Raw genomic sequence first — 72089 nt, forward strand, 5'->3', positions numbered from 1 at the left:
GCCAAAGCACCCTGAATAGAGGAATAGATTTCTTCCTCAGTACTTTAACCTCACGGTCCAATATCTGCACTGGCTCCTCTTTGAAGGTCAGATCTGGCCTAACCTTGATCTCCTCAACTGGTACTATGTGTGTGGGATCAGAACGATAACGCCTTAACATGGAGACGTAGAACACATCGTGAATTTGGTCTAACTCTAGAGGCAACTCAAGTTTATATGCGACCGGTCCCACACGCTTTAGTATACGGTAAGGCCCAATGAACCTAGGGCTAAGCTTACCTTTCCGACTAAACCTCTTTATCTTTTTCCATGGGGAAACCTTGAGAAAAATGTAATCCCCCACAGAATACTCAATCTCTTGGCGTTTAAGATCTGCATAAAACTTCTGCCTATCAGATACTTCCTTTAACTGGTCTCGAATCAGTTTTACCTTCTCTTCGGTATCAGAAACTAACTCTGGCCCCAGAACTCGCCGCTCGCCTAGGTTAGTCCAACAGGTAGGAGTACGACACCTACAACCATATAATACTTCGTACGGTGCCATTTGAATACTGGATTAGTAGCTATTATTATACGTAACTCCACTAGCAGAAAATAATCTTCCTAGTTGTCTCAAAAATCCATTACACAACACCTTAACATATCCTCCAGTATCTGAATCACCCTCTCTAACTGACTATCAGTCTGAGGATGAAACACAGTACTAAAGTTCAATATCAAAACCAAAGCCTCGTGTAATTTCTTCCAAAATTAAGACATAAAGCGAGGATCTATATCTGATATAATAGAAATTGGTACTCCATGCAGTCTTACAATCTCAACCACATACAATTTAGCCAACTTTTACAAAGAGTAATCAGTACGGACTGGTATGAAATGAGCAGATTTAGTCAATCGATCTACAATAACCCATACCAAATCCTTATTGGTAGGCGTTAAGGGCAGCCCACTCACAAAATCCATGGTTATTCTCTCCCACTTCCAAAGTAGAATCTTAACTAGCTGTAATAATCCTGAAGGTAACTGATGTTCAGCCTTCACTTGCTGACAAGTTAAACACTTACCCACAAAATTAGTAACTTCACGTTTAAGACCAGGCCACCAATATAACTCACGAAGGTCACGGTTCATTTTATTCCCACCATGATGCATAGCAAAAGGACTACTATGTGGCTCTCGTAGAATAGACTGCCTTAATTCATTATCCCTCGATACACAGACTCTCCTACGGAAACACAATACTCCTTCACTATTTAACACAAAATACGAAGTTTCCCTATTCTCAACGTAACGGAAACGAGGAACCAATGACTCATCCAACAACTGTTTACCCTTAATCTATTTAGTCTATGTTGGTCTAACTTATAGCTCAACCAACAAGCTACATCATTAAACAAGCCAAGACGAGCAAACATTGCTCTCAAATCAAATACAGCCCTACGGTTCAGTGTGTCCGCTACCACGTTAGCCTTACCATAATGGTATTCAATTGAGAAATCATAGTCCTTAAGCAGCTCTATCCATCTTCACTGCCTAAGATTCAACTCCTTCTGAGTGAGGAGATACTTAAGACTCTTGTGATCTCTGTAAATAGAACACTTCTCACCGTAGAGATAATGCCTCTAAATTTTCAGTGTGAATACCACCGCAGCTAACTCTAAGTCATGAGTAGGGTAATTCACCTCGTGAGGCTTAAGCTGACGAGACGCATAAGCAACCACCTTACCTTACCCTCCTGCATCAGCACACAACCCAAACCAACGTGTGATGCATCACTGTAGATAGTGAATTCCTTCCCAGACTCGGGCTGTATTAAGACAGGAGCCTCAATCAGAACTTTCTTCAATTTCTCAAAACTTTCTTGATGCTTATCACTCCAATTAAATGGTACCTCTTTTCACAGTAACTTAGTTAGAGATGCAACAATCAAGGAAAACCCTCAATAAAATGTCTGTAATACCCTGTCAAACCCAAAAAACTTCAAATCTTAGATACAGTCTTAGGTGGTTTCCATTCTAGTACAGCTTCAATTTTCCGAGGATCAACCCTAATCCCCTCGGCAGATACCATGTGGCCTAGAAATGTCACTTCTCGCAGCCAGAACTCACACTTGCTAAATTTAGCATACAGTTATTTCTCCCTTCAAATCTGCACAACAATTCAGAGATGTGCATCATGCTCATCCTCGGTTCTCGAATATACCAAGATATCGTCTATGAATACCACCACAAACCGATCTAAGTAGGGCTAAAATATTCGGTTCATTAGGTCCATGAAGGCAGCTGGTGCATTCCTCAGCCTAAACGGCATTAGTACTAACTTGTAATGACTATAACGTGTCCTAAACGCAGTCTTATACACAACAGCCTCCTTAACTCTCAACTGATGGTACCCAAAACGAAGGTCTATTTTGGAGAAAACTGAAGCACTGTACAACTGATCAAATAAATCATCTATCCTCGGTAAATGATACTTATTCTTGATTGTCAGTTTATTCAATTGCCGATAATCGATAGACATGCGCATGGTCCTATTCTTTTTCTTTAAGAATAACACTAATGCTCCCCACAGAGACACACTAGGTCGAATAAACCCTCGATCCAACAGTTCTTGGATTTGAGCTTTTAACTCTACCAGTTCCTTTGGTGCCATCTTATAAGGGGCGATAGACACTAGAGCTGTTCTAGGCAGAAGCTCAATTCCAAATACAACTTCGCGGCTCGGAGGAAAAACATCGAAAAAATCCTTAACAGTTCTTTCATCCCCAATAGAAGGACCCTTAGAATCAGATGCACCTATATAAGCTAGAAACGCTTCACAACCCTTACGAACCAGTTTTTCGGCCCTTAATGCTGAAATCACATTAGACAGAAAATCCCTTTGCTCCCCAATCACAGCCACCTCCTCATCCTCAATTATTTTTCATACCATACGCTTAGCAGCACAATCCAAACTTACAAGATGTTTAACCAACCAATCCATCCCCAAGATTAGGTCGAATTCACCAAATAGTAGTTCCATCAAATCAGCTAGAAATATAACTCCTTGGACCTCTAGGGGCACATCTCTGAACAACTTGTCTACTCTTAGCGATTGTCTCAGTGGACTCAACACTGTTATATTATTAACAGTACTCTCACATATGATACCCAATGTGCAAGACACTGTGCATGCATTGTATGAATGCGTAGACCCTATATTAATTAAAACAGTGTAAGGAACATTATGAATTAGAAACGTACCAATTATAACATCTGGAGCGTCACTATCCTCACAGCGACGAACAGCATAGACTAGTGCTGGTTGCCTCGCTTCATTGTTACCAACACCTCTGTCTAACGTTCTACGACCTCGTCTTACACCATTTCCACCTCTAACCTGGCCACGGCCTCTCGGTGGCTACTGACCACCTCTTACTGCCTGAACAAAATCCTGACCTCCAGCTTGTATCTGAGTAGTCCTCTGAGGACAATTCTTAACTTGATGCTTCTTAGACCCACATCTGAAACATGCCCCAATCTTCTTCCAACACTCACCCAGATGATGTCTCCCTCAGTCAGCACAAACCTGTAATTTAGCAATAGTAACCCCAGCTTAGACTGGCCCATCAAAGTTGGCCTTCTTTTTAGGCCTTCCAGAAGAACTTGAGGGCTCTGAATCCCTCTTATATCTTCCCCTATCTTTCTCACGGTTCTAAAGCTCAGAGCACTTCACATTCTCGGTGATTTTCACCTTTTCAATTAGGGCAGCAAAATCTCGTTCCTTTTGCGGAGGTATCAGGACGCGCAACCCATCCCGGAGGTCGTCCTCAAATCGCACACAACGTTCATACTCAGTTGCCACTATCCCACGTGCATAGCGACTCAGTCGCAAGAACTCTACCTCATATTTTACCACCGTCTTATTCCCCTGGGTCAAGCTCAAAAATTCTTTTCTTCGGGCGTCCACATAACTTGAGCCCATATACTTTCCTTGAAAAGATGACTTAAAGAAACCCCATGTTAACCAATCGGCCTGAGTACTCTCTCTCACGATAAACCACCACTGATAGGCCTCATCTCGCAGTAAAGACACTGCACCTTTTAGCTTTTGCTCAGAAGTGTAGTCGAGATCATCCATTACTCTTTCCGTCGCTTCCAACTAGTATTCAACCACATTAGGGGCCACTCCAGAAACACCCCTAAAAATTTCCAATCCATTCGACCGTAGTCATTTTGAAACTAACCTACGGCCCACAGCACCTAAACTGGTCCCTGCGACCATTTCTAAAATACGGAGCATAGCTTGGGATAGTGCATCATCTCCAGCCACTCAATCAAATGATCCTGTCTTAGTCGCGGTGAAGCTGGTGCTTCCCTAGCCCCAACATTAGGCATGTGGCCCGATGTCGAAGACCCAGCCCTAGCACTCCCTCGGCCTCTACCATGGCCTCGACTACCCCTTCCGCGAGGTCCTCTAGTGCTCATATTGAATAATGTATAATCTGTTTACTAAGTTTTATGCACTAGTTAGTAGTTCTAGTAATTATTAACAGATGTTTTATGAGAAGTAATAATCAGAGTTTGTTTTCGTAATTCCAGAGTCTACCTACAGTTTCTGTTTTCCTACAGTCTCAGTTTTCCCTAATTTAAGAGTTTCAGTATAGTCCTACTATCTCTAGTAATATTTCAATATATTTCAATTTAACAATCTACAATATATAGAAACTTACAGTTTCGGCGTTAGAGACTCGGTGTGCCACACTTGTAACCTTCAAAAATAATTTAAAACAGTTTTTCAAAAAATTTTAGATATTTTCAAACCCATTCCAAAATCGAGTTTTTGCAACTAGGCTCTGATACCACTAAATGTAACACCCTAAACTCGGCCTAAATGTTATGGTTGGATCTAATGTGTCACATCAATGTGTCACTCGAAAATTTAAACTCGTTGGTAGAAAAATTTTCTTTTCTTTTTGTAAGTTGAAAATAAATCCCCTTTTATTATTAGTTAGCAAATCAATTAGTCGAAACATCTATCTTATTATTTGATATTTATTTAATCAATTAGTTTAAAATTGTAAAAGTTTTTTCAATTCTATAGTTTAAAACTCATGTATTTGAAAACGATAATTATTTTAAAATTCATTTTCTCCTAAACAACAATATAAAATATAGAAGTAAAAGCCCAATTAAAAATTGAAACCAACTTAAAGGCCTTACTACAAAAATAAAACCCAACTTATATTTAAATTAAAATAAAAGCAAATATGAAAAGCAGTGATTGTGTGACTTTCTCCGAGTCCCTCGCAGCACTGAATCGCCTATGGCTGAGGATTACCTGCACAGTTAAAGGAGAGGGTGAGTTTACGAAACTCAGTGTGTAATCTCTTATCAGTCAATCAATATACGACATGCAAGTGTGATCTGGGCACGATCCTTAGCGAGAATAATGTAATGTGGGCCTTAGCCCATTTCAATAACAGTGTGGGCCTTAGCCCAATACAGAAACAGTACAGTGCATTAATGCAACCCAACCCAATCCAACCAACACACCACTCCGTACCACCAACACACTATGTGGGGATAAAATCGACCCACCCAGCCAACACACTAATATCGCAGTAGAACTGTCAATAATAGAATTGCAGCAAAGCTGCCAGTAACAATATATGTGGCAAAGCCACCAGTACAGTATGCTTCCCCTATATTAGAATCACAACCCCATGCAGTATGTCATGTCATAAATCATACGTGTATATAGTATGTCATACTCAGTAGTAGTCATATATATATAACAGAGCAAGTCGGTTATACACACATTTCAACTCCTAGGGTTATAACAGTCATTTTACCCTAGGAGGGTATTTCGATCATTTTACCCTTCAAGGGTATTTTAGTCATTTTACATTTTGGGGGTATTTCGATCATTTTACCTTTCGAAGGTATTTCGGTTATTTTACCGTTCGGGGGTATTTCGATCATTTTACCCTTCGAGAGTATTTCGGTCATTTTATCCTTCGAGGGTATTTCTGTCATTTTATCCTTCTAGGGTATTTCTGTCATTTTACCCTTCGAGGGTATTTTGGTTATTTTACCCTTCGAGGGTATTTCGATCATTTTACCCTTCGGGGGGTCATTTTATCCTTTGAGGGTATTTTGGTCATTTTACCTTTCGAGGGCATTTTGGTCATTTTACCCTTCAAGGGTATTTTAGTCATTTTACCCTTCGGGGTATTTCGGTCATTTTACCCTTTGGGCGTATTTCGGTCATTTTACCCTTCGAGGGTATTTCGGTTATTTGCCCATCAATCGCAAGTTGGGCTTGCCACTCGAGCGATCGCACACCCGTGTGGTCTCAAACACCTTGTTTACGGCTTTTCAGCTTTTCGCCGATCTACGGTTGTAGTGGGTGATTACACACCTAATTGTGAAGACGCACCTAGATCGACGAACACCCAAAATCTACATTCAAACACATTTCCCATTAGTCACTAAACAATAGGGCTAATCTCATTCTTTTACATCCTTAACCAACATTAAACTAATAGTTGCCTCGACTAACAAAAATGGCTTAGCCCACTTTTACAACCGGTGAAGATTGACTTCAAACTTTTTGACGGATATCTGCAATACAACAACTTCATTAAACAGTATTGTTTAATCATGTAATTGAAATCCACACATGATCATATAGAACCATAGGGTCATTCAGCCTTCACTTAAAAGAAGACTAGCCTACTTATCTTGATCGAGGGATGAGAGAGTGGTTTCGACGACTAACAACGTTTACACTGCACCACTCCTCGAGGAAAACTCTAAAACCGCAACAAGTAGCACATCGAGAGAAAAACATCAGCAGTCGGTAATCAAAGATTACGAAGTAAGGTATTTTATTTTAGGAAAAGAGAAAGAAATGAACAGAGTAAAAAGTATAACACTTACCGGTAGTCGACAACACTTGTAGCACTAGAATGAAGAGGAGAAAAAGAGAAGAGATGAGTAGAGAAGGGAAAAGAAAAAGAGAGATGAGAGGATTTGGCACAAGAGGAGAGGGGAAGAGAGAAGAATAGAGTAGCAAAAAAAAAGTAAGCAACCCGAAAGGTACTTCCCAAGACTTAGCAAAAACCGACACCAAAAGCTATTAGGAGAACACGAAACTGACCTCAAAATCAAAAATCTTTAGTACCTAAAGACTAAATTCGACAAATGCTACCCCAAGAAGTTCTTCCAAATGCCAAAAAAGACAAACTTTTACCCCCTAGCCGAAATCTCAAGGGTTGAACTACCCCAAACGGCACATACTCCCACCTTCTTAAATTCCTTGATTTTCTCCTAAAAATCCTCCCCTTATCCCTCCTTGATTTCCTCCACCCAATCACAATCCCACTATTCTCTCCATACTCACTCTTCCATTCAAAATCCACGGCATTTCAGTCAAACTCTACCACCTCACTGCACAGGTGATAAAAATAAACACTCCACAGTGCAACACAGGACTCGAACCTCGAACCTTAAGAGTATTTCACACGCCACCTACCACTAGACTATTAGGCTCTTTTTGTCATATAACAAGCACTAAAATTTATAAAGCCTATGTGCCAGTGTCCAAATTCATTTAAGGGAAAAACTAAAACTTCTGCCAAGGCCAAGACTTGAACCCAGGCTCCTTAAACACTCCCAAACACACCCAAATTACTTAATCACTGAAGCAAACAAGCAATTTGTGACAAATCGTGCAAAAATTAAAGACTTGAATTTAGGGGCGTTACAATTTGTATATTATCACAGGTGTTTTTTCAGCTATTTCATGTTGGGAAATAAGGCAATGTGGTAAACTTGTTTAGTGCCATGATATGTTTGGACTATTTACTGACTTTGTTAATTCATTTTTGGTAGTTTGTGAGTTTATAGGTTTGCTTATGTTTATGAACTTTAATGATGGCTTGATGTATCTTGCTTGGACTTGTTTAGACGATTTGAATTGTTAAATTTAGTCGTTGGATGATTAATTATCAGAGTAAGTGATGCTTGATACTTAGAATCTGATTTGGAATGAGTTCATTGCATATGTATGCTGCATTTTGATGTCCAGGAGCAAATGTATCAATATTTGGGTTTTAAAATCGGTACCTCTGTGTTTTAAAACATGCAGGGAATCAGAATAGAGATTTGTTATCGATATCTTTTCTCAAGTATCAATACTCAAGGTCAAAGTATTGATATTCCACGATAGGTACCGATAATTTTCGACAATTGGGATTTTTGGCCGAGAAACAGTATGCTCTTTTGGTATCATTTTTCTAAGTGGTATCGATACCACTTAAAGAAAATATCGATACCTTAATGTCAGTATCAATACCTATAGACATTTTTCTGAAATTTTTCCAATTAGCGCTTATGTATGATTCTGACTGTATGTATGACCGATTAACGAATGATTTGCATGTAACACTGTTAATTAACTATTTGGACGACTTAAAACTTATACGTGTTAACAAAATATGATCGATTTGCTTGAATCTAGCTACCTATTCGATGTACATGAGATGAGATGGTGGTGTGGCATCACGTATCTGGGCTTGGCGACCAGTCGGATATAAGGTGTTACAAGTTTCACGTGCCTTTCTTACTCCCATTCTCTCTTTCCCATTGTCACGTTTCTTCCTCCCTTTTTGGCTACTTATTTTTTTTCCTTTCTTTTTGTTTTTCTTTTTTGTTCATCTTTCTCTCTGTTGCCTTGATTCTTGTTTTGTTATCAATGTACATTTTAGTGGTTGGGTGGAGTTCGATTGTTGGGGCATAATCTAAGCAAATTGTAAGTGTTGTCGAATCAATTTTCTAATATTAAGATTCTTAATTGTTCTTCATTTAAGGTAGAGATTATTTCAGTGTTGGTTTTTCTTCTTAATTGAGATAAATGCTCTTGTGCTTTTGTTAGGCGAAGGGTGCACAAATCAAGATCTTCCAATAGAGTAGGTTCGATTTTGGATGTGGTTTCGGAGGGGTAGGTACTCAAAATTTTTTTTGGAATCTGAAATATTGGTTTGGGGATACGATTTTTGATGAATTTTTTTCGGTTAATTAGTACGATTTGATGAACAATTGTAGGCCCTGGTGAGTTTCAACTGAACGATTAATCAAATCAACAACCAAGTGTGTGAAGCTAACCCGATTTATCGCTTGAAACTTGAAAAAAAATGTAAAACAAGGGCTATTTTTGAAACTGCCCAGTGCCACACTATCGTGTGTCAAGCCATGTGGTAGATCGTGTGCGTCAGACGGTCATGTGCCAGACCATGTGGAGCACATGACCATGTTTAGTTTTCCATCCCGTGTGGAGCACACGACCGTGTAAAATCTTACAGCCCATTTGGGTAGGCCGTGTGGACTACACGGGCTAGCTTTTTGGACCATGTGGGCCATACGATTGTGTGGGCCTCTTCGGCCAATTTTAAGGCCCTATTAAGGGTTGTTTAAGGGACTGAAAAATTGGGTTTATAGGCATCATATAAGGTCGAAAAAAACATAAGTTTTATTGCGTAAACATACATGGGTAAGCTTAGGAGGTATGCTAAATAAACATGTTACATTATGATTCATAGGAAAATATATGTGTTTGCATGCCATATGATTTATGATGTGTATACGTTGATATTATAATTATATTTATGAGTATGCTTATGTTTTGGGATGGGTTACGATATGATGGAGGAAGTGTTATAAGGCAATTTTTACTGCAATTATGGTGGTTAAACCGTAAATTTCTGTTTGGCAACTCTTCTACATGTTTATGAGTGGCACACCGCCACATATTGGTGTGATTGGATGGATGGACTCTTGTAGTCCTATTTGGTTTGATTGGCTGATCAGAAATGGTGTGGAGCGAATGGGGGTAGGATTTGATATGATATGCTATGATTTAAAATGATATGACTCGATATGTAAGATATGATCTGATATGAAATCTGATACGATATGAATTATTAAAAGATATCCTCTGATATGAATTCTGTTATGCTATGACATGTTCTGATATATATGTTTATACTAAAATTTCTAGGCCAGACCACACATTGGGCTTAAAGCTCACATCTCTGTTTTCTACATTATAGGTTATTCTTAGACTTAAGATTGGACAGTGACGCTGGAGCTCAGGTTCCACACATCTTTGGTTTTGTATGTTACGAACTTCCTTTTCATGGACTTTTATGGATTTTGGACATTTTAATGTTTTTTGGAACATTAGAATTTCTGTTGGTAATTGTTTTGCTAAAGTTTTGGTGTTAACCGATATTTTTAAACAAGACGACTAACTATAAACTAAAGGTAATGAAGACTAAATTACTAAAATGAGTTCGCTACCAAATTTTGTTGAAAATCACTAAAGTGTTTTATCTCGCAAATGATTTAAGTAAATTGGGTTTGTTTTTAGTAAAACTATTAAACATGGTTTTCTGCAAAGTATTCATATGTTTTCAGAAATTATTACATTTCTCGAAGAGTTATTCAAATCGGTTATCTCTTCACCGAATGCTAGTTTTCATCAAGATTAAGCATTAGTATTTTTTTTCACGAACAATGTAACTTTCATAATTCGACTGTAACGTCTAGGTCGAGTTTGGGGTGTTAGATTCTCCCTCGGGCTCCTCAATTCTTGTGTTCAAAGCCCTCGTTGTGGTCTTAGTTTCCTCCTTCAAAGCCATCATCATGGCCTCGAGAGCATTGTCCTTTATTGTCAGCTTATCCACAGTGGAATTGAGCAGCCATCATACCTCTTCCTCATTGGAGCCAAGAGGCTCCAACACGATTTCCCTAAGTTGCTCTTCTGTCGATTCCAACTATGTAGTGCGTCCCTCGACTACCTCAAGTGTCTCCTTCATATCCCCCATGGACTCATCGATATTGACCACTTGTTCTTCCAAAGCTGACAATATTTCCTCGATTGGCTAGCTTTCCTAGCCCTCACACGGGTCTCCATTGGCTCAATCTGATCGTTTACTCCTCTTTTCATCTTGATCGGCACATTTGAACCTTAGCTCTAATACCAACTGTCACGGGGCTATAACTTTAGTCTTACAATCCGTGCGACTTTAGGTGATTTTTTTGGGTTCAAGTCCGCCTAAGTCAACCTAAATCTCACAAAGTAAGTATTCTCAATAGAAATTCTCCAATGCACCAAAAATAAAGCGAAAACAACTCAAAATGAAATAGCAACGAAAGAATAATATATTCTATTAGAAAGAAAAAGCACATCAAGTGTTTGAGTAAATGCTTTCAATAGTATTCAATTACTATGAAGGATTACAACTGAGTGATTACAAATAAGGGGGAATGCCCCCTATTTATAGTTGAGCTCCCCTAAAACCAACAGTATAGATTGAGTTACATCGATGGTCAAGATTAGAGCCTATTTACAATTGAGATTCTTAAGGGATTGACTCAATCCTTTAAGATTACAAAATCTAATCTTACCAGATTACATATCTTTTAAGATTAGTTTTCCTATTTACCATGGTAGCCCTAAATTTCCTTAAGTACTCCACTTGGCCACTAAGGCTTCAAGTAGATGGGTTTCTCCACATGTTCCAAGAATTGGGTCAGTTCAAGTGGGTCAAATGAGCTTTATTTAATCAATTTACCTCGATGGGATGCTCTGTGCGCATTCGACACATGCTTTTGATCTGCGACTTATGACACATGACCCACATTCATTGACACAAAGAGACCCACTTAGAAATTTACCAACCTGATAACAATTAATAGAAATATAATAATAAATGAATCATGAAAATCGTTTATCATTTAATCACAAATTGTAGGCCAACAAGTTAGACAAGCATCCCTCTGCATAGGTTATACAATCTACAGATTTTGGTTATATATTAAATCAAAGCTAAGCACTACTGGCCATCCATCAAGGCAATAATCACAAATGATTGGGGAGAGGATAAGATGAAGACAAAAAAATTAATTTATTTAAATTTTTTTGTCACATGTTTCAAATTTCATGTTTGTTGTATTTTAAAAGTCAAAACTTTTTTTTATTTACGTGAAGAGTTGTAAATTTTTTTATTCAATTAAATTATTTTTAAAAATATGAAAAGTGAAAATGGGATTTGCTAATTTAAAAAAAAAGTAATTTAACTGAATAAAAAATTTCACAACGCTCGAAATTGCCATAATAACATCGTTTTTACCCCCCAAATCACCATGGCAATTAGAGATTTAGGGTGTCAAGATACCGTCCCATATTATTCATGTAAATAAAAAAAAATTCATATTACTTAAGTAAATAATTTTTTTTCGTATTATTGAAAAAACAAAACCCCGTCAAATTGTTTAGAAACGATTTTTCTGTTAAAGCTAATAATAATATAAAGCAAGAGTGAAGGTGTTTGTATCTCTCAATGTGCTCATTCAATTTTTATTTCCACCGGTAAAATCCTCTAAAAGAATTGTAATACTCTAATGGGTTTCTTGAGCCCATGGAATAAAAGTTGGGGCTTCCCTTAGATTATAAGGTAACCACATCATACATTACTCTAAAATAACATCATTTTTATTTTTGGTTACTTCAAAAAAAATTGTCAATTTAATCATTGTTGTTATAAAAATTGACCAAATTGTTTATTAAACCATTAAACCTTTAAAATTAACGGATTGTTGACTGGACTTGCAAAAAACAGAAAAAAAAAATGTTATTTTAGTCCCTTTAAGAATTAAAAAATTTTAGTTAACACCATTACTATACCAACGAACTTTTAATTTTTTATGCTTAGGCAAAAGAAAAGACATTGATCTACCGTAACTCCGCCCTTTTTGATGTCGCCACCATCCTCGCTTCTTCATCTTTCACCAGAACAAGAAAAATTTGTCATGGTTTCAATGCTTGGGTTAACAGAAAGTTGTGCAAATTATTATTATTTGATTTTATCTAACTGGAATACAATTTTTGTGTTTTTCAGTGTTTAGGTTAACAGAAGGTTTTGCATTTTTTAAAAAAAACCTCAAAAAATATAGTTTCTGTGTGAAGAGTTATCATCTTTTCATAAATCACGGTGCATTTGAAAAAATGGTGCAACTAAACTATTTAGTTGAAAAATAAAAAAAAAATGAGAAAACATGGGTAATTAAGACATTTACCTCAGTGTTGAGATCAGAAGAGGAACCAGAGGAGATAGTGGAGGAAGACGACAGCGGAAGCATATCGAAGGCCGAATCTAACATTTTTTATATTATTTAATATGAGTTTTTGTTGGGATTTAAGGAATTAACTTAATTTTTTTGTAATTTTAAAGAGACTAAAAGAATAATTTTTCCTTTTCCTTGCAAGTCTAGTCAGGAATCCTTTAAGGGTTTAACAGTTGACTAGCCATTTTGGTCAATTTTTCTAACGGCTATGACAAAATTGACAAAAGAAATTTTAAAATAACCAAAATAGGAACGATACTATTTTAATGTGATCTTCGAAGTAGTTTACCCAGATTATATTGATCAAAATTTCACACTCATTAGTAAGTTGCCACAAATTAAATGCATTTAATATTTTTTTTTGATATAAGGACAAATTTAACCCTCTTCGTTTACATTTTTTTGTTAATTTATTTCTTACTTTTTTGAGCTAAATTTGACCATTAATTTTTAAAAGAGTCAAATCTCTTTTTTTAATGAAAATATTGACTAAGATATTAATTTTTTAATGATGTTGGCATGGTAATTAGTGTGGCGATCACGTGTCTTCATACTAATAAGACACTATTTGTCTTATATGTCACATCAACAAATAATTTAAAAATTATAAAATATATATAAAAATTCAAAAGAATATTAACATGAAGTACACTTGAATTGCCATGTAGGCCACTAAAACTTATCATTTTAGTCAATATTTTCATTAAAGAAAAACAATTTGACTATTTTTAAAAGTTTAAGGACCAAATTTAGTTTAAAAAAAGAATAAAACCAAATTAATATATATATATATATATATATATATATAAATGCTAAAAGCTAAATTTATCATCTTGCATATTTTTTCGATGACTAGTTTATTATCATAGTATATATTTTAAAACCCAATGTAATAATAAAAATATTTAAAATATATAATTAAGATTAACAATATTCAATAAAATAAAATATTTTTATGTGCTTTTGAATCACTTTATATTAAAACAATTTTATCTTTAATTATAAAAAGTAAAAATGCTATTAATGGAAAGATATTATATATATTAAAATAATTAACTTATCAAATTTTAAATAAAATCCAGCATTTAATAATGATAGATGCAAATATACTAACTTAATCGATTTTTATGATATATAAGATTCATCTAAAATTTATTAACCAATTAAGATAATTAATTATAAATAATAATGTGTAAAAATCACATAATAATAAATTATATAATTTAGAAATAAATAAAACAACTAATTGTAAAGGAAAATATTTGGTATATTGTTAGTGAGTTTTTAGATTTCACTAGTAATGTCGGGTGATGGCAAGTGTTCTATAATTAATAATAAAATATTTTAAAATAAATATTAAGCCACCTTGTAGAATTAAAAAAAGTACACTATTAGGGTACCAAATCTAACCCTAATTATAAATATAATAATGATGAGTCATAGTTCTCATACTAATATTTGGTACACTACTAACAAATAAGTCAAGGGATTGACAAGTATCCTATAAAGGTATAGTAAAATATTTAAAAATAAATACTAAAAGAAAAGGATGTGACAAATTTTTTAAGGTTACTTGTGGAATAAAAAAGTATATTATTAGTCAAATACTAACCCTATAGAGAAAATATTTAATATACAATCAAGTGGAGTTTTATATTCTACAAATAAGGCTAGAAGGTTGACATTAGTCATATAGGAGTATAGTAAAATATTAAAATAAATAAATGATAATTTTTAAAATTATTTGTAGAATAAAAAATTATCTTGTTAGTGTATTAAATACTAACTCATATATATATATATATATATATATTATTTTACAAGGAAGAGTTTCAAATGTTAAGTTATCTCTAAAAATAAATGTACGAGTCAAACAAATTAAGCTTCGAATTTTGTAACTTATTAAATATTTAATTCTAAAGAAAAAAATTGATGAAAAAAAAAGATACAATCTCATAAAACTAGACCCTCAAAGGAGGATCCTCAAATAATCTTAAACTTATTTTTCTATCACGAATCATCTTGACAATACTATCTGCAACTGTTTTATCCACTTGGGGGATATGTTGGATCTTCCACTACTTTACCTTTGTCAGGATCTGATGAATTCTTCTAAGGAGAGTTGAGTTCGAGATTCTAAAGGCACATTCCTGAATGGCAGTAGCAGCCTCGAGACTATTTGTTTGAATTAAGATACTCTCAAATCTTTTATCTAAGATAAGCTTTAACCCATCCAAGATTCAGCCTCCATCACAATACAGTTTCTCAAGTATAGGCTAAACTCAATGATTCATCTACCATTTTGATCTCGCACTAAGCCTCCTACTGCTGCAAATCCCAAGAAAAATTTATTTTTAATAAATATTATATTACTAATATGTGATAACTGAAAATCCAATTTTTAACTAAACACTTTTTTTTTGAAAATTTAATGCAATTATACTTAATTTAGTGAGTCTCTTAAAAACATTATATTTGGATCTAACTAATTTATTTACATTAAATTTTCTAAGATTAAATAGTAAAAAGTATGTATCTATAATAAGTCTATCTTTTAAACCTTGTGCAAATAATATATTTAGTATTGTACAATTAATTTAAATACGATATCGGGTTCTTTTATTTTTAAAATATATCATTTAATAAGTTAATAAAATAATTGAATTTGTAAAATAATGTGCAATACTTAACTACTAAAAATTAGTAATATGTTAATTTGAAAAAACTTTTGAATTGATAGAAATATCATTTATTATTTATTGTACCACTACATTAAAATTAAACATATATTTTAATTTTATTATTAAATTTTAAATATTAGAAAATATTTTATTAAAGCTGAAATTATGCTTATAGTCTATATTAGATTACATTTCACTATTTTGGCAAAAAAAATATTTATTTTTTCACTTTGATTTAAATTATTCAATTATAAGTAATAATACTTCAATAATATAAATCTAAATTTATCACTATCACATATAGATGCATCAACATTTAGGTAATTTCATTTTATTAGTAACTAAAAATCATTAAAATAAATATTTGAAATTTATTACCATTTTCCTTCTGAGTTTGATTAGAATTTGAAGTTTTCATTGCTTAAATTTCAAAATAGTTAATAAATTTTAATTATGCTCGAGGGATTTACCAAAAAAAGCCAATTTTTTTATAAAATTACGAAATAGGCCGGTTTTTTAATTATTTACCGGACTGGGCCATTTCCCTAAAATCGCGCCACGTCGGAGCCATGTCGGGATCAGGCGAGAGAAAGGTCAGCGTCACGTCGTGCGACTGGCGACGTGGAAGGAAATCGCTCCCTTGAGGCGCTATTTCCTTCCACGCCGCCAGGTCGCTACCGACGTGATGCGATGTGGACGCTGCGTGAAAAAGGTTCAACGGTCAAAAAATTGACCGCTGCCCCCAACGGTCAAATTTTTTTACTATATAAACCCCCACCCTTTTATTTTCACAAACAAATTCAATATCAATTTCTTTCAAAATTCTCTCAATTCCTTTCAAAATTTCTCTCAATTCCTTCAAAATTTCTATCAATTTCCTTCCAAAATTCTCTCAAACTCTCAAATTCCTTCCAAAATCCTCTCAATTTCCTTCAAAAATCTCCAAATCCATATTAAATTTCTTTTCCATTAAATTTCATTTTTTAAGAAAATTTTAAATTTTTTATTTTTTAAATAATTTTAAAATTTTAATATTTTCAACAATGGCCGGATCATTGATTCGTCTTGATAGGAATCACATATCGGTGGAGCAAATGAACATGGTAAGTATTAAATTTAAATTTTAAATTTTTTTAAGATATTTTTATTTATGTATTTTTAGATATTTATTAATATATTTTTGTTATAAAAGGTGAAGATCGGGTATTGGAATGCAATATTTGAATATGCATGCTCCATCACCGTTAGTAGAGAACTACTCATGGAAGCGGGATTTTGGCACGTGGCGACGGTAGGCCGGGGATGCAAGTTGGAGCCGAAACTGATCAGTGCGTTGATCGAGAGGTGGAGACCTGAGACGCACACATTTCATCTTCCATGTGGAGAGTGCACTATCACTCTAGAAGATGTCCATCTGCATTTGGGATTGCGGTGGATGGGCACCCGGTGGCCAAGATCCGCCCACTCTAGCAATTGGGAGGCGGTGTGCTACGAGCTTTTGGGCGCCGTTCCGGATAAAATGGATGGAGGTAAGGTGGAGATGGGCTGGTTACATGCCACCTTCCCCGGTCTGAATGAAAATTCAACCGAGATTGAAAGAATCCGATATGCTCGATCATACATTCTTCAAATAATTGGAGGCTATCTCATGGCCGACACATCACGGAGCCGTGTACATCTAAGGTGGCTGCTAAAACTCGTTGATTTTAGAGCAGCCGGTGAATTTAGTTGGGGGTCTGCCGTCTTGGCAACATTATATCGGGAGATGTGCGGGGCGACCAAACCGAGGAGAGCAAAAATTGGAGGTTGCCTGTCACTACTGCAATCATGGGAACGGTTTCGCTTTCCATTTCTACGTCCTCGAGTGAACCACCCATATACATTCCCACTCGTAACGAGGTAAATTTTATATTACATTTTGAAATTGATATGTAGATTTTGTAAGAATAAAAGAATGCTAAAAATTTATTTAATTAGGTGGAACCATCCGGCAAGTTATCGTGGAATACCGACTGAACTTGAAGATATACGGCTTCTATTGGAGCAACGCTCGGAAGCAGAAGTAAGTATTATTGCAAATAGATATTTCCATACATTCGCTAGTAGATAGATATTTAGTATTTAGTATTATGTATATATGTAATATTTCTATCATGTTCATGTAGTTTCAATGGACACCATACGAGGATCCGGCAGTCCGGGCAATAATCCCGGAAGAGTTTTTACAAAATCCGAACGCTTGGCACGTGAAAGTGGTGTTGATCAACTATGCAACCGTGGAGCCCCACCAGACAGACAGAGTCCTACGACAGTTTGGATGTAGACAACCGATCCCTGCGGACCCTGAGGAGTTTGACGAGCACCACAAAATCGACCTTCGGCTATTAGGTACGGATTGGCCATTGTACTGGTCAGTGTACACAGAAATGTGGGAAAATCGGAATGAATATCTACCTACTCGAGAACCAATCATCGTTCCTGAGTTAGCGTGCGTTCCAGAATACATGCCATGGTTTAGGGCCCATGGGAAGCCGTATTTACTTACGCCGAAGGAGAGGCGGCGGCAAATACGTGTCGGAAGGAAAGCGCGAGCCTCAAAATCCAAGGGGACAAAACTACGAGGGCCCTCAACGAGGCCCAGACATTCACCCGGTTCATCATCGCGACCATGCAATCACCGTCCCCAACGAGAGCACCAATGCGGTCACTGGCGCGACAATTCAACAGATGATACCCACGCATTCACCTTTCCCTATGATGCGGTATGTTTCCTAGCCCTTATATGTACCCTAACCCGTACATGTATCCTTTTCGAATCCTATGGCGAGTTGGAGCCAAATGCGGATCAGCTCCATTTCTGAATGTTGAAGCGGACCACCGATAACTAGGTCATCGGCGTAGGAGGGTCACAAGGGGGCCGTCGGGAGCTCTCCTTTTACCAATCGCCAAGAACGCATGGCTTTCAAACTCAAATCCTTGTTCATGATGCAAACACCTCCACATACACTATTCTTTGAAGGTGGATCATCGTCCCAAGTCCGACAACCAGATGCCGAACCGGAAGAACTAGAATCCCCACCGGAAGAACAACAACCGCCGCTAGAAGCTAGAGAAAGGAGGAATCCAGCGCGTAACCGTCGACGGCCGCCATGTGGAACTGAATCCCCCGGTCATAGACATTGATTACCGTATTAAAATTAATCATTTGATGTAATGAATTAGAAGTTTTACATAATGTTGGATTTCGTAAAATGTTTTGACTGGTACTAACATTTAAGAAATTGTAGTAATTTGATAATTTAACCAAAATTTAATACAATTATCAATACATAATTGAATAAAAGGTAATTTCTTCTATAATTACATTCAACTATTGCGATTAGGGCATGATCGACTTGTATGGCCTGGGTTCCTACACCATTCGCACAATTTTTGTTGACTAGCTGTTTCTCGGATATCCATATTGTTCCGTATTCTAGTGGAGAAAGGTCGACCCTTGACCATGACGCAATTCTCTATCCGTAATGACTTAAAAGGAGCAAGAGATACGGCGCCACTTACGTTCATCTGGGACCGGTGGGACAACGTGTCTCCATACGTTGTACATGTTTTCTAATTTGTACACTTCGTCCACATAACTCAGCGGATCCAGACGGAGATTCTGACAGGCTGCAATAACATGAGCGCATGAATAACGAAGTGCATCGAACTTCCCACAGTCACAGGTCTTGTTTCGCAAGTGTACACGATATTGGCCACCAACAACGCCTTGGTGCGGTCTGTCGAACTCCGTCACGCGAAACCATAAATTGTCTCGATTGTGACACACAACGTGCATGATATTTGCCCTCGCCTTCGCCTTGTTAATTTCTTGAACTACCTAAATGCACCATACATGCCCACCCTGCATCTGGCCTGCATAAGAAGCTGCTCGCTTTGGAAATAGCGCCGCCAAACGGAAATATGTCTCTCGCACAACCGCTGTTATCGGTAGATGGCGCGTTCCTTTAAGAACAGAATTTATGCATTCTGCCAGGTTCGACATTATATGGCCATATCGTAGGCCTCCGTCGTATGCTTGTGCCCACTGTTCGAAACGTATGTTGCAAAGGTAGTCCGCCCCTTCTCTGTTTTGGGATTGCAAGATTGCCAACATCTCGTGGAAACGATCTTTATTCATTTCATACCCTACCAATATAAGAACATAGCGAATATTTTATACCCCTTCTACGAATAAAACTAATTCAATTTGACAAACGAAATAATACATTTATACAGTAAATACCCATGTTGGTCACTTGTCGACGTTCCGTCTTAGATGGATATTGCCTGTAGTAGTTCGAAGCAATGTGTCTCAGGCAATATCTATGGTGTGTACGCTGCCACAAGCTTCCCTCTCGATCAAATGCAGCTAGTATACCGGCGCCCCGATCTGAAATAACACAGATATCAGGTTGGAGGCACACATGCCTCCTTAACCTAGAGAGAAAGAAATCCCAGTCATCAGACGACTCCCCCGGTGTTATTGCATATGCAATTGGAAGAATTCTCCCACCGCCATCCCGTACATTGTAATCGAAGAATCGATGAGTGTACCTACCGAACATGAAGGTACCGTCAATTTGTACCAACGGCTTGCAGTACAGAAATGCGTCTCGACATTGCTTAAAGGTCCAAAATAGGCGTTTGAACACTTGGCATCCACGTAGCAATCGGCCGTTGTAGTACGCATGTTCCGTTTGAAGGTCTGTGATGGCACCTGGGACGTATCTCTCTAGCACCTGACACCATTGCCATATTTCATTATAATAGGCGTCCCACCCACTATGCATCTTCTCCAATGCCTTTTTCTTAGCTATCCAAGCCTTGCGGTAATAGGGCGTGTACCCCATTTGGCTACGGATATTGGCAATTATCACCGCAGATCAAGTCCGAGGATCTCGCTTTTATCGTGGGCGATATCAAGCTAGCCAACATAGTGAATCTATTTTGGATGATCTTCAAACACCGCATAGGGAGGAGTACATTAAGTAATGCAACATTGGAAAATAAAAAATTATTCATACACATTCAATCATCAGACTGCAGCACATGTATGTGGACCTTTGTACTTTTTGATCTCCCACAACCCTGTCCTCTTCCTTAACGAGGCGACGATTTTCCATGAACATGTGCCGTCTTGCACCGCACACTTCGCCTCAAACTTATCAGATTTTGATTTAACGACGTGGTAATTAACGCCGTTTTTGATGCTATGTTGTTTCAAAGCACCAATAAAACTATCCTTATTGGTAAACTGATTACAAACTTCAAGTTCACCAACATCTACTCCCGAACTTGTACGATCGCGCACCCGGTGTGGTAGATCTGGAAACTCTAACACATCATCTGCTGATAGATCGACATTATGCATGTGGACTGGAGGTGAATATGCTCTGAATCGTGGATTTTCTTCATCATCTGCACTCATATCACCATCTTCACCTTCTATTGGAATAGGCTCCGGTTCAGAAAATAATCCCACCTCTGCACCATCTGGCCCGGGCTCTCGAGGTGGATCCACATCGGACTCACCTTCTAACCCACAATCATCTGCAGCGTACGACGTCCCCTCATCGGTTGATGTCGTAGGTAGTACGTCAGCCCTTCTTCTGGGCATTTGATAACGCCCCCAATTGGATGTAGATTGCCATCCAGTAGAACTTGATGCGGTTCTCTAGCTCGTATTTCCAGCGTCAACCGTCGAGCCACCGACATACATGTCCCATCCACCGACAGAGTGTCTTGGGGGGGATGTGCATTCGACACTGCTACCGAACATGGGCTGTTCCATATTTTGTAACACGCTAACCGAGTGTCAGCCAGGGGTCGTGTATACATCTCGAACACCGGACGGAAGTACATCATTTGGTGACGTAAATTGTACATATAACTCAATATAAGTTGCTCCGCTAGCAAGATGAGTCTGCACCATTGCCTCCAAGCTACGAGCACCTTTTATGTCGAACGAGTCATATGTCACCGGATCAACAGAAGAACAAAATCGATACATCATTGACTGAACTTTCATTGGCGTGGTTCTGAAGATTTTACGCCTAATTCTTTTACGGAGTTCTGTCAAATCTATGTTTTGGCTAAATGACAATCGCACCGTATTCTCGACAAAAAACAACACCATTCTCGGTGTGGCAAACCTCACCATCGTAGTAAATAACAAAGACTAATCGTTCACTCATTTTGAAACTCTAAATTCCCTAACCCTAACCTAAAATGTTTCGCTCGAGTTATGCATTCTAAGAAAATTCTCGCCTAATTTATAGCCTCATTCAAACTTACTATCAGAGCGAAATCGCGCCCACGAGGGCGCGATTTGACACTATTTGCTCGAAACGTCAAAAAAATTATTTCCTACATGACCAATCAGAAGCGAAATCGCATCCACGAGTAGCGATTTCACAATTTCTTCTCATATAGCATCCTCGGTATCGGCGATTTTATACTATTTCCTCAGAAAACGTCAAAAAAATTATTTCTCACATGACCACTGTAGCGAAATCACGTCCACGAGGCCACTATTTCACAATTTCTTCTTAAATAGCATCCTAGTAGAAGCGATTTCCCACTATTTAACCAGAAACGTCAACTGGAAAAAAAAATTTCCTGGACCCCTAACTCCTAAAAAGCCTGCACCCTAAACCCTAAAAGCCATAAAACCCAGACGTAAAAATTAGGGTCAAAATTGCGTTCCGATATCTGCGCTAAGTGATAGAGGTCGCGTCACGTTAAGCGCGACCTGCCGACGTGGAAGGAAATCGCGCCCTCAAGGGAGCGATTTCCTTCCACGCCGGCAGGTCGCTACCGACGGACGCGACCTTTCTCTCTGCCCCCGACATCGCTCCGACGTGGCGCGATTTTAAGGGAAATGGCCCAGTCCGGTAAATAATTAAAAAACCGGCCTATTTCGGTAATTTTATAAAAAAATTGGCTTTTTTTGGTAAATCCCTCATTATGGTCAACAATTTAAATAATCCTATTTTATATGAAATAATATATATTATTTAATAAAATAAAAATAAATTTACAATAAAAGGGCACCAGACTTTCGTTCTATTAGTCATTATCAGAGGGAAATTGAAACAATCGTTATTCAACAACAAATTAAACACATCACATGGGAGGGCGACTTGTTTTCTTGGCCATAAATAAAGGCTGCAGTGGAAAAGTAGAGTGTTAAATCTTTCCCTTTTTTTATGTATAGTTTTTATGTTTAATTTACTGTAAGTATTTGAGGTTTATGATTATTTTTCAATAATATCGTTGTCAAAATTTTAATATGTGTCCTCTCTTTAAAAATATAATATATTTTACTATTATGCCAAATAGTTTATATGGCAGCTATCATTCATATTATTAACATATTGTAACTGAACAGTGAATATTGCTTACCAGTAAACATCAATCGGAAACTACAATTTAAATCACTTGAAGACTTTTGGGTTTGATGTTTTCAGTGACTATGAAGCAGCGGAGAGAGACTTCTGACGGTGGTGAAGCTGCAGCACTGGCAAGCATTAGTTTAGCAGTTGAGAAGCTGAGATTACATTAATTACATGCCACCGCCTAGATTAGGTTCTTTTTCAAAAGGAGTTGAAAGTTCTGGCTATTTTTATTAGGAATGGATCTCGAATTAAATAACAACTTTTGTCTGACCTATAATATAAATTTGATTTTGTATAATTTATATATAATTTTAATTTGATTCAAATTTTACAAATTATTAACATCATTATTGATATAACATAATTTTACATTTATATATTACATATATAAATAATTATATTTATCTAATAGAAAATAAATTAATATATTTATTTTTAAATTTATATTAACTTAATTAAAATAAAATATTACGTATACTTTTAAATCACAATCAAAACTTCATATACATAATTTAACTAAACAAATTAATTTTCACATATCATTGAAGGTTTGTATATGTGGAAGTCAAATAAAAATCTTCAACTAATCAACTGCGTGCATTTATGGTGTCCAGAAAAATTAACGTACAATGGATATTGTATATAAGAGGTTCATTGGTGAATCAAGTTCATGCACAACACTGACAAAAATAGTTGAGTGTTTGATTTTAATTTAAGAAAGATGGGGAAATTAATTTCCAAAAGGCTTGGAGTGTTTGTGATGATATTTGTGTTTGCTATAGGTATAGCAGAATGTAGAAAACTTGAGAAGGAAACCCTTGGAGGTGGTTTAGGTGGAGGCGTCGGAGGAGGGGTTGGTGGTGGCCATGATGGTGGTTTAGGTGGAGGCTTTGGAGGTGGAAAAGGTGGTGGGGTAGGAGTTGGAGGTGGAGCCGGTGCAGGTGGTGGTGGCGGCCTTGGAGGTGGAAAAGGTGGAGGCATAGGAGGTGGAGCTGGTGGTGGTGCTGGTGGAGGTATAGGAGGTGGAGCTGGTGGTGGTGCTGGAGGCGGTGCTAATGGTGGTTTTGGAGGTGGAAAAGGTGGAGGGATAGGAGGTGGAGCTGGTGGTGGAAAAGGTGGAGGCATAGGAGCAGGTGGTGGTGTCGGTGGTGGCACTGGAGGCGGTGCTGGTGGTGGTTTTGGAGGTGGAAAAGGTGGAGGGATAGGAGGTGGAGCTGGTGGTGGAAAAGGTGGAGGCATAGGAGTAGGTGGTGGTGCTGGAGGCGGTGCTGGTGGTGGTTTTGGAGGTGGAAAAGGTGGAGGGATAGGAGGTGGAGCTGGTGGTGGAAAAGGTGGAGGCATAGGAGCAGGTGGTGGTGCAGGTGGTGGCGCTGGAGGCGGTGCTGGTGGTGGTTTTGGAGGTGGAAAAGGTGGAGGGATAGGAGGTGGAGCTGGTGGTGGAAAAGGTGGAGGCATAGGAGCAGGTGGTGGTGCCGGTGGTGGCGTTGGAGGCGGTGCTGGTGGTGGTTTTGGAGGTGGAAAAGGTGGAGGGATAGGAGGTGGTGTTGGAGGTGGAGGTGGGGTTGGTGGTGGTGGTGGCGCTGGAGGGGGTGCTGGTGGTGGCTTTGGAGGTGGAAAAGGTGGAGGGATAGGAGGTGGTGCTGGCGGTGGTTTTGGAGGTGGACAAGGCGGAGGTATAGGAGGTGGAGTTGGTGGTGGAGGAGGTGCTGGTGGTGGCGGTGGCTTTGGAGGTGGTGCTGGTGGAGGAATTGGAGGAGGATTTTAGTTGCAAAATGTGCATGCTTAAAAATATTATAACTTGTAAGCGTGCATGCTAATGCATGATGTGGTTGACTATGACGTATCATACTGCCATACTAATTAATATTATTGAGTAAAATAAAAAGCAATGCTTTCTAGTTTCATCCTAAACTTCTATTCCATCCTCAATCCCAAAACTTAATTTCTTACGCCTTTGTATTACTAAGGTAATGGCATGTCGTATCTTGCACTACCTAATGACTCAATATATTCTTATTTAAAAATTTAACATATTGGAATTGAACAATTTATATGTTAGTTTATATCGTAGTTTAGAAGGTGTGATAAGTTTTCGTATGTTTTAATTTAAACATATCTAATTATTAGTGATAAGTTTTAGTTTAGATTTATTACTCATAAAGTAGAATGCTCCTTCAATTAAATCATAATTACAAATTGTATTCACATTTGAATTTTATTATAAGATTAACGTAAACTAGTAAGATATTTTAAAATAATTGTAAAATAATTTAAAATTTTTATTGACATTTACTTACAAATTGTATTTATATTTTAATTAATTTTAATTTGAATAGAATTATAAATAGAAAATAGAAAAATAAGTTTAGTTTTATAAATAGAATTTAATAGTTAGATAACAATATCAAATCATATTCAAATAACAATGTTATGGACAGAGATGGAATTGGAGAGAGAGAAGATTATTTTAATTGATGATCAGGTAATACCTATTTTTATTATTTCAATTTAATATTGTAGGTTTTTTTATATTTTTTATTTAAATTATCTTAGGGAACTAGAATGCAAGCAATGATATTTATCGATATTGTGACAAAATTCAAAGATAATTTTGTATTAAGGTTAGCAACTAGTTGTATATTTTATTAAGGTTAGCAAGACGTTATGGCCGAACCCGGGAGTGTTACGACAATGGATTTTACGACACGTCTTTTATGCTAAATCATTTCGTATTATTTGTCACCAAAACGAGTCCACATTTCCAAAAAAACTTGTTTTTATGTACTTATTTAAAATGGTTATAAGATATCCTTTAAAGTATTTGTCAAATTTGCAGCGGAAGTTTGAAAATTGTTTTACTCAAAAAACCAAGCTCGTGTTTTCAAAAACCATTTGTTTGCGTAAAGTGCTTTTGTCAAACGTTGCAGGATAGAAAGCAAAACAAATCCAAAAGTTAAAAACCATACAGTCCAGAGAAACCTAAAATTTACGAACTCTCAAAAAAATCTAGAATTTAAAATGAGACTGTTATTACCAATAAAAATAGTTTTTTGACGAGTGGTCACTGCTGAGCCTCCGTCGCATCGACCCGCCTATGCCTGAGGATTACCTGAACAGAACAGACAAACAGATATGAGTTTTCGTAAACTTAGTGTGTAACCCAACAGAGATAGTCATGCAAATATACATAGAATTCTCATATGCAGAACAGATACAGATATAGACCTAAGTCCTTAACAGAAACAGACGTCAGAATCAGATAATCAGATCAGATATACAGAATCTTACCCTCATCCTTTACACACCATCTCCAACCATCTCATCACACCATGTGGGGTTTAAAACACCCACCCATCCCTGTACACCATATAGTGTTTAAACAACACATAACAAAATAGTATGCAACTGTGCTACCAGAATAAGGGCGAAACGTCGCCTCACAGAACACTTCCTCCAATAAATACATCTCACCCCATATACAGATACAGAAATATAGATACAGATACTTATACATGCTTTTACTAGTTAATCAAACATACATATCAGATTACCTAACTCAAGTCGATATATCGGATTATCTTATCACAAGCTTTAGGGTTTGGTTAGCCCTTACCGACCCTACGGAAGGCCTACAATTGATCGGAACGACTCATGCGACCCTAGAAAAAATCTCAGGATTTTCGGTCCACATGCCCGTGTGGGCCCACACGCCCAAATTGGCCCTACCCGTGTGGCCCACACGACCTGACCCAAGACCCACACGCTCGTGTGGCATGCTCGTATGGGGCTACACGCCCAATTTGGCCTAGTCTGTGTAGCCCACACACCTAATTCGGCCTAGCCCGTGTAGCCTACATGGCCACACTGTTGCCGTCACATGGTCGTGTCTCGCACACGGCCAGCCTCACGGCCGGGCACATGCCCATGTGGCGTCGACAGTCCCCTTTTTTGGCTTCTGCCGAACGTTATTTTCTCGTGTTTTAGGTAAACACCTGGTACAATTTTGATGCGAAACCACTCCGGAGACCACCAGAACCTAAAAACAGGAAACTGAACACCTTTTTAGGAAACAAATTGCAAATCCAACAATACTCAACCGAGCAACGAGCACACACTTACCTCTATCAAACCCGATCACACGCATAGATTAGATCGAACAAAAACCACCGTTTCACAGTCTTCTCCTACACAATATGTTTATAGAGAATCAAATTCCCTACAAAACCATTACGTTACTACAACGAAAGTGAATCCAAACAGCTTACCGAAACCATTACCTAAAGACAAAAGTAACCACTCTTACCCAAATCCTCCGAAGAACACCAAAATCCAAAGCGCAACGCGAAGAACAGAAGAAATGTGAATAGACTTGAAGGAAAAGGAAAGAAAGAGAGAAGAAAGAAGTATAGGAGAGACAAAAAGATGGAAACGACGAAAAAAATGGAGGAGAGGCAGAAACTAACGTCAAATTTTTGGGAAGAGAGAGAAAAATTTAAAAAACAAAATAAAATAAAAAATAACCAATTTGATTACATCCAACTACTTCAGACTCCTAACTCCACCGAACCTCTAACAAAGAACTGGAACAAAAATTAACACTCATGCTTGCGCATGAATTCAAACACAAAACCTCCAACAAACTAACTCATTGCCACTCAAACCAGCAAACTCATTCTGATATGAGTTTACAAACATTATTACATAAGCCCACCCAACTGGGATAAGGCTTAGATAAAAAAATAACAGAATTTTCTAAAGAATAGGACTTGAACCAAAGACCTCACACATACTCCCAAAACACATACTGAAGTAAATACTCATTTATATTAAGATTCACAGAAACAAGATTAATTATTTAGGATGTTACATATAATTATAATTATTTATTATAATTATGTTTTTATAATTGTTTAGGTAATTTAAAACTCCAAGAGTATTTCAATTATTGCTGTACAAATTAATTTGAATATATCAAAAGTGGATGTGTAGAATAGGAGGTAAGTAAAAAATTATTTATTATATTTTAATAATTTTTTCATAAAATATTATTTGCATTAAGTATGTTATATTCTTTATCTTTTATTTAAAAATAAACGTGTATACTACATGCAACGCATGAGAGAAAGAAGAGTAGTAAATATATATATACCGAGTTAATTGCAGTAAACATCTCAAATTATGATTCTCATTCTAAGTTAGTCCCCAAACTTCAAAACGTTTTAATTATATCCTTCAACAATTAATGTTATATCAATTATGCCATTTTATTATTAAAACTACTACTTTAATTCTTAATGACATGTCCATCTTATGTTGTGTAATTTAAAATGAAAATTTAAAACAAGAGTAATTGAGATAAAGTAAAATAAAGAGAGTGAATGATAAAGCTTTGGTTAAAATTTTCAAAATTTTAAAACTAAGATTTTTACAACATTTATTTTATAATATTCATGTTTCTTTAAATTTTACATTTTTTTAACATTAATCTCATTATAGGTCTTATCATATCCGGTATTTTTAAAATAATGCCTAGAACTACCCATTGTCCATCCCAACCCTTAAATTTTACATTTTCAACTATGCAACATAAAATCTAACATCTCATTTAACCATTAAATTAATGAATTAGTAATGGAAGGACCTTATTAAATCCCTAAACTTGATAGTTTGAGGATGTAAATAGAACGCTTTAAACTTTAGGATATATTTATAATGAATATTATAGTTTAAGGATGTATGATGGAATTATTTATATATATATATATATATATTATTAAATCCAATTCCTTTATTGCCTATGGAAGTTGTCATAACCATTTTTTGAAAACAAAAATTGTGTCGAGTTATTTAAAAAAAAAACGAAAATTGGAGTCGCCACCAATCCTTTTTATTTAGGTGTGATTGGATCACCTCAAAATTTAATCCTTTTAATAAAAATTTAAATTTACTAAAACGATAATTTTTTGGTCTACAAAATCCAGAAAACGGGTTCGGGAGTCGGTTACGCACGAGGAAGGATTAACACCCACGATGCGACCAAAATTGGTACCTAGTTGATTACTTAATGTCTTAAGTGTCGATAGTCAAAAATTTGAAAGGAAATTTAAAACACGATTCCTTTTTATTAATGCTATTTAAAAAAACACTTGAATAAATCAAAACAAATATTAAAGACTCTCTCGTCTCGAGATAGCAAAATGTCACATCCCGTACGTTAGGACACGACACATTGAACCTTTGAGGATGAGCTTGCCTTTAATTTTTAAAACCCATGCAGTGAAGTTTAAAAAGGATATTCAATTGTTTAAGTTAGATGAAGAAATCGAAGCCCAATACGTTAGGGCACAATTTCTCAAAATCCCAAACATTGAATATTGCATTTATTATTTTTTAGAAAAATCATTATCTCGAGAAAACAACATGTCATATCCAATGCGTTAGGACACAACGTATCGAATTTCCGAGAGCGAGCTTTTTATTTATGTGTTTTGATTAAAGAATATTCTCGATTATTTAGATTTAACGAAGAAAATTGGAACCCAATACGTTAGGGCTCAATCCTCTCGAAGATCTCAAATACTGAGTATTGCGTTATCTTGAAAAATGATTTCAAAACTTAAACCATATTAAACGCAACCTTTTGAGCGAATAAAGCGCGATAGAGTAATGATGTACAATACGAAGCGATAATTTGTAAACCAAAATGTATTCTAATGAACTACAAATAATTAATAAATACAAATATGCAATACAATACACATAAGAGCAATAATCTCCCATAATATATTATGTAAAAAGCAACATTAATATTTGAAGACTAGTAAAAAACCTAATTAAAACACCAAGCAAATTAGCATAAATAAAGTATAACAAATTTTAAAATAAAATAAAAAATGAATAACATGGAAAAAATGTCAATATATAAACAATAAATTATATGTATATAATTTCAAAATAAACAATATATACGAGTTTGAAATAGATCAAAATGAAGATAAAACAAATATTATGTGAAATGATAATATCAAAATGAATTTTAAAGTTAATATTGTATATAAAAAAACAATATGTAACATACAAAATAATAATATATTATAAGTTGAAATAATATTGATGATAAATCTAAAATAATATTAAACTTAAACATAAAAATAATATTAGATTTAAAATTAAATAAAAATAGAGTAATAAATATTTAAATAAATTTTAATGAAAATAAAAAATCGAATACATTAAAATAAGTTAACGAGGGTTAAATTTCACTTAAAACAGAATTGGAAGAAAAAAATGAAAATAAATAAAGTTGAGGGCCAAAATGCAGCACGCGAATAACATAGGGGACTAATTGGGAAATATTCCCATCCTCCCAAAATGCAGTGTTGTTGAAATGAAATGAAAACAATATGCAAGGTGAAATTTAAAAATAAAAAAATTGATTCGTATACGTCACGAAAAAGGAGGGACCAAATATGCAAATACCCCTACCAAGACCAAATCACGCGGATCTAGCCGCTTCCGGGTTGAGTGATTGGGTCCATGGCCATCAAATGGCATTGTTTTGAGGCCACTGAAGCAGGCCTTAAACGACGTCGTTTCTTTCACCGTATATAACCCATTTTAAAACCCTAAATCAACAGCCATCTATCAGTTTTAAAACAAACTTAAAAAACAAACGCCTCCGCCTCCCAAAATGCTGCTAAAAAATCAGGCCATTCTAAGGCCTTTTGAATCTCACCAGAAACCCCGATCGCGACGGAGCAGGCAGACTCAATAACACCAAGTAATTTCCTCGTCTCTTGATTGTATCTTTTTTCTTTACTTTTTTCGCACACGACTAATGAATAAAAAATAGAACAGAAAAGAAAATCTAGAGAAAAAAAAGAAAAATCTGAAATCACCTTTCGAATATTCTCTTTTTTGCTTAGATTTCTTTGGTTTTTTTGATTTCGTATCCGTTCCCCTTTACAAATCTCCAATTGGCTTTTATATAGCCGAATATAAATTTACAAAAATTATTTAGCTATTTTTTCTGCCATTCTAGTGTATTTTTTTTGTTATTGCCTTGGCTGCTAGTTTGTTGCGTTTGCAGGTACAGCCAGCTAGAGGTGCACACGTGTGGAGGCGTATGGGTGAAGGCAGCAGTTGGTAGCGCAGATGCGTGGAGGGGCTTAGCTGTGGCGGCTGAAGTTTGTTCTAGAAACCCTAGAGGTTTCTGAAAACTGCTTTGGGCTTCAATGTAATTGGGCTAGGGTTTTAGGTTAAGGAACTTTAGGCCCGTTATTTTTTTTGTAATCTGGACTAGGGTAATACAGGTTTGCTAGAATTTGTAAGTGGACTTTTTTTAAAAAATGGACTTGATTTTTAACTTATTGTTTAGTTTTATTTTTTTGTTTGCTTTTGGGCCCAGGCTAATTGGGCTTGTTACAGCTGCCTCTCTTTGCCCGTTATCGTGTATTGAGAATGGAGCAAAAACTAAAAAGGTCCAATTTTGCCCGATTTTACCGAATTTTGACTCTTTGATGCTTCTTCTCTTGAAGGAGTCCTATTCCATCCCACCCCATGTTCAGGGGTATAGGAATTGTCACTTCGATCCACTCCATTGCAATGTCAAGGAGATAGGATTTGTAACTTCAATCTGTTCCACTGTAACGCCAGGGAACTAAGATTCGCTGCCTTTAGCTTTAATCTATTCCACTGTAAATAAAATTCCCTGTCTTTAGTCTGCTCTGCTGCAACTTCAGGGAGATAAGGTTTGATATGATCTGCTCTATTGCAACTTTAGATAGATAAGATCTGTGATTTATAGCTTTAATCTGTTTTATTGCAACTTTAGGGAAATAAGATTTGTTATCTTCAGTCTGCTCCACTCCAACTTCAGGGAGATAAGACTTGTAACTTCAATCCGCTCCACTACAACTTTAGGGAGATAGGATTAGTGGCTTTAACCTGCTCCACTGCAACTTTAGGGAGATACGATTCGCCATCTTTAGTCTGCCCCACTGCAACTTCAGGGGATAAGACTTGTGGCCTCAATCTACCCCACTACAACTTCAAGGGGATAATATTGATATCTTCAACTTGCTCCACTGCAACTTCAGGGAGATAAGGTACGCTAACTTCAGTCTACTCCACTGCAGCTTCAGGGAGATAGGATCATTGACTTTAATCTGCTCCATTGCAACTTCAATGAGATAAGATTTGCCATGATCTGTCTTCAATCCATCCCACTGCAACTTTAGCGGTATAGGATTTATGGTTTCACCGATCTGTTCTCTGGGGAATATGACCTATAGAATCCATTTTTATGAACCTAATTATGCCTAGTGATTAGGATGTTATGATCAAAATGAATCAAAATCTCCTAACTAGGTGTGTATGAATGAATGCAGAATGGTATGAGAATGATCCCTTAATGTTTGAGTTGTTATTGCTCATTGTTCATTAAGGTTTTATCGCCGACACGTTATAATGCCATCTTATTCGGCTGGTATCTCCAAAAAAACACTTACTTAATCGGATTGCCCCCATTGTAACTTTAAGGTTTACTCCACTGTACTTCTGGGACATAAGATTTGTACCATCTTCTTCCCACTGTAACCCAGGGGTACAAGATCTGACTTTTCCTCAATCCTCTCCTACTGTAATTCAAGAATACAGGATGTGAATCTTTTTGGTCTTTTACACCATTCCCAGGGTGTTGTGACCAGATGCTTATGCACAAATGTAGAATTTTCTTCTCCAAGGATAACCTCCTCTTATTACTTGGTGATCATTGCTTGTTTGTTCATCGAAGCTTTATCACCAACACGATATCTTGTCATTTTGTTCAATCAATACTTTGATAGAAAAATTCGAAGGGATAGTCTTAATTAGGCTCCTCCTTCTCAGATATTTCCAACCTTTAAACCTGGTGCATTCTAAACAATAGTCCTGTTTCAGGTTCTTGTATTATTTAGAATGTAATAGCCCGATTTCGACCCTAATCGGACATAGTGGTTTAGGGACCACAAATCCGAGTCAGAAAAATATTTTAATATTATTTTATGTGTTTATTATGTGTGAATTTATATCCATGAAATTTTCGTGTTTTAATTTTGTTGTTTAAGTGCCGATTTAATAAAAAGGGCTTAATCGCGTAAAATGAAAATTTAGGGGGTTAAATCCAAAAGGGTCGAATAGTGGTTGTTCTTTTAATATGGAGTCTTTATGTTGTAATTTAGCCATTTATAAGATAGAGGGTGGCAATGGACTAAAATGACCTTAGTGTATATGTTTTATATTTTAATTAGTAAAGGTTAATTTAGTAATTGAATAATAATATATGTTATAATAAAACAAAACATAAAAAAATGGCTATTATGTTCATCTTCTTCACTGAATATTGAAAAGAAAAAAAGGGTTTGAAATCTTAAAACATTCGGCCATTGTTGGAGCTTGAATCAAGGTTAGTTTTTGTTTGGTTTTTGATAATTTCTACGTTTTTGAGATCGTTGCTTTGAACACTATCCGACCCATGCTTAAATTTTTTATTTTAATGAATATTTCGAGTTATGTCATTGATGAATATTTGTGTTTTGTGATGTTTGATGATGAATAATGAAATATAGGTGAGAGATTAACATTTTTATCTTGGGATTTTTTATGAATTTGAGTAATTAGGGTTAAATTGTGAAAATAAAATTTTGGAGGACTAAAATGAAAAATAAATTAAATGCATGGACTTGTATGAGTATAATAAAGATTCGGCCTAAGCATAGTATAGTCAAAATTTGAATGTTTTGTGTTTTGTGTAATTTTGGACTAAATTGTGAAAAGTGTAAATGTTAGGGGCAAAATGGTAATTTTTCCGTTTATGTGTTTTTGGACTAAATTGAGTGAAAATATGTTTGAATGAGTTTAATTTGAATATGTTTAGATCAAGAAAAGAGAAATTCAGATTTGGATCGGGGGAAAACTAAAGTCATCAACTAGCCGCTCCGTTCCGTTTTACATCGCCGAGGTAAGTCTATAAGTTAATAGATGTACTTAAATTAATTAAATGCGAAATATATGTGCTAAAATGAAACATACGAAAATATTTGAGCTATTATTGAATATGAAATGATTTGATAACTATGTTTTAGCTAATGTTTTAAATTGTGTTTTGACATATATAAAATAAATAAATATGAATATCATGGAAAAATTATGAACTTTGATATATGAAATATGTGATAGAATAAACTATATATCAGTGATTATCGGGCTTCGTGCCTAGCAGGCCTTGTACCGGTGTGATATATCAGGCTATAAGCCTAGCAGGCCTAGTGTCAGTGAGTTTTTATCAGGCTTGAGCCTAGCAGGTTTTATGTCGGTGCATTATTATAGGCTTTATGCCTAGAAGGCTTTATGCCGATGTGATATTGAATATGTAAAACGAGCCAGAAGGCCAGGTATGAATTAACTTGTGAGTACGTATGTGATTCGATATCTATTACAAAATAGGTACTTTGATAATGAAAGATATATATATACATTTATATATATATTCAGCTGTCAATGAACAATTGGTATATCATTGAGATGTTTCATAAATATGTGCATACATGATTTAATGTATTCGCCATGTAGACTATATGTATATGTGAGACATTATACTATGAATCTTGGACTTAAGTATACAATTAAATCTATTTATGGATTTTACGATTAATTAGATTAGACTTTGAATAATAAAATGCTAAAATAACTAGGTGAGTATTCGACCTAGTGGTGTTTGGGTAAGGAAATCTTTTAACTATGAGTTTTAATAGTTTGAGTTGAAGTTTGGTAAGGTTAATGTGATTAGCTAAATTATATAAATTTATTATTATTAATAAATTTATTATTATTAAATCATTTAATTTCTTAAAGACTTATTAAGCTATAAAAGCTTACTTGGTATGTTTACGTTTCTTTGTTTTATAGATTTCGGGAGTTGGTTACGAGCTCAGGGATCGTCAGAGAAGTTTATCACACTATCGACTCTTTTTGTTATTTTGTTAAATTTGAATTTGAACTTATGGCATGTATAATCTAGTTATAATGTTTGATTTGGGATATGTAAATATAAGCCATGTGAAAATGGCTTATTTCTTTTGGTTAAGCTTAGTTTCTATGCTTTTGATATAATGGTTTAATTATAATGCTAATGGTTGTGTAAATTCGGTCATGGTTTAATCTTATATGGGAAGTAATCACATGATATATATATATATATATATATATATATGTGGTGTGCTTGGTATATGTATATAGTTTAAAGTAATAATATGTATGGTTTAAGATTGTTCACTATGGTAAGCTTGACATATTGGTATAATTAGCATTATTAAATAGTTTAAGTTAGTAAGCTTAAAATCAAATATATATATATATATATATGTGTTTGTGATGTTCATTATATGATTCGGTAAAGGGGTAATGATAAGCATATTGTATATTCGGTCATGATGCTAAATTATTTAAATTCATATTAGTAAGATAAATAATGAATATAGTTGAGGTGGTTTGAATGGAGGTTAATTTGGTGACCGAATATGTATATGTGGTTAATTGATATGGTTATATGTGTATATATTTGTGATATGAGAAAGATATATTTTGTTCTTGAAATGATATTTGTTTATGCATAATATTTACCTATTTATATGTTTCAGACATTTGCATGAATAATTTAAAGTGAAAATGTATTAGTGGAATAGATCATGAGATGAATGAGTAAATGTATGTAGGTTGGTTTGGTTCATGACTATACAAGTTGAGTATGATATGATTCGGTAAATGGTTAAATATAATGTACACATGACGCTAATATCTAAAGTTATATGCTAGACCATTAAGTAAAGCTATTATTGCCGAATGTACTTTTATTTTTTTTAGTTATGTGAGATATTGGTTATTAAGTTATCAAGTGAATAATATAATGTTTCATAAATAAGTGATATAAAATGTGCTTATGGATTAAAAATGTAATAAGTTTGTTTATACTTTAGTATTTGACTAGCAAGCACGTAATAATTGAAAATTTTGAATTCCATACTTATTAAGTATAAGTATTTTAAATGTTAAAGCATGATTGGATTTTAATTGATTAAGTGAATTATATGTTTAATAATTTATTTGAATGTGTTTTGATTTATAAGTTGTGTGATATTGTTTATTAAATATTAAATACATGTGTATTGTTGTGATTGAATTACGAAGCATGAAATATAATGAATGCCTCTTTTGAGTTATGTTCTGTTCGGTAATGCCTCGTGACCCTAATCTAGCGACGGATACAGGTTAGGGGTGTTACATAGAAACTTCCAGAGTAATATGCAGAACCTCCTTTGTGAAAGTATTATTAGTCCATTAATCATTATTCCAATGCAACATGCTTGCAAAAGATCATAACGATGGATAAAATAGAATTGATTTGGGAGCATGACTCGAAATGAGTAAATTATCAAGAAGAGTAATAAAAACAAAAGAATTGCTTAGGAACACGTATCTTTGAAAAAGAATGAAGTATTCCAAGAACAGCAAATTCAATATAAATAGTATGAAGACTAGGTGCTCCAGATATTGCAGCTTGAGCTTCTTTGTACAAACTTTCTGAAGACCATTCTGAGTTTGACATGTGTTTAGGAGATCTACAGTGCTTTATCGATGCCCCAAGATGTCGCCTACCCTTTCCTGTTGATTCGGGTATAGCGAGATCACCACATGCCCCAATCAGATCAAAATTTGAGCTGCTCTAATCACCTCATGTCCCATTCTGATCCAAAATTTGAGCCGCCCTTTTTGGGTTTTCAACTCAAATCCCCTTTGGTCTCAAGGCGCCCTTTGCTGGTTTTAACCTTGGCCTCTCCTTTTTTTTATTATTTTTTATGACTTAAAGCACCATTTGTGGGTTTTCACTTTGGTCTTTTTTTTTAAGGACTCAAGGCGCCCTTCGCGGGTTTTCACCTTGGCCCTTTCTCTTTTATCAAGTGAAGTATTTCTTGACTGAATCTAAGTTTACAGGATTAGGGAAGTTTTTCCCATCCATCTCGGTTAGAATCAATGCTTCTCCAGAAAAGGCCTTCTTTACAACGTAAGGTCCTTCCCAATTTGGCATCCATTTCCCTCTAAAATCCTTTTGTAGGGGAAGGATCTTTTTCAACACCAGGTCCCTCTCGTGGAATTTTCTGGGACGAACATTTTTGTTGTAGGCTCGCATCATCTGCTTTTGATACATTTGACCGTAGTGAATAGCTTTTAGCCTTTTTTCTTCAATTAGGTTCAACTGATCATATCGAGATTGGATCTATTCTACTTTTTCCAACTTTAGCTCAGCCAATACCCGTAGAGAATGAATTTCAACCTCGATGGGTAAAACTGCTTCCATTCCATAGACCAGAGAAAAAGGCATTGCCCCGGTGGAAGTCCTGATAGACGTTCGATAAGCAAAGAGGGCAAATGGTAATTTTTCATACCAGTCTTTGTAAGTCTCAGTCATTTTCCCCACAATCTTCTTAATATTCTCATTAGTTGTCTCTGCCGCACCATTTATTTCTAGGCAATACAGTGACGAATTGTGGTGTCTGATTTTGAATTGATTACAGACCTTAGCTATCGCATTTTTGTTCAGGTTCAACGCGTTATCCAATATAATCCTCCCTGGTATTCCATACCGGCATATGATCTCTTTGTTTTTTGAGAATTTACTAACTGCCGACTTGATGACATTGGCGTATCAAGCAGCCACTACCCGTTTGGTGAAATAATTAATGACCTCAAAAATGAAGCAATGCCCATTAGAAACCCTTGATGATATTGGCCCGATGACATCCATGCCCCACTTTGCTCAAAATTCGAGTCGCCCTTTTCGGGTTTTCAACTCAAATCCCCTCTGGTCACAAAGCGCCCTTTGAGGGTTTTCGCCTTGGCCTCTCCTTTTTCTTTTCCTTTTTTTTTTCTTTTTTTTTCATCATTTTCATTTTTTTGAAATATTTTTTATTTTAATTTTTATTTTGAAATATTTTTTGATTGGATTTGAACTCATAGGATTAGGCAAGTCCTTGTTATCCCTTTTGATCAAAATCAATGCTTTTCTAGATAAAGTCTTCCACACAAGATGTTCCACTTTCATTTTGTATGCAAAAGATCTTCTTTGGTATCAGGTTTCTCTCATAGAGCCTTCTGGGGTGAAATTTAACTATGACGGAAATCTTTGGATCTTCCTCTTCAATTAGGAAAAAATCCAACAAAAACTCAGAGAGATGAAAACTCGACTTCAATGGGAAAACTATGATAACCCAAAGAGAAAGGTGTTGTCCTAGCCAATAATTTTCACTGCATCGTTAATGATGTTAATCTTGAACATACTACAAATTTCTGATATCTTGTTGTTGTTCAGATTACAATGTTAGTGCTTAATCCGGACATGACCATGCGAAGACATCTTTGAACTCTTGAAGTAACTTAACAAGGTCTTGCTTCGTTTCTTCAGTTATGCATGTTCTGATTTTTACTACTTTTCCCTTCTCTAAAGTCACAAACTCCATTGTCTCCTCATGAGGTAAAATTTATTTCTCTTCCTATTCTACCATCCTCAACAAGTCCGGAGATAGTCTACAATCTATGTCATCTTCAAAGTCATAAGATCCCTCTAAACACATGTCTTGCTCAAAAGGAGATTCTGAGTCTGTAGCAGCGTCACTCATGTCATTGATATCTAGGGACCTATTGTAGGTACAAAAGAATATACAAAGAATGTATGAATTTATGAATAGTTATTTGCACAGTATGATTAAGAATGAATGAAAGAACGATTTGGAAGAAAATCCAAAAGAATGAAAGAATAAAAAATAATTATTGATATGAAATGAAAGAATCTTTAATAAAAAATGATCACAAAGATGTATTTCATTAAAATAATGGCGTTTAGACATGAGCCTATTTCACAAAGGAGTTCTTATTGCCTTTGGGCTAAAAGCAACAAGTGTGTTCTGAATATTACTCTAATTAAGCTCTAAATACTACAAGGATTCGTTCTGTAGTCCAATTATTTAGAACACTCCCAAGTTTATAAGGGTGAATATCTAACAATGTCCCTTTTCAATTGTCTTCATATATGGCATTGATGTGAACGTTTCCTAACACTTCTTCATACGTCGCATTCACCCCATTATCAATATGATTGGCTAGTGGATTTTCTGAATTAGATGAGTCATCGAACTTGACAATGCCCATATTGATGAATCTTTCAACTAAATTTTTGAAGGCAATGCAATTTTTTATAGAATACCCCGTAATTCCCGCATGGTAGTCACATTTTGCGTTCGTATCATACCATTTGGGATACGGAGGCTGTAAAGGTTTCACGTGAAAAGGGGAAACAATGTGTGCATCAAACAAACTCTGATACAGTTCCCTATACGATATTGGGATTGGCGTAAACTGGAACTTCTCGGTCTTCGTGCTGAAATCTTGCCTTGATGAATTTTGTTGATTAACAACCATTTTTCTTGGCTGACTCACAGTAACTGATTTTGAGTAACCTATGTTGTTCACCTTTTTTTTTTCTCCTTGAGGCTGACTTTTTGTTACTCTCTCCTTCATCTATTCTTCCACTTCTGATAGCATTCTCAATCATTTCGCCACTCATAATTATATTTGAGAAATTTTTTGTGGCGTTTCCCAACATGTGTGTGATGAACGGGGCTTTTAACGTATTGATAAAGATCATCGTTGTTTCTTTCTCTAGGAACGGTGGCTGAACTTGGACAACAACTTCACTCTATCTTTGTGCATATTGCCTAAAACTCTCATTCGATTTCTTTTCCATATTTTGTAGAGTGATTCTATCAGGAACCATATCTATTACATGACTATATTACTTCATGAATGCTTGTGCTAAATCCCTCCATGAACTAATCCTGGCACGGCTCAATTGGTTGTGCCATTTGGATACTGTCCCCACATGGTGATGTGAGCCTCGGGGCAACTGGTTCCATTGTATTTTTCAAAGTCTGGCATTTTAAACTTGTAAGGAAGTACTAAGTCTGAAACCAAGCTCAGATCTTTAGCGTCGATTCCGTGCTGACTATCAATAGTTTCCATGGCTTTGAATTTTTCCTCCAACCATTTACATCTATCCTCTAACTGCTTTAGCAATTCCTCCTTCACTTTTTCCTTCTCAGCCACTTCATCAAAGTCGGGTATAACAGGATTAGTTGGGTTATCTCCTGGGTTTGAACCTGATCCAGCTTGAAAGTTCATTGGCATTGAAGCACCAGCTTGAAATTGTTGAGGCCCAACTGTGACGGATGGCCTCCGCGGGTGCATCTCAACTTGGGTCTGTACATTTGGTGGAGTAAAACCCGTAGGATACAGCAGCTCCTCACTATCTTCCCCAGGATTGGCCATAGGGCCCTTTCCCTTATCTACTCCTCTAGTTAGTAATTTGGTCAACTGAGCGATCATATTTCTTTGATATTCCAACATCTTTTCCATCATATCTTGCTGAATTTTAGCTAGCTGCTCTTGCATTTGCGTTTTTAGTTGATCTTGCATCTCCTTTTGAAATTGTTCAAGTCTTTCCAATCTTTGGTCCATGCTTCTTGACTTTGCTTGAGTACCATAACGGTGTTTGGTTGGTAAATTGGTTTCCAGATTAACTGAGGAATGATTTTAATCAATTAGGCTCTTTTAGTAGACTTTAATGCATATGATGTCATGTAATGCGAATGCATGAAATGAATGCAAAAAGAAACGTTGATTCTGGTTCAATTCTATTAGAGCAACTTTACTAGAAAACAAATATCTTAACATAAAGCGGATATATATATGGCCTTGCCCTCATACTTTAAAGGAAGACATTGATTCCTTTCTTCATTCGAATGTTAAGATGAATCTCACGAATTTTCCAATGGATGCCTCTACTAGCTCCTTTTTACTTGATCCGAGCCGCCTCTCATTACTCGTTCATCCTCGTGACGCTCATTAGCTTCTTTGAAAAGGTCGGGGCGTTGACCACTCTTGAATAATCTTTGTCAACTTAAATCCTCGAGTAACGCAGCAAAGTCGTGTAGTCCTCTGTTAGACTATTATCCTTCCCTTGTTACGTTTTCTTAGGCCATATTCGGACAATCGCATTGTCTTCCACTTTATCAAGAAATTTGTTTTCCATGACAAGCTCTCTATTTAGCAACTGAACGTGAATCAACACATCTTTTTTATGATGAAAATGCAATGCAATCATAATGTCATACAATCAAAACAAAACACAAGTCAGTATCATGTATAGAATTCAATACAAACAAGAAATATTAAAGCACCTATTTGGGTATCTACTAGGGTTTGGCGTAGTTCTACCTAGGGCAAGTTCCTAAGGTTTACTATATGAGGTTTGAGTTCTAGGGAAAAGGTACCCGAACCAACAGATTCCTCGATCCTCGCCCATTATAGGTTCATATGGACCGAGTTCGGTTCAGGGGAATACATTTCTCTATGGCTGTACAGAGATGAAAATCTCACGAAAACATAGGTACGGATGTATCCCGAAAGCAATCCACTATCCTGAACGGAGGTGAAAACCTCACGAAGGACTAGTTTCCCACTCCCACTCAAAAAGGTATAATCGAGCAGTTATGCAATGCAATATGCAGAAATTAAAAGACTTCAACCAATGAAGCAAACATATCAAAATGATGTATACCATAAAAATGCGATGAGAGGATCATAAATTTAAATCGAAGTTTCAACTTTCGACAAAAAGACAAAAAATAATCAATTTGTGGCTCGACTCTCAAAACCAGTCTCCAGCAAAGTTGCCAAGCTGGCCAAACCATTTTTTGAAAACAAAAATTGTGTCGACTTATTTTTTAAAAAAACTAAAATTGGAGTCGCCACCAATCCTTTTTATTTAGGTGTGATTGGATCACCTCATAATTTAATCCTTTTAATAAAAATTTAAATTTACTTAAACGATAATTTTTTGGTCTACAAAATCCAAAAAACGGGTTTGGGAGTCGGTTACGCACGAGGAAGGATTAGCACCCACGATGCGCCCAAAATTGGTACCTAGTTGATTACTTAATGTCTTAAGTGTCGATAGTCAAAAATTTGAAAGGAAAATTAAAATACGATCCCTTTTTATTAATGCTATTTAAAAAAACACTTGAATAAATCGAAACAAATATTAAATACTCTCTCGTCTCGAGATAGCAAAATGTCACATCCCGTACGTTAGGACACAACACATTGAACCTTTAAGGATGAGCTTGCCTTTAATTTTTAAAACCCATGCAGTGAAGTTTAAAAAGGATATTCAATTGTTTAAGTCAGATGAAGAAATCGAAGCCCAATACGTTAGGGCACAATTTCTCAAAATCCCAAACATTGAATATTGCATTTATTATTTTTTTAAAAAATCCTTATCTCAAGAAAACAACATATCGTATCCAATGCGTTAGGACACAACGTATCAAATTCCCGAGAATGAGCTTTTTATTTATGTGTTTTGATTAAAGAATATTCTCGATTATTTAGATTCAACGAGGAAAATTGGAACCCAATACGTTAGGGCTCAATCCTCTCGAAGATCTCAAATACCGAGTATTGCATTATCTTGAAAATATGATTTCAAAACTTAAACCATATTAAACGCAACCTTTTGAGCGAATAAAGCGCGATAGAATAATAATGTACAATACGAAGCGATAATTTGTAAACCAAAATGTATTCTAATGAACTACAAATAATTAATAAATACAAATATGCAATACAATATACATAAGAGCAATAATCTCGCACAATATATTATGTAAAAAGCAACATTAATATTTGAAGACTAGTAAAAAAACCTAATTAAAACACCAAACAAATTAGCATAAATAAAGTATAACAAAATTTTAAAATAAAAAAATGAATAACATGGAAAAAAATGTCAATATATAAACAATAAATTATATGTATATAATTTCAAAATAAACCATATATGCGAGTTTGAAATAGATCAAAATGAAGATAAAACAAATATTATGTGAAATGATAATATCAAAATGAATTTTAAAGTAAATATTGTATATAAAAAACAATATGTAACATACAAAATAATAATATATTATAAATTGAAATAATATTGATGATAAATCTAAAAATAATATTTAACTTAAACATAAAATAATATAAGATTTAAAATTAAATAAAAAAATGGAGTAATAAATATTTAAATAAATTTTTTTAATGAAAATATAAAATCTAATACATTAAAATAAGTTAACGAGGGTTAAATTGCACTTAAAACAGAATTGGAAGAAAAAAATGAAAATAAATAAAGTTGAGGTTCAAAATGCAGCACGTGAATAACATAGGGGACTAATTGGGAAATATTCCCATCCTCCCAAAACGCAGTGCTGTGATATGGACCGAAATGAAACGAAAACAATATGCAAGGCAAATTTTAAAAAAAAAAACTGATTCTATACGTCACGAAAAAGGAGGGACCAAATATGGAAATACCCCTACCAAGAGCAGATCACGCGGATCTAGCCGCTTCCAGGTCGGGTCATTGGGTCCATGGCCATCAAACGGTGTTGTTTTGAGGCCACTGAAGCAGGCTCTAAACGACATCGTTTCTTACACCGTATATAATCCATTTTAAAACTCTAAATCAGTAGCCATTTATCAGTTTTAAAACAAACTTAAAAAACAAACGCCTCTGCCTCCCAAAACGCTGCTAAAAAATCAGGCCATTTTAAGGCCTTTCAAATCTCACCAAAAACCCCGATCGCGATGGAGCAGGCAGACTCAATAACACCAGGTAATTTCCTCGTCTCTTGATTATTTCTTTTTTCTTTCCTTTTTTTCGCACACGACTAATGAATAAAAAATAGAACAGAAAAGAAAATCCAGTGAAAAAAAGAAAAATCTGAAATCGCCTTTCGAATATTCTCTTTTTTGCTTAGATTTCTTTGGTATATTTTTTGATTTCGTATCCGTTCCCCTCCACAAATCTCCAATTGGCTTTTGTATAGCCGAATATAAAATTACAAAAATTATTTAGCTATTTTTTTCTGCCATTCTAATGTATTTTTTCTGTTATTGCCTTGGCTGCTAGTTTGTTGCGTTTGCAGGTACAGCCAGCTGGAGGTGCACACGTGTGGAGGCGCCTGGATGAGGGCAGCGGCTGGTAGCGCACATGCGTGGAAGGGCTTAGCTGCGGTGGCTGAAGTTTGCTCTAGAAACCTTAGGGGTTTCTGAAAACTGCTTTGGGCTTCAATGTAATTGGGCTGGGGTTTTGGGTTAGGGAACTTTAGGCAGTTATTTGTTTGTAATCTGGACTAGGGTAATACGGGCTTGCTAGAATTTGTAAGTGGACTTTTGTTTAAAAATGAACTTTATTTTTAACTTATTCTTTAGTTTAATTTTTTTTGTTTGCTTTTGGTCCCGGGCTAATTGGGCCTGTTATAGAAACTATGGATTTGGTAAAAAAATTAGATTTGGATTTGAAAATCCAAATTCTTTTCTTGGATATTAAATAAAAAATTGGATTTGAATTTAGCCAAATCCAAGTCAAATTTATTAAGAGTTCAATTTTGGATTTCAAAATTAAAATTTCAAAATTTCAAAATCCAAGATTGATTAAGAAAATATGAGAACTTTTTTGTTCTTTCTTCTCTCACATATTCTTCAAAACTCAAACAATAAATAATTAATTTTATTACACCATGAAGCTCAAGGTTTGTGAATTGGATCAGTAGACAAATCGATCAAATCACCGGTTCTCGATTCAATGGTTCGATTGAATAAATTATTAAAAATAAAAATATTTAAAAATAGATCAAACTGGTACAACTGCCAATTCGGCCGGTTCACGAGACAACCAATCTGACCCCTTATTTCAGGCTGGTACCTTAGTTGATTCCCGATCCAATCGGTCCGATCTGATTCTGAAAACAGTGACGAAGCTTCATGCATTTAATTTAATACAATATGAATATTCAAAAATTCAATTGATACCATAGTTTCCACAATTTTAATTTTAAAGATATTTAGTTTATACCTAAGTAAGTCCACTTATGCCAAGTGCAATCAATTTGACCAGCTATTTCGGTCCGATTTTCAAAATTAAATTGGTGGTCAAATTGATTAGGCCATCAATTTGCTAGTCCAACCGGTTCGACCAATCCTTCTGGTTCCATTAAATAAATCATTTAAAAAAATCATAAAAATAAAAAATTTGGTTCAACCGCCCAATTAATCGATTTGTATCAATTTCCGAGTCAACCGATCTAATGCCTTTCTCTTGACCGATACCTTAGCTGGTTCTCGATCCAATCAATCGATACAGTCTGGTTCAAACAACAATGTTCAAAATCCTTCTAAATAATTAAATTTTTAAAAATTATTTTTAAGGCTTAAAATTAGTTAAAATCAAAATCAAAATTTGAATTATCCAAACAATAAATTTAGATTAATTTAAAATCTTAACTTTAAATATTTTAATTCTCAAAAATTTAAAATAATAAATTCATAAATTTTAAATTTTAAATTTTAAATTAAAATTTTAAAATGTAAATCCAAATTTTAGTTACGAAACGCTACCTTAAAAAAAGGAAATAATCTTACTCGGGGAGTTTAATACTTTAACACGCGGATGTTTCAAAATTCGGTTGTGTCACGTAATTAATTACTCTTATTGTCTCAATAATTAAAATTTGACATTAATTATTTTCATGGTAAATTGCTGATCTAATTATTAAGAATTTTCATTTTAAGCATTTAAAATAAAAATTTACAATTTAAATATCCATATTACATAGTTAGACTATTTTGTCTCCCCGTCGATATAATAACAAATTTAACTCTAAATTTTTACACATTATATCAGCTTAGTCATAATTTTAAAAATTAACCCTCAAAATTTAAAATATTCTCAATTTAGTCCTAATAATGAGAGAATCAAAGAAATATATAAAAATACATAAATATTTTTAAATAAATATAATTATATTAATATTAAATAAAATAAAAAATCCCCACCCCCACCCCGTCCCTCTTCCTTTCCTCCTCCCCCACCGCCACCACCTTTCCTCCCTTAGCTAATATAAATCGTAAATCTTCATTCTTTTTTGAATCTCCATCCATTCTTCAATCTTCTGTCATGATAATGGATCAAAGCCTGAACGATTTATATTAGCTAAGTGGGGGACGGGAACAGTGGTGGGGGAGGTCCCACTGAGAGAGAGGGAGAAGGAGAGGGACGGGGTGGAAGCGGGGAGATTTGTATTTTATTTAATATTAATATAATTATATTTATTTAATGTTAATATAAATATTAATACATAATTTCAATTTATTATGTATATTTTAAATATTTACGTATTTTTATATATATCTTTATTTTTTTTAGAATTAGGATTAAATTGAGAATATTTGTAAATTTTGAGGGTTAATTTTTAAAATTATGACTAAATCGATATAATGTGTAAAAATTGAGAGCTAAATTTGTTATTATACCAATTCTTTAGTTGCCACATCAACTTCCCATTTGTGATTTTAACGCAAGTGACTAAAATGATTGAACTATGTAATGTTGGTACTTAAATTGCAAACTTTTTTTGGTGCTTAAATAAAAAATTGATAAATGTGTGACTATCTATGTAGTTTACCCTTATTTTAAATATTTTAATAATTAAATTTTATTTAAAATATTTAAAAACTAAATTTTATTAATTAATTAATGAAAAACTATCTCATATGTTGTTTGTGGAGTTTTTTTCATATTCCACAAGGGTTTAGGGTATAATAAGTGTTTTATAGGGTGTAATAAATATAAATAAATATATAAATAAATGTGGCATTTATCACATCATCAACTCACTTGTGGAGTCTGAAAAATTCCAACATGTGTTGCATCAGATAATTACTCTTAATTAATTTCCTTTGAAGCTTTAATTGATTTATTTTTTTTTTTCATATCTATTATTCAATTGAGTTGGATTGAAGAGTAATACCAACCCAATAAACTCCTTAAGTATATTAATATATGTGAACTAAAGATAACCAACGTGATTATTGAAACAATCAAATATGTGCTAAAATCCCACCTATGAAACAAACCCTATAGCATGCCTCCTATACCCAACTTTATCTGATACTATTAATTTTCTCTTCTAATAATCATTTAATCATATTAAATTTCAAATAATTTCACAACTTCATAATCCATATGTATTCATTTTCAACATATATCAACCAAATGCAATATAGGTAATAACATATTAACTCGATGAAACACATAATTTCGTATTCTAACATAATCCGATCAAATCACATATTCAAATTTATACGCACTTTCGATCATACTTACTTCTAACAAATTAGCATAGAATTACCACAAATCGCAAATATGTGTTTACATTTCGATATATCACTTCTGTATTAACTCATAAATAGTACAAGTAATGATACCATAATATAACCATCACATATATATCCAACCATTTTCAATATAGATAGCATCGTATTATCCTAATGCAAACATTTATATACATAACTTGGCTTAATCTGATCAAATCGAGTAGTCGAACTTGTACTTGCTTCGATTCATGTTTGGTTTCAATATTATTTGTTTATAATTGGCTAACTAATAAAATACAAACTTAAGTCAAATTACAAGGAAACAAACCATATTTGTAGCTCGTTGTCTGATTTCGCCTTCGCCCCTCGTCAACTCGACCTCGTCTCAGTTACGTTCGATGATTTGATTACGAAAACGACATTGGTTCCTCATTTAATAAATATATATCTAACATTATGTTCATTTTACAATTTAGTCTTTTTTTAGTTTTAATGTCTAAAATGCTCGTATTTCATAATATATCTTATCAAATCTAAATTTGAATTCACAAATATAGTATAGGGACCTCATATTACCATTATTCACTAACAATCCTCAAGGTTTTGATCCTTTACAAATAGGTCCCTAACGACACATGATTAAATCAAATAATCTAAACTTATTTCAAGCCTAATACAATATTTTCCATCGCCTTTCTTTCCTTAAACTAACTAATATCATTCATGCATGAGTTTGAGATATTAGTATCAAATTTTCTAAAACTTTTCAACTATGGAAATTCAACCAAAACATCAACAATTCAATAATCTGAGGATCGGCTTGAAAATCTAACCTTAAAATAAATAAAAAATCATTAAAATCCAAGTGGGAAATCACTCTTACCTTAAGCAATGGTGTACGGCAATGGAGGCGAAAATTAAGAAAATTTCTTTCTTCTTCCTTAATGGCTCGGTTAGAAAAACATGGTGAAGATGAAAACTTATTTTATTTCATTTTTCATCCTCTCTCCCACTGTGGTATACATACTTTTCTATTTAAGCTTAATTAACTTAAATACAAACCTAATCAATGCCTCACATCTTACTATACATGCATTAGTGAATTTGATGGTGTAGGTCACCATAATACATTAAGCAATTATTTAATTATGGTATTATTACACAAAAGTCCAAGGTTCAATTGTTAACTGAGTCCTCTAGCCTTTCTTTAATTAAAACTCTTTAATGATGACATTTATGATTTAGTCCCTATACTAAAATTTTACAATCAATCTAATTAATTCCACTTAATAATTTTGCTCTTATTTTCATCATTGATACATTATTATTATTATTATTTAAATTTTCGGTTAACTGGATTTAAGAAATTTAACCTTAAAAATCAATTTTTTTTTATGTTACTGAAAATCAAATCGTTACAAAAAAAAAAAAAAGCATTATTAGTAAAGAGTACACATAAGCCTTTATAAAAAGATCTCAATTGCTTTCGAGCTAAAGCAAAGGTTTAGTTTTGAGCATTACTTTGAAAAGGGCTTAAAAACTACATGAAGGTCCACAAAAAGTCTTTAAGTGTTCAGTACATACCTTGAAGGACATAAGCTTATCACTGACTGTTTCCCTTATTCATGACATTTATGCTCAATTTCTGAAGAGTTTTTTCAGCCGATAACATCGTATTTCCAGTGTCGAAACCATTTTTTTAGAAATTGAAAAACGGGGATCGACTTTTAAAAAAAGGAATGGGAGTCGCCACCGATCCTTTTTATTGAGGTGTGATCGGATCACCTAGAAAATAATTTTAGGTCTGCGAATTTTGAGAAAACAGGTTCGGGAGTCAATTATGCACGAGGAAGGGTTAGCACCCTCGTAACGCCCAAAATTGGTACCGAATTGATCATTTTATGTCTTAGTGTCGAAACTTTGAAAATATTTTAAAATACGATCCTTTGAAAAGAAAATTTGAGTAAAATGAATTGGACGATGAGATTCATTTATTTCAAAGAAATAAATCGTCGCACTCAGTAAGTTAGAGTGCAACATTTTAAATCCTCAAAATTAGATTTATCACTTGGCTTTAAAAAAACCTATGCATTTTGAGAAGGATATCCGATTATTTGGGTTAAATGAAAAAAAAATCAAAACTCAGTAAGTTAGGGTTCGATTTCACAAGATTCCTAAATATCGAACATTGCCTTTATTTTTAAAATCCTCGTCTCGAGAAAATAACACATCATATCCAATGCGTTAGGACACAACATGTCGAATTCCCGAAAATGAGTTTTTATTTGGAATTTGTATGTTTGAAAAAAATTCGATTATTTAGATTCGACGAGAAAATTGGAACCCAATACGTTAGGGCTCAATTCTCTCGAGGATTCCAAACTTCGAGTATTTTGAAGATCTTTGAATAAATCGGTTTTGATATTTAAACCAAATACAACCCTTTAAACGAAATAAAATGTGTATGAACGATAAATTAAACCACGAGGTGATAATTCGTAAGCTAAAACGCATACTAATGAACGCCAAACGATCAATAAGTACAAATGAGCAATACCAAACACATGAATACTATGATTTCGTATCACATATTATACAAGTATTAATGACAATATCCAAAAATTGAATTGAAAGTTAATATAATGATAAAAACAATACCATATATATAGAAATAACAATAATTTTGTAAGTTAATGAGAAGATATAAAACTAATACTATATGAGAGTTTATATTAAAAACTCAACAATATATGAAGGAGAATTTTATAAATAAAATGAAATACATTAAAAATATGACAAGTGAAAAATAATAATATAGTATAACTTTTAAGTAATAATACATAATAATTTTAGAATAATAATATACAATGATTTCGAAAATATGAATACATAATACATGATGAAAATAAAAAGTAATGCATAATAGGTTTAAAATAATAATATGTAGTAAACTTAAAATATAGTACATAAATAATAATAATAATAGTAATAATAATAATAATAATAATAATAATAATTAAATGGTTTAAAAAAATGCAAGAAGGACTAAACAACAGTCAGTACAGAATTAAAGGGCCACGAATATAATTTTAAAAAACACGGAGGGTCTAAGCTGCAATTCGTGAATTACAAGGGGCCAGATTGAAAATTATTCCATTCCCCAAAACGTAACACCTCGACGCAGACTAAAATGCAACAAATTAAAAATACGGGGCAAAAATTAAAAAGTAAAAGAGAACCGATTTAAAGATCCTACAAGAGCAGAAGGACCTTTTGCGCAATATGCCCAATGGTCGCAAAACGCGCGGATCCTTCCCCGGGTCGGGTCACATACGCGGGTTGCAGGCCTAAAACGGTGCCGTTTAAGAGCCACTGAATCAGGCAATACGGCGTCGTTTCTCATCTCATAAGGGCCAAAAATAAAACCCTAATCTGATAGCCTCCATTTCATTTTTTTCAAAACGAAAAGAAAAAAAGAAAAAAATAAAAGAAAAATAAAAAGAAAAATAGAGAGCCCTAATGATCTTCTCTCTGCACCGCTCTGCGTTCTGAGAGCATTCGAACAGCCTCCGATCCCAGCCCCTCTTCCGATGACGACGGAGAGGATCAGGACCGCGCCACCAGGTAGCTCACTCTTCTCCCTTTTTATTGTTATTTGCTCTATATATATATGCTTATATGAGGCTAATAACAAACGAAAAAGAAAAAACCATCGGAGAAGAAAAGAGAACGGAAGGAAAAGAAAACCTTTTCTTTTTGTATTGATTTTTTGCCTATTTGATACAATATGCCCGAAAAGAGAAAGAAAATGAGAACACCTTTCCAGTTTTTGATTTCTCTTGATTTTTTTTTGAATTCAATATCTGTCCGAATACAAAAGGTTTTTTCTGGTTCTTATATCCTCATTCGATTAAGATCCGAAAAAAATCAAATAAAATCAACAACGAAAATATATAAAAAAAATCTTCATTGGCTCGCTCTCTGCTGTATTTCATTTGCGTATCCTTCTTGCAAGTACGACACATAGGGGCGCGGACGTAGCGTGTACGGAGGTGGCCGTACGGAGGTGTGCGTGGCTGGGGTAGCAACGGTCGCTGAAGCAGACTAGGGTTTCTTTGTTTGCACCTTAGCCGGGCTAGGCTAATTGGATTTAGGTTAGGCTTGGGCTAGGGGTTTTGGGCTAATTTGGGTTAAATTTGGTTAGGCCACTTGAGCCTATGTATTTGGACTGTTATTTTTTTTTTTTGGTTTTATTTATTTTTAGTGGGTCGGGCAAAAATGGGCTCTTACATCCAGATTATCTTGTCTATAGTACATCAGTCCTGCGAATGTGAAAATTTCTGACAAAGAACGATAAGTCATAGGTTCCCATTCCTACTTCCTGATCTAAAGTTCTTGCCATTCTTCTTTCTTGATTCTTCTACTACTGCTTCTTTCTTTGGCCTATATCTGGCTCGAACCCCAAACCATACAGATCCATCTTGCCTATTGGTTTCAAAGCTCTGGTCATCATTGTAAGTACTTGCCAAACCTTTTCTAGTTCGAGCTCCATTTCCAAAACTCAGCTTGATCCTCGTCTCGTTTCTCTTGGTTAACTTATGTTGAATTATACTTAACAAGTATTAACTGATGAATATTATCAGTATTGTATTGCCTAGAAGGGTTCTCAGTACATGTATTTATACAGCAGTGATAACTGCAACTTTCTTAACTAACTAACTGCTTACTAACTACTGACTTGACAACTGACCAACTTCCTTATAATACTCTAACATTCTCCTGATCTTCTCTTTTTCTTAAATCAATCGTCTCATCTTTTGTTGTTACTTGAAGAGCACTGCAAAGACCTGCAAACTGCTTGGGAGCTAGAGGCTTAGTAAGCACATCAGCAATCTGATTAGCAGACGGAACGAAATTAACCTGAAGTGACCCATCAGCAACCTTTTCTCGAACAAAGTGATAGTCAATCTCAATATGTTTTACTCTTACATGATGCGTTGGATTGGCTGACATGGACACTATAGACGTATTGTCACACCAGACTGTTAGTGCATGAGCCATGCAAATTCCTATCTCATTTAGCAACTGTCGAATCCACAATAGCTCAGAAACACAACTGGCCAAGCTGCGATATTCAGCCTCTGTAGAAGACCTGGACACAACAGGTTATTTTTTCGAGCACCATGTTATTGGATTTGGTTCGAGAAAGATAACATAACCTATGGTAGAGTGCCTATCTTCAACAGAAGAGGCCCAGTTTGCATCTGAGTAGCAAACCAACTTGAACTGTCCACTGGAAAAGAACAACCCATGATCCATTGTACCAGCTAAGTATCAAAGGACTAGCTTAACAGCTTTCCAGTGAGCTTCACTAGGTGAGTTCATGTATTGACTTAGCTTATTAACACAAAAGGAGAGATCAGGTCTTGTAACAACACAGGTATTGCAGCATCATGTTCATCAACTGTCTGACTACCATCAGAGGCTACCAGCTTAGGATAACTGATCATAGAAGTAGGTGTGTTAGCAGTACCCTCTATCCCTGTCTTCTGGAGAATGTCCTGAACATACTTTCGCTGAGTGAGAAGCAGACCGTGAGGCATGTGCTGAACCTCAATGCCAAGAAAAAAAATTAAGAGCACCCAAATCTTTAAGAGCAAATTATTTGTGCAACTGACATACCACATCATCAACAGCTTGGGTGGAGTTACCAATAAGAATAATGTCATCAACATATGCCATGAGAAATAACTGACTGGTGCCAGACCTCCGAATGAACAATGAAGGGTCTGCCTTAGATGTGCAAAACCCCAGCTTATTTACGACAAACTATTGAAGTGTGTGAAACCAAGCACGAGGTGTCTGACGCAATCCATACAAGGCCTTATTTAACTTACACACCAATTTTTGACCATCCGAGCAACGTACCTCAAAGCCTGGTGGCTGATCCATAAAGACTTCTTCATCAAACTGTCTATTGAGGAATGCATTATTCACATCCACCTATCGTAGTGACCATCCGTTCATGACTGTAACAGCAAGAACAGTTCGTATGGTAACAGCTCGAACTACTGGGCTGAATATGTCTCGAAAATCAGTCCGAGCATGTTAAGAGAAGCCTTTAGCTACTAACCAAGCTTTGTACCTTTCTATAGTACCATCTGCTTTCTTTTTCACCTTGAACAGCCACTTACAGCCAACAGTTTGACATTGAGAAGGAAGATTACACAGCGTCCAGGTGTTATTTCGAACAAGCGCATTCAACTCATCAAGAACTACTTCTTTCCAGAGAGGATGAGCCATAGCAGCATGAATGTCCGTAGGAACCTCAGATGACAAGTCAACACCACTCATGTAAACCTTTGGTTTAAAAATGCCAGCTTTACTGCGGGTGAGCATAGTATAGGTGTTTTGTGGAGCAGGAATGGGAGATGGGACAGAGACTGAAACTGACTGTGACTGAGAGACTGACACAATTGAGAGAGTAGTTGATATGGTAGAGATAGAGGGACCATGCTGTGAACAGTCTGGTGAATTAGGTAGACATGAAGGTAAGGCCAAACAAGGTTGACTAGGACACTGAGATGACTGTACATGAGAATGTAAGCTAGGAGCTAGGACCTAGGACCATTAGCCTGGAACTAGTGTGAGGGGGTGTAGTGACTGAAGTTGGTTTGAAACAAGCGGCTTAGAACCCAGACTGGTTTTCATGAAATGTGACATGTCTAGCTATGTAAATCCGACCATTGTTATCTTGACACCTATATCCTTTATGGCTATTAGAATAACCAAGAAAAATGCAAGGAATAGACCAAAACTGGAGCTTGTTTTTGTTATATGGTCTAAGGTTTGGAAAACACAAACATTCAAATGTTTTAAGGAAGGAATAGTTGGGCTTGGTTTGAAAAAGCTTCTCATAAGGTGAGACATATCCTAAAGGTGTAGACGGTAACCTGTTGATGAGGTAGGCAGCATTGCTAAACGCATCGTTCCAATATGACACTGGCATTGCTGCATGAGCGAGCATGGAAAGCCCAGTTTCAACTATCTGGCGATCTTGCGTTCAACCAAGCCATTTTGGGCTGACGTGTAGAGACAGGTGAGCCTTTACAGGATTCCATGCTGAGCAAGATGGGTCGAAGAGCTTGGAACTCACCCCCACCATCTGTTTGTAGTGATCTAAGCTTCATACCAAGTGTTCTCTCAACCTGCTTGTGAAAGAGAGGAAAAACAGTAACAACGTCCAAATTCTTATGCAAGAAGTATAACTATGTAAATCTTGTAAAGGCATCTGTAAACGCTACATAGTATCAAAACCCATTGGACGTTACTGGTGTTGGACCCCAGACATCTGCTGTAACAAGCTGCAAAGGTGCAGTATATTGAGTCCCGGAGGAGTGCAAAGGATGTTTATGCTCTTTACCTAAACGACACGCCACACATGCAAAAGAATCTTTATTGTCATCAAAAACCATATTACAACTTTGTAATGCTTTAATCAGTACATTTCTACAGGGATGACCTAGCTTAGCATGCCGTAGACTTAGAGGAATTGAAGCATGAGTTTGAAACAACTAGTTGGCTGACTAGGTGGATTATTCGTACGGCTTTTGTTGAGACAAAGCTTATACAGACCATGATGAACTGAACCTTGAAGAAGCACCTCCTAGGTCTTTAAGTCTCGAACTTGACATTGTGAAGGAAAAAATTCAAACATCACTTGATTGTCTTTGGTGAACTTAGACACAGAAAGCAAATTCTTAGTTATACCAGGAGTATATAGCAAGGACTTCATGTAAAGCGGTCGTGTCTTAGTAATAAGAGTTGACTGACCAGAACATAACACAGGCAGAGAGTTACCATTGCCCACATACACCCTTCCTGGTCCATGACGAGAGGTGGTATCACCAAGAGACTCCACCAAGTGAGTGAGATGATGTGTTGCCCCAGAATCAGGGTACCAGGTAGAATCTCCAACCGTATCCGTAGTAGCAACCATTGCATGTGGTGGAGGAGCAGGTATAGTCACAGATGGACCCTGTTGCACTGAGTTACTAACAAAAAAGTTTGGCCAGCTAGAGGGAGAAGGTACCTGATATGACCAGTTAGAGGATGGAACCATAGAAGGAGCAATCATACAAATATTAGCTTGTGGAAGGGGCCTGTAGTTGGTGCTCTTGTAGGATGAATCAAACCGGTAGTAGCAACGGTCCACAAGATGCCTGATTTTACCACACAATTGGCACTGAAACTGCGTGCTGGAAGAACGACCACGTCTGTGACCACGAGATTTAGATGGTCGATAAGTCTATGTTGAACTATCTGTAGCAAAACCAGCAGACTGCTGAGAAACAAGGTTCGCAGAGCTAGGGACCTCAGCCATTAACACTTGCTGTCGAGACTCAGCATCAATCAGTATAGTCATGACACTCTGAAGACTGTACAGCGTTGGGCTGGCTACAATGATAGAAACAATTGGCTCATACTCAGCTGGAAGCCCATTTAAGATTGTTGTGATATGTTCGTGTTCGCTGATGATTTCCCCACAACTAGCCAAGTTATCACAAAAACATTTAATCTTCATTATAAACTCTCGCATAGAGAGATCACCTTTGCGTTGTGAATGCAAAGCACGGCGATAGAACATTAGCCGTGAAGTAGACTTACTTCCATATAAGGACATAATAGCGTTCCAGATCTGCGCACTTGTATCGAGTCTAATGAGATGAGGTAAAACTGCTGTACTAACTGAAGACAAGAGCCAAGAAGCAATCGCACTATCTTGTTGTTCAAACCTTTCAAAATCAACATTTTCTTGAGACACCCCCTTATCATCAAGAACCGTCGAGGGAGGCGGAACAGTATGTAAATCAAGAAACCTTTGCAGTTTATAAGCTTTTACTGCCAAAAGAATTTGCTGACGCCACAAAAGATAGTTAGAATCATCAAGAAGCACACTAACTTTCTTGGTTGAAAAAAACTTACTATCAACAACACCAGCAGATGGTTGAAAGGCCATCGTGGGAGCAACAGAGTGAGCAGCAGAAGGACTCAACGAAGGATCCATGCGAACAACAGACGCACTACAACCTTAACCCAGGAAAAATTTAACCTCTGATACCATGTTGAATTATACTTAACAAGTATTGACTGATGAATATTATCAGTATTGTATTGCCCAGAAGGGTTCTCAATACATGTATTTATACAGCAGTGATAACTACAACTTCCTTAACTAACTAACTGCTTACTAACTACTGACTTGACAACTAACTAACTTCCTTATAATACTCTAACAACTTAGGCACAGGAATCATATCCCTTCAGCAACAAAAATGGTATTGACAAATTTTAGAGATCGAAAAGAGCATTCTAAAGCATCTCCTTTTACCTCTATATAGGGCGCATCACTAGAAGTAGATGCCCAGATGTCTAACTCTGATATCTTCGAACCTCATTTACTTTCCACAAACAGAAGTGAAGCCAAAATTGCTTTTGGAGATTGAAATTAAATATTTGGGGTGATTAAAATATAATTTTATTATTGTATGAATTAACAATTTTACAATTTCTAGAAAGGCTAAACTATTAAGTTACAATTTTTGAAGAACTTAAAATTTTACAATTTCAAAAGAAAAAAAAATATCATTTTTAAACCAATTCCCTTATTTGTCCCTTATCAGTCTCTATTTACGAATTTAGTCAACTAACATTCGACTTACCACTTCACAGACATCAACTTGTACATCACTATGAGAGTCAATTGTGGAAAGTTAGATTATAGTAGGTGAAATGCTGCTAAGAACTTGGACTACCTAGTCAATTTTAAATACTATTATACACACACACAAAACAAAAGCTAGCAACTTGAGCTTTGAATCTAAATTTTATTTTATTTTGTTGTAAATTTTTAATGCTTGTTACTTCAACCATGTGTATTAAATATACTACAAGCATCTTGTTTTGTTAGAAAGAAAACATAGAAAACAAGAGTAATGTTTTATGTAACACCCCGAATTTTGGGGTTAGAAGTTTTGTGTTTTGTAGGTAGGGTCAGTGGCTAGATCGAGCAATTGTATTTGGTTCCGCGTTCTAGTGTTAGAATGGGCTTGTTGGTTTGGTGGTTGGTTATGTGTTAGTTTGTCTTTGGGTCCTTGGTTCGAGTCCTCAAGTGTGCTTTGAAGGAATTGTTTTAATTAAGCTTTATTCTATTTTTTAAAAGATTATATTAGATTTTATTTTTTATTATTTGTTTTGTTTATATTTTTATTATTTTTATTATTTTTGTGAGATGAAAAAAGAGGAGTTCTTCTTTTCATGTTTTGTTTGGGGGGTTTCCTATTGTTTCTCAGTACGGTTCTTCTTTTCTCCTCTCTCCCTCTCTTCTCACGAAATTCTTTCCCTTTCGTCAGTGCGATTTCATCGTTTTGATTTGGTTTCAGGTTCTTGAGGGAGATATGATTGCAGCGAGTGAAGGCTTTGTGGTTCATTGATTGTTGAGGCGTTTTATTACAAATTAAGGTGTGGGATTCGAACCTTTCTCTTTTCATTAATGAAATTATGAATTGGATATGTGTAATTTAGTGGTTATAGGTGATTTCTGAATTGTTAAGTTTCGATGTTGAAGAGCTGGTTTTTCTAATGGAATTCAGCAAATTCTGTGTGTTCTAAAATTGTTCAAATTTAGCATTAAATCGTATGTTTCGGTATATTTTGGTATCTTACAGAGTTACCAAGGGTTTGGGAATGGTTTCAACAGTAATTACACGATCTAAAACCTATTTAGGTGTGGTTTCGTGACCACACGGGTGGCCACACTGGCATGTACCCTCATACTGGCGGTTCACACAGCCATGTGTAATTTGGATTTAGGGTTTTTGGGCTAAATTGGGTGCAGCACGGCCTGGCCATACGGTCGTGTGGCTAATTTGGGGGAAGTTAGTCGATTTTCACATGGTCGTGTCCCCTAGGCACATGGGTTTGTGTGTTTGGGATTTAGGGATTTAGTGATTTGGTGCCACACAGCTGTGTGGCTAATTTGGGGATTTAGGGATCCCACACGGGCGTGTGTTTTGGACACACAACCGTGTCTAGAGGGCACATGGCCGTGTGAGACTCTCACACGGCCGTGTCTACCCTGTACTCTATTTTAGCACAAATGGACAAAGAGTTACACGGCCGGATCATACGGCCATGTCCCTAGGTCGCACCGGCATGTGCCCCTCCACATGGGCGTGTTGAACCTCACAAAGCCTAGGTATTTTCACACGGCCGAAGCACACGGCCATGTGGCCCGACCTCGCCAAATTTTGTTCTGTGTCAAATTAAAGCTTGATTGTGATTCTGTGTGATCTAACTTCTAACTAAGTCTTAGCAAGGGTGATTGGGACTTTGATTCGACCTAGATTGGTGTGGGTTATATAGATATACCTTTATTTAAGCAAATTGTTTGATTTTTACTTGAGGTTACTATGCAATTGATTCTGAATCTGGGTAGCTGAATGTATGCAATTCTGGTTCTGAGTGATTGGTGTGTGAGTAGTTGTGTGTGGTACGCATTCTGTGACTGCATGGGAATTCTGTAATTGGTTGACTAGATGTGAGTCTCTGTGTCTGAATGACTGTCTGGAAATTTTGTATTTTGATTCTGTATGTCTATCTACATACATCTATTTGCATAAAGTTTTTAGGGTTTTGGTTGTGAAGAGAAGGAAAACTGTTCTGATCTAGCAGTTAAACTGTGACCTATTTGTACAGCGATTTACCGTACTGTACCATATATAGTCAGCTTTCCTGCGTATTATTATCTAATATGCTAGTTTAAACTGTAACATGTCTGTATAGCGGTTTACTGCAATGCATTGTACGACATATACGACAACTTTGCTGCGTATTATTATCTGAATGGCTTAGTCCACATACATGATGTGTAGGGTTGGATGGGCATTTCAAGTTCCTACGTGGTGTGTTTGGATGGATGAGCTTAAACAGCTCTTATGGAGTATGATCGGGGGACGGAGTGGTGTTTTTGCTGGATGGGTGGTTTTGATATTTGACTGCATTCGTACGCATCTGGATGTGAGTGCCTTGTCTGTAATCTGTTTGTTCGTTGTAAATGTTTTGACTAATCTTGTGTGCATTTTGGTGTTGCATCATAACAATTCGGGTTGTGATGATAAGCGTTTCTGTTTGACCGTTGACGGCTTTATCGGTTGGGCATTCTATGTGTGATTTGGTGTACTTAACTGTTACGTTTATTTGGATTTTTGTTCTACAAGTCCGCTGTTTTACACCTTTTGAACTCACACTGAGCTCGTGAAGCTCATCCCCTTTAGTGTTTTACCTTTCAGGTACATATTCGTGTTCTGTTGCTGGACTCGGTATGCAGAGGTCTCGAAAGCGCCACGTTTTTTTTAAAACTGGTTAACTAAGTGTTATCTGTAAATCTGAATTTTATGTAAACAATTTTGGACAGTAAGTTCTGTTTCGAATAATGTAATGTTTTTCGAGTTGTTAAATTAAAATTTCTCACGATCATTTCGATGATTAGTGTGACTTCTGAAATTTGGTCTAAACTTCTAAGCCAAGTTTCGGGGTGTTACATTCTACCCCAAATGTCCTCTTCAATTTTACTTCTAATTTGGTTTAGAAGGATCAAATTATCTTAATTTGAGATAAGAATAATAAAATAAATACAATTAAAAAAATTTTAATACTGCTAAAAGATTTATTTGGAGTAGTCGTCTAACACTTAAATATACGTGTTCATCCCCATTTTTTCTTAATATTGTATTAATAAAATATATTTATTACTCTAATGGGTTTCTTAGGGCCAATGGTTTTATAATTGGGATTAGTTAAACTCAACCTCTTCCTATAATGGTTTAGATTCTAAATTGATTTCAAACTCTAAAATATCAATATTGTATTAATAAGGTTATTATATCAATTTATCCTTCAATTTTGTTAGAATTGTGTGACCCAAATTCTAAGAGATTGCTTGCAAGTCAAGTTAAACAAAAATATATTTTCTTTCTAGAAGATTTAGTATTTATTAGTATAATATATTTAGCATTTATTAGTATAGTTTATTTGACTTACTAATTTAGCCTATAAATAGGCTCTTTACAATCTTAGAATTAAGAGACACCCATTAGATTAGAACTCATAACACATTCAGAGAATTTTGTGTTTACGTTTTGAGGATTCTTTGTTTTTCGGGTTTTCGGGTTTTCGGGTTTAGTTTTTATCTCCATCTTTTGTACTCTTCATTCTTTTCCCATTATAGTAAAATTATCTTTGCCCGTGGTTTTTTATCCTCTTTTGAGGGGTTTTTTCACGTTAAATTTGTGTGTTCATCTTATCAATTTCTTCTACTATTTTTACTTGTTCGTTGCTTAATCGGGACGATCCTAACAAGTGGTATCAGAGCTAGTTTAATTTTCATAGATCAGCCCGTTCAGAGATGGCAGCAACAATGTTTGAAATTGAGAAGTTCAATGGTGAGATAAATTTCAATCTGTGGCAAGTTCGGATGATGGCAATTCTAGTTCAAAACGGCTTGAAAAAGGTTGTTACAGGGAAAAAGCCTGAGAATCTAAGTCAAATAGAATGGGAAGAACTTGATGAAAATGCCTTGTCTGCAATCCAGTTGTGCCTCGCGAATACAGTATTGCAGGAGGTATTGATGGAGAAGACCTCATTCACCTTGTGGAAAAGGTTAGAAACTCTTTATGCGACTAAGTCTCTGGCTAACCGTTTAGTGTTGAAACAACGTCTATTTACGTTTCGCATGAACGAAGGTGAGCTTCTTAGAGATCACATCAGTCAATTTGTTACTCTTTTAAATGATTTAAAGAACGTTGAGGTTCATATTGACGATGAAGATCAAGCTATGCTGTTATTGTGCTCTTTACCCTCTTTATACAAGTCTTTCAGGGAAACCCTGATTTATGGCAGAGACAAACTCTCGTTCGAAGATGTGAAGGGTCATTTGTTGAGTAGAGACAAACTCGACAATGAGTTGGGTTTGAATTGCAAAGCAGATAGGCAAGCTTCCGTTTTGGTAGCATTAAAGAAACGAGACAAAAGGTGTCGCTATTGCAAAAAGTTAGGTCACGTCAAAGCAGATTGTTATAAACTACGAAATAAAAGAGCTGCTGAGAGTAACGAGGAAGATGTAGCTAGTGCTAATTTGGTCGATGAAGGCGGTGATGATTTCTTGATAGTGTCAACGAGCGATAACTCTAAGCTTACGTCTGAGTGGATCCAAGATTCAGGATGTTCTTTCCACATGTGTCCCAATAGAGAATGGTTCTCCACATACAGTTCAGTTGAAGGTGGAGTTGTGCACATGGGAAACGATTCATCTAGTAAAATAATCGGTATTGGTACTGTTAAAATTAGGATACACGATGGGACGATTAGGACACTCTCAGATGTCAGATATGTACCTGATTTACGAAAGAATCTCATCTCCTTGAGTATTTTAGACTTGAAAGGATGCAGAATCAACATCGAGTCGAGCGACATTAAAGTATCTCGTGGAGCTCTCGTTTTGTTAAAAGGTAAAAGAACTGGCAGTCTTTATATTCTGGAAGGTTCTACAGTGACCGGTGAAATCGGACATCCCTCGTCCGTTACGGAGTCAAAGTCAACTCATTTGAAGCGGAGGCAACTTGGTCATAAGAGGGAAAAAGGTATTACCGTTTTGTTGAAGAGAGGTTCTCTTTTGGATGTAGGTTTTAAAAAGTTAGGGCACTGTATTTGTGAAAATCAGACCCGGGTTAGTTTTGATTTGGCAGTGCACAAGTCGAAGGCTAGAAGTCTTCCAGCTTCTAAGCATAGATTCAACTCAGTTAATTCCCTGCATAGTTCAAGATAGGCCCGTGGTGGGTTTTGGCAAAGATGGCATTGAAAGAATTCGTGTCAAGGTGGAGATTGTTAGAATTGTGTGACCCAAATTCTAAGAGATTGCTTGCAAGTCAAGTTAAACAAAAATATATTTTCTTTCTAGAAGATTTAGTATTTATTAGTATAATATATTTAGCATTTATTAGTATAGTTTATTTGACTTACTAATTTAGCCTATAAATAGGCTCTTTACAATCTTAGAATTAAGAGACACCCATTAGATTAGAACTCATAACACATTCAGAGAATTTTGTGTTTACGTTTTGAGGATTCTTTGTTTTTCGGGTTTTCGGGTTTTCGGGTTTAGTTTTTATCTCCATCTTTTGTACTCTTCATTCTTTTCCCATTATAGTAAAATTATCTTTGCCCGTGGTTTTTTATCCTCTTTTGAGGGGTTTTTTCACGTTAAATTTGTGTGTTCATCTTCTCAATTTCTTCTACTATTTTTACTTGTTCGTTGCTTAATCGGGACGATCCTAACAAATTTAAACATTATATCACAGTTAATATTTTAAAATATCATTATTATATAAATAATGTCCTTATTAAATTTCGGATTTGATATATTAAAGGAAGGGACAATACCATTAAATTTAAGAAGAATATTTTTCAATATGTTATATCTAATCTGTCTATGTGATAGGTACATGATTATTTGAAACATGCTTAATGAAGAATCTAAACTAGCATTTAATGTATAAAATTAAAAGTTACACTAGAAAAAAATCTAATTAATACGCTACTATATTTTGATGACTCAATTAAAATAATTTAAAGGTTATGAACTAATTTAAAATTAAATTATAATTTAGAAACATTAGGTGGAATCAACCTATGTATGTTCTGAAAATATAAGAAAGACTAACTTCAAAGACATATTTTGAACCTGAAGTCATCAAGGGGTAAAAAGACAAAGATCCTATCGTTTTCAAGATTGATTTTCAATAATATAAAAAAGAGAACCCAGTTTTTCGTTCTACAGTCATTATCACATGGGCGAGCTGCTGCTTGTTTCCTAGGCCAAAAAGATAGGCTGCACCATAAAAGCGAGGTGTTAAATCATTGTGACATGTTTAAACTTGGGTTTATGAAAATTTTTACCCTTTGCAAATAGTTATATTTTACTACTTAAATTTAATAATCATATTTATTTTAATCGAAAATGTAAAATTTTTAACGATCACGACAAAATATCATGTTATTAGATTAAATTACTTTAGGTGTTGATATAATATAATATTAAAGTGTTACGTCATTAAATTATTAAAAATTTCAGGTTAAGATTACTAATTTAAATATTAAAATAGATAAAAAAAAAATACAAATATTAAAGTAGACCTGACCGTTAAATTTAGAGCGCAAAAGTTAGATTAACCCGTTAAACTTCAATACAGAAAGAAAGGCCGCAGGAATGAAAGCTTCTTTACCATTAATCTTCAATTAGAAACTTGAATTTAACTCTCCTGAAGACTTTATATTTTATGTTTTCTGTGATTATGAACCTGCTAACTGCAGAGGGTACAAATGGGACATTTAGCATACAAGCCGACTCAAAAAGGCTTAAATGAATTCTTCACTTTCCTGCTCGAGGAAGCTAAGTTTGAGTATATTAATTTTCAATTTAAGCAGCTCATAAGCCTAATCATGTTTTTTTTTTTTTGGTTTGAAAATGTATTTTTTAATAAATTATTACTTTATCCAAGAAAATTATATATATAGAACGAGCTTCAACCTGAGTTTGAATATAAATTAAGCGTCTAAATAAGATTAATTGAGCTGAGTTTAAATAGTGCAATTTTATTTTAAGCTAAACCTTGAGCTTCTCATTATTTAAGCTTGGCTAGACTTTCCTTGATTACAACTTAGGATTGACCATTGAGATTTTCTAACGATGGTGGTGGTGGTGTTCCACTGGTAAGCATTAGCCTCGTATAGAAGCGTAGCCAAAAATTTCATGTTATTAGAGGATTAAGATAAAATTATAAAATTTTTAGAAATTAAAATTACAAATTTTATATTAAGAAAAGCTTACATTAAATTATTAATTTTTTAAAAGGGTTAAATGTGATTCTTTTTTGGAGCTAAAGAAACTTAAATTGAATATTAAGATTTAGAAGGGGTAATAAATCACAATTTTTTCATCAGACCAAGAGGTTAAAAGGGCTGAAATTAATGTATTAATTTTATAGAGGGGGAAAAGAGAAAAAAATTTCCATTTAATCAAAGGGCCCATGCCTCCCCTGGATTCGTCACTTGTCATGCGGCCTTCGGTTTCGCCCATGTCTTTTTCAAAAAGAGTTGAAAGTTAGGTCAATTTCATCAAACAAGTTGAAAGTTTGTATGTATGGAAGTCCAAAAAAATAATCTTAAACCAATCAACTTCAAGTATTATATGGCGCCCATCTATGTTTACGTACAAAGGATATTGTATATATAAGTGGTTATTTGCTGAATTAACTCATTAAGTTGAAGCTCAACACTGACAACAAAAAAAGATTTCGGGTGTTTGGTTCTTCATTTAAGAAAAAAAAAGAAAGAGAAGAGGATGGGGAAATTAATTTCCAAATGGGTTGGAGTGTTTTTGATGATACTTGTGTTTACTATATGGATAGCAGAATGCCGAAAACTTGAGAGGGAGACCCTGGGAGTTGGTATTGGTGGAGGTGTTGGAGGTGGTGTTGGTGGTGGTATAGGAATTGGAATTGGAGGTGGTGTTGGAGGTGGTGTTGGTGGTGGTATAGGAATTGGAATTGGAGGTGGAGGTATAGGAGTTGGAGGCGGAGCTGGCGGTGGAATAGGTGGAGGCATAGGAGTTGGAGGCGGAGCTGGCGGTGGAAAAAGTGGAGGTCGAGGACATGGAGGCGGAGGTGGAGGAGGTGCTGGTGGTGGTTCTAAGGGTGGAGGACATGGGGGTGGAAGTGGAAGAGGAGGTGGTGGTGGAAAAGGAGGAGGGGGATTTTAGTGGCAAAATGTAGTCAACTTGTAACCGTACCTGTTAACAATGGTCTGTTTGGCAATGATTTGTCATACTGCCATATATAAATATTAGAGAGCCAAATGAAAACAATGCTCCTACCATAAACTTCTGTTCTGTCTCCAAATCCCAAAAATGAAATTCGTATGCCTTTGGTATTACTAAGATTTAACACCAAAATAACATAACACCCGTATTTCTTACAATATAATATTTTTGTCACTGGCAAAATAACAACTGTAGTAATCTCTCATTACATAATGCAACGAATTTAATGCATATATTATATCTTGAATTACATTTGTAACATATTTAATAAGCAAAAATATTTAGTAAAGTGTTAGTAAAAGTTGTAGACTCTACAAATAAAATTAAGGGATTGATAAATATTTTATAAAAATATAAAAGAATGTTACTATTTATAAAATAAAGAAAAAACCCTACCGATATACTTGCCGGTTTAATAATTCATGATGGTTAGCTTAATGTTGGTGTCTCACGTAACGTTTAAAAATGTAATCAAGCACGAGAAGGAGGAGTTGCAATTTGTGGGATAAAATTTAGCTGTCTTGATTTTATAAGAATGAAACAAGGCAAGTTTAAATATTGAGAAACGTATTTGATGAAGAAAGTAGTAAAATTTGGTAATATATTAATAATGTTTTCCATAAGTGTATGTACAATTATTATAATTCTGTATCTGTAAAATCTTATTTATTTTTGTAAAAAGGAAGAGTGTGGTTATATCTTTTAAATTGGGTTACCAATATAATTGCAGATTCTGAGCCGTTCTTTACTTGGAAACCTGTAGGTCTTAAATCTGCAGGGCTTGCTTGGGTGATAGGAAACTTTAAAACTTTTTGAAGGAAAAATATGTGGACAGGGGTTGTTCATAAGCATTTAGACTCAATACCAACCATTCGGTTGCCCTTTTCAGCCATTTCCAGTTCTGATGGCAGGTAACAATAATTCTTCAGTCCAAATGGAGAAAATCACAATTAAATGATGAATGGAACGGGTGAGGATTCAGAAAGCAAATGCTAGCTCAGCAGAATCCCACAGTTTCTTTTAATATACACACACTATAAATTTCTAAATATAGAGCCTGTTTGATGAAATATAGGTGAGCTTAATTCATTGCGGTGGGGGAATTCAATTCTCACCTTATTGTTGTCACGTTCGGATGGTATAGTTTTTGACAGCCTTTAAAGTTTACATCTTTTAATAATCATTAATGGAAAAGTAGTATAAATATATGTTCTCCCATGCAACACTACCTCATTTTTGTTTTTCACAACTAATATCTTTCTTGGTCTTTATTAGCTGTATCTGCCTGCAATTATAAGTTCTTTTATTATGAGAAGAACTATAGTTGTGGTATTCTTCATGTTTCAATGTTTTAGTTTTAATGTTAAAGGTTTCGGCCTTTCATATAATTTCTATGAGAAATCGTGCCCACAAGTTGAGGACATTGTCAGAAATGGCCTTCAGCCTATATTTCTCACCGATCCCACTTCTGCACCTGCGTTGTTAAGGCTTATGTTTCATGATTGTCAAGTTCAGGTACCAACGTTTGTAGCACACTGATTTACAACCATTGTTTGTTAATGGTTTACAGTGTTAATTTTACGATTATAATATATAGAGGCATAATAAAACTTGTGTTTCTTGCATGCATCAAAAACAGTCTTTATGTCACATTCTTTATTTTTTTATAATTTGATGGTGCACTCACATTTGACATATTTAATTAATTTGTTTGCCTCAGGGATGCGATGCTTCCATTCTAGTTGATCCAGGAAATGGAAATGAGGCAACAGAGATGGCTTCTAGTAAGAATTTGGGGATAAGAAAGAGAGAGATAGTAAGCATGGTTAAATCAATGGTGGAAGCTCAATGTCCCCAACAAGTCTCATGTGCCGATATTCTGATATTGGCAGCTCGAGAGGCCGTGGCGGTGACAGGAGGGCCTCGGATAAAAGTCCCATTGGGACGGCGGGATTCGTCTCACGCCCCTAGCCATCGACTGCCAGACGCATTGCTCCCTCCTGCAACAGCTGGAGTCTCTGAAATGCTTAATATTTTCACCAACAAAGGAATGAACCTTGAAGAATCTGTCGCCGTTTTGGGTATGTCTTCAACATAAGCATTTAATTTAAAGGATATATCTTGGTTACTTGTATTTTAAGCTTGGGTCTAACAGGTAAAAAAATAACGTTTAAATCTGTACTTTTTTAAGTTCATTATATGTATACATTAGGTTAAATCCAAACTATTAATGAGTTAATGATGTATTTGTGTTCAAAATATAATCGACATAGTTGATATTTAATATTCAAATTGATGGTTAAGTTAATGAAACAACTTAAATGATAGGCTTAAATCACAAAATAGTATTTAAATTATACTATTTTACCCAATACATATAAGCGTATTGTCACATATGGTACTAAACTATATTCCGTTATCTCAAGTGATATCTAAATTATACTTTGTTATCCAAATTATCTTAACCATTAAAAAAAACTCTTAACCAATCGCTTAGTGCCACATGACACTTTTAAAATTAAAAAAATCTCCCAAAAAAGTTAAATGTTATTACCTTTTAAGATCTTTTATAAACATATTCATCTCTTTTGTTTTTTACCCAAGGATTCTGATGACGAAAAATTTAAGAAGTTGTCGGAAAACTCTTCCAAACCTAGTTTCCAGCAACAAAACTTGATTCTGACGAGATTTTTTTCCCCCTATTTTTAAACTTTGACTTCAATTCCTTTCTTACCCTCAATTCAAAAACCATATATGTATTATTTTTCTTAAAAAAAAAAATTTCTCCTTTTTTATATATTTTGCATTAAATAATTAACGATGCTGAACAATTTACAATGAAAACAACCTAAATAAAGCATGGAACTCATATATTATGAAGAAGAGGAGTAAATAAAAAGGGAAGAGTATTGCAAAAGTGTATTAAAAGAGTTGGGAGGAGTTTTAATTTAATTAAATTTAATTCTACTCTTTTAACTTAATGTTAATTTAAAAATACTACGTGGATTAAATACCAACTTAGAAAAATATATATAATTTAAGTACGGTTTAAACTTAAATAAAATGATAATATTTTTACAATTCAATTAAATATTTATAAAATTTAAGAGGAATATAGAATTTGACTTATTTCTCCAATATGGAAATATGACACTGCTATCTTTAGTTTTGCAGGTGCTCACACGCTCGGGATAACGCATTGTTCAAACCTTCAGAACCGTTTATACAGTCGTAACAATGATGAGCTTAGAGGAATGGAACCTGGTTTTGCTGCATTTTTGAGGTTAACTTGTCAGAAAGGACCTTTAACCTCAAATTTAAGCTTCGTTCTGAATGACCCGACGCCGTTTTCGTTTGACAATGAATACTATGTAAATGCAATGAGAGGCCGAGGAGTACTAAAAATAGATGCTGAAATGGTATCAAACCCCAAAACAGCACATGTTATGAAACATTTCTCCATGAATGAGGCTGATTTCTTCCGAGCATTCTATTCTGCCTTTGTGAAGCTATCTCGCTATGGAGTTCTGACCGGGAAACAAGGTGTTATTAGAAAGAATTGCAACCAACTAAGCTGATTAGAAATTGTTGGGTTCCTTATTCACATCTACAGTAGTGAACCTTTTATTCTTTCTAATCTAACTTTGATTGTTGATAAATATTTGATCATCTTTGAATTATGTTTTTCCACTTTTTACTCAGTAAATTATGGCTAATATACCCAAAAGAAAATTTAAAGCAGGATAAAAAATAACAAAAACGGTAACAATAATTGTAAAATTAGAATCAATGTACGATATATATTTTGATACAAACATAATAATAATGGTAACCTAAATTGTAGTAAGAATACAAAATGACAATTATAGATATTAAATTAATTTTTCAGCCTAAAACTTATTTGAAATTTAATATTATCAAAATAAATATTGCATATTAATCCAGACATTTAAATTGATTCCTCAAAATTGAGTTTAGAAATTTTGAGGGTAAATTAAGAATTTTATGGTTCGGAAATTTTGAATTGTGGTAACTTGAAATTATTTTTGTCTACGGCTTTTTGAAAATTAAATATATTTTTGAAAACAATGCTGAAAAGACTTTCAATTTTGAAATAAGAATTTATTTGTAAAATGGTCTAAATTATGAGTTTTAAAAGGAAATTATACCAAAATTTAATTTTCACCCTATTTTTCCATTCATCTTTATAAAACCCAAGTTAGTCTCTCCACCATATTTTTGTTTTGTCGTCCATTGCATTCCAAAGCTCCTCTCATTCAATTTTGTTTCCCAAATTTAATTCTTAGATTTCTATCATTCCCCAAGCCATAAATTTCCATAGTATTTCAAGAAAAATATCCAAAAACACCATAGATTTCTTTATTGTTGAATTTTTTAGCTTTTCGGGTTTTCGATCAAACGTTCGATTTTTTGTCAACTAAGGTAACGATTCAATTCCTTATTAGTTTTTGATGTTATTTGATCTTGAGTTTTAGTCGTTAAATCGCATGTTTTAAATAAAAGCCGAAAATAAGATCGTTAATGGTGGATTTCGGAATTTTGAGTAAAAACGTGGTTTCAAAGTTTTTTTTCAATTAGTTTTGACATTATAGAAGGTTTCTAAACTTAGTTTAAAGTTTCATTGAAGATTTTCAACATTTTAATGAATTTTCGTGAAAATTGTCATAAACATGTCGAAAATTTTGATACCATGAATTGGGTAGTTTTGAGTAGTTTGAAGGTTGGGAATTGTTCTTAGATGTATAATTAGATGATTGGAATAGATTATAGGCAATGGGAATGAGTAAAGATTAAGATATTTGAGTTTCAAGTTTGCCAGTTGAAATTTCAGTTTCATGAAGAATATAGCTTAGGCTTGTGTTTTTAGTTGGTTTAGATGAGTTTTTGGCTGATTGTTGATTGTGTTGTTGTGTGATTTACCTTGTTGAAGCTTTGGAATCATTATACCTTCTAATGGTAATTAAGTCATTTAATATGATCCTATTTTCTTTCATGGTAACTGTTGAGTATGACTCATATTTCAGTCAAATTTGAAAAATAATCTTTCAGTTAAACTTTGTTTATTTGTTTCAATCAAACTCTGATTAGTCTAGATTATCTTTTTATTATTTGACCTATGAATTTAGCCTATAAATAGGCTCTTTTACAACCTTAGAAAATACACCCATTAGAGATTAGAACTCATAACACATTTAGAGAATTTTGTGTTTACGTTTTGAGGGTTCTTTGTTATCGGGTTTTCGGGGTTTAGTTTTTATCTTCATCTTTTGTACTCTTCGTTCTTTGGCCATTATAGTAAAATTATCTTTACCTGTGATTTTTTATCCTCTTTAAAGGGTTTTTTTCACATTAAATTTGTGTGTTCAATTTTTCAATTTCTTCTGCTATTTTTACTTGTTCGTTGCTTAATCGGGTCGATCCCCAACAAATGGTACCAGAGCTAGTTCAATTTTCATAGACCAACCCGTTCAGAGATGGCAGCAACAAGGTTTGAAATTAAGAAGTTCGATGGTGAGACAAATTTTAATCTGTGGCAAATTCGGATGATGGCAAATCTAGTTCAAACCGGCTTGAAAAAGGTTGTTACCGAGAAAAAGCCTGAGAATCTAAATCAAACAGAATGGGAAGAGCTTAATGAAAAGGCCTTGTCTGCAATCTAGTTGTGCCTTGCAAATACGGTATTATAGGAGGTATTGATGGTGAATACTTCATCTGCCTTGTGGAAAAGGTTAGAAACTCTTTATGCGACTAAGTCTCTAGCTAACGTTTAGTGTTGAAACAACGTTTATTTACGTTTCGCATGAATGAAGTTGAACTTCTTAGGGATCACATAAGTCAATTCATTACTCTTTTAAATGATTTAAAGAACGTTGAGGTTCATATTGACGATGAAGATCAGGCTATGCTATTATTGTTCTATTTACCCCTTCATACAAGTCTTTCAGGAAGACCCTGATTTATGACAGACACAAACTCTCGTTCGAAGATGTAAAGGTAATTTGTTGAGTAGAGACAAACTCGAAAATGAGTTTGGTTTGGATAGCAAGGCAGATAGACAAGCTTCCGTTTTGGTAGCATCAAAGAAACGAGACAAAAGGTGTCGTTATTGTAAAAAGTTAGGTCGCGTCAAAGTAGATTGTTATAAACTGCGAAATAAAAGAGCTGTTGAGAGTAACGAGGAAGATGTAGATGGTGTTAATTTGGCCGATGAAAGAGGTGATGATTTCTTGTTAGTGTCAATGAGCGATAACTCCAACCTCACGTCCGAGTGGATCCTAGATTCGGGATGTTCTTTCTACATGTGTCCCAATAGAGAAGGGTTCTCCACATACAGTTCAGTTGAAGGTGGAGTTGTGCGCATGGGAAACGATTCATCTCGTAAGGTAATTGGTATTGGTACTGTTAAAATTTGGATACATGATGGGACGATTAGGATACTCTCAGATGTCAGGTATGTACCTGATTTACGATAGAATCTTATCTCCTT

General features: G+C 35.1%; 4 protein-coding genes and 1 long non-coding RNA gene across 9 annotated transcripts; all 5 read left to right on the forward strand.

Moving 5' to 3' along the window:
* The first annotated feature begins 17288 nt into the window (after positions 1–17288).
* Positions 17289–19036, forward strand: LOC128033990 (protein MAINTENANCE OF MERISTEMS-like). Its single transcript, XM_052622496.1, has 5 exons — positions 17289–17752; positions 17831–17915; positions 18019–18281; positions 18406–18563; positions 18903–19036. Exons 1-5 carry the CDS (start codon positions 17289–17291, stop codon positions 19034–19036), a joined length of 1104 nt encoding a protein of 367 aa, XP_052478456.1.
* A 4932-nt stretch (positions 19037–23968) lies between these two features.
* LOC105778420 (glycine-rich cell wall structural protein) lies at positions 23969–25196 on the forward strand. 5 transcript variants are annotated; one of them, XM_052621702.1, is made up of 3 exons: positions 23969–24611; positions 24654–24830; positions 24879–25196. In XM_052621702.1, the coding sequence occupies exons 1-3, from the start codon at positions 24014–24016 to the stop codon at positions 25055–25057; spliced, it is 954 nt and encodes a 317-aa protein (XP_052477662.1). In that variant the 5' UTR covers positions 23969–24013; the 3' UTR covers positions 25058–25196. The 5 variants fall into 5 exon arrangements, with proteins under 5 accessions (XP_052477662.1, XP_052477661.1, XP_012457578.1 ...); XM_052621701.1 differs by having other exon boundaries at positions 23969–24509; positions 24540–24830; XM_012602124.2 differs by having other exon boundaries at positions 23969–24509.
* Positions 25197–43965: 18769 nt separating this feature from the next.
* On the forward strand, positions 43966–44695 carry LOC128034125 (uncharacterized). The gene is made up of 2 exons (XR_008190234.1): positions 43966–44104; positions 44402–44695. It is a non-coding gene; the product is annotated as an uncharacterized LOC128034125 (long non-coding RNA).
* Positions 44696–65104: 20409 nt separating this feature from the next.
* Positions 65105–65521, forward strand: LOC105775543 (glycine-rich cell wall structural protein). Its single transcript, XM_012598053.1, has one exon. It carries the CDS (start codon positions 65105–65107, stop codon positions 65519–65521), a length of 417 nt encoding a protein of 138 aa, XP_012453507.1.
* A 1312-nt stretch (positions 65522–66833) lies between these two features.
* Positions 66834–69283, forward strand: LOC105778376 (peroxidase 29). Its single transcript, XM_012602060.2, has 3 exons — positions 66834–67096; positions 67302–67662; positions 68756–69283. Exons 1-3 carry the CDS (start codon positions 66890–66892, stop codon positions 69157–69159), a joined length of 972 nt encoding a protein of 323 aa, XP_012457514.1. The 5' UTR covers positions 66834–66889; the 3' UTR covers positions 69160–69283.
* The last annotated feature ends 2806 nt before the right edge of the window (positions 69284–72089 follow it).

The sequence above is a fragment of the Gossypium raimondii genome, chromosome 10 (genome assembly GCF_025698545.1).
Source record: "Gossypium raimondii isolate GPD5lz chromosome 10, ASM2569854v1, whole genome shotgun sequence".
Lineage (NCBI taxonomy): Eukaryota > Viridiplantae > Streptophyta > Magnoliopsida > Malvales > Malvaceae > Gossypium > Gossypium raimondii.

Coding starts and splice junctions, on each gene's coding strand:
- LOC105778420 (XM_052621700.1), top strand. CDS start 24,014: ATGGGGAAATTAATTTCCAAAAGGCTTGGAGTGTTTGTGATGATATTT. Junction 24,831..24,878: donor AAAAGGTGGAGGGATAGGAG/GTGGTGTTGGAG, acceptor GTGGCGCTGGAG/GGGGTGCTGGTGGTGGCTTT.
- LOC105775543 (XM_012598053.1), top strand. CDS start 65,105: ATGGGGAAATTAATTTCCAAATGGGTTGGAGTGTTTTTGATGATACTT.
- LOC105778376 (XM_012602060.2), top strand. CDS start 66,890: ATGAGAAGAACTATAGTTGTGGTATTCTTCATGTTTCAATGTTTTAGT. Junction 67,097..67,301: donor TTCATGATTGTCAAGTTCAG/GTACCAACGTTT, acceptor TGTTTGCCTCAG/GGATGCGATGCTTCCATTCT. Junction 67,663..68,755: donor AGAATCTGTCGCCGTTTTGG/GTATGTCTTCAA, acceptor TTAGTTTTGCAG/GTGCTCACACGCTCGGGATA.
- LOC128033990 (XM_052622496.1), top strand. CDS start 17,289: ATGGGCACCCGGTGGCCAAGATCCGCCCACTCTAGCAATTGGGAGGCG. Junction 17,753..17,830: donor ACATTCCCACTCGTAACGAG/GTAAATTTTATA, acceptor TTATTTAATTAG/GTGGAACCATCCGGCAAGTT. Junction 18,564..18,902: donor GAGCACCAATGCGGTCACTG/GCGCGACAATTC, acceptor TCCGACAACCAG/ATGCCGAACCGGAAGAACTA.